Below are 72,089 nucleotides of genomic sequence, written 5' to 3' on the forward strand. Positions count from 1 at the left end.
CCAATATTTATTTATTTATTTATTTTTATTTTTTTCCCCATTAAAATTTAATGTAATGTGGACCTACTACGAGGTCAAATTTCCCTATCTATATGTACAAGAATTACATCAATGAAATTGGCACGCATTTTGTTTTATTGAATGATCGACTTAGAAATGGTGAGTCCGCCTTAGGAGCTGTTTCTTACATGGTTATGAACCTAGGACAGACTCATCGGATTCAGCGGTTTATTAAACTTTAATTACGCACAACTAGAGTACGTCTAGTGGTTTTAGGAGTGGATCGGGCATGGAACAAGATTTCATTCGAGTCGTCAATTTAAAAAAAGATAAGTTACTTACATAGACTACTATTATGAATTACTCACAGACATCTGAAAGACGGGAAATACTATACTTAAACTAATAATCTAGTTCTACGACACCCGACTTATAACCATTACTAAAAGACTTATACTCATTTCGTCGTTAAAATTTTATGGCAAAAAGATGCCACCCTGTAGATCTACTAGACGCACCGGTGGAACACAAACAATCCACCACCACTGCCCCCTCAGTATGACCTTGTTATGTTTCAGGCTGCGGTTACAGCCGCAGTGGCGGCTGCTATGTCTCAAATCAGTTGTGACAGAGCTAGGAGAGCAAGACGCGGTAATAATAATTCTAATCAAGGAGGTAGATAAGGACGTTCGAAGGAATGTTCCTACAAGGACTTCACGAATGGCAAACTCGATTCCTTCAATGGAAGCGAGGGCGTCATCACTTTGATGCAGTGGTTCGAGAAGACTTAATCCGTCTTTGAGATTTGTGCATGCCCCGAAGCAAGCAAAGTCAAATTCCCAGCTTGCACATTCACCGGCAAGGTCCTTACTTGGTGGAACGGCCATGTTAAATCCCTGACACTCGCCGTGGCTAATTCGATAAGTTGGGAAGACTTGAAAACTATGATACCGAAGGAGTATTGCCCAAGGGGTGAAGTGAAAAAGTTAGAGCAAGAACTGTGGAGTCTCAAGATGACGGGCTCTAACCTTGGAATAGTGTCTAAGGCTGCAACTATATTAGGCAAGTATTTGACCCGATTGTGCATGGTCCTTTTGGGTTGCCTTCACCATAGCAACTTGATAGGATGATTTATTATGAGAGAATAAATATTATTAATATATTATGAGAATAATATAAGGAATAATAATATTGTTATTTAATTAATATAAGTCATAAATTAATTAATATTAATTTGGTGACTTAAGGAGATTAATTAAATAAGAGGGTATAAACTGTCAATTGTTTGATAGTTACACTTTATACTGTAAATCCTTAAGGGATAAACGATGGACGGATTCTAGGGCTTAGGATAGCTCAAAAATCGTCCAAGGCTTATCTAAGGTAAGGATTTGGATTGCTTTAAGGAAAGATTATCCAACTAGGGTTTAAAGGTGAAACCCTTAGGAGTCTAAAAGTATAAATAGACCCTTGAGCAAGGGAAATCGGCATCTCATCTAAAGTAGAGTACCCCTGGCCGATTTCTTCCCAACCTCTCTCTAAAATCATCCTCTTTGCTAGTTGATGTTTGTAAGCCATTAGAGGAGTGAAAATTGTGACTTTAGAGCTCCAAGACAACAAGATCAAAACAAGAGATTCAAAGGTAAACTTCTAGATCTGATTTTGTATTGTTCTTATACCTAATTAGTCATTAGAAGTCTTGGATTCAAAGCATGTTTAATTAGAAAGCCTAGATCCAAGCATTAGGGTTTTTCATGCGCACATAGGAAAGTTCTTATGGCTAAAACCCATTAGGTCACTCTAGAAGGCAAGAAGGTGCAACGATACCTCTAGGGACTATCTTCCCAGATTCAAAATAGCGTGTTGGCCTCAAGGCCAACCACCTTCGACAGTGCCAAAGAGTTGGCACAACAACTCATCGATCATTAGGCAAGCCATGTCAATGCAACAACGACCTCCAATCAAGCCAAAGGAAGAAGCAACAAGAGGAAGTTCTAGAACACTAAAAAGAAGCAACCGATGCAGGACCCCGCCAAGAAGCAACAAATTGTTACCATCGATGATGCTACTACTCCTTCCACCCCATCACCACCGAGGCAATATGTTGGAACCCTTCCTAAGTGCAACAAGTGAAACTTTCACCACAACGGGCCTTGTCGGGAAACGCGCTGCAACAACTGTAACAAAAAGGGGCATACCACCCATTTTTGCAGGGCGCCTGCCCAACAAGCCAACCCGACCGTCAACGTTAGGGCAAGTCGTGCCTGTTATGGCTGTGAGGAAATTGCGCACTACAAGAGGAACTTCCCAAAAGCTAAAAACTCAAGCACCAACGGTGTCGGAAGGATTTTGACCTTAGGACAGGGGAAGCAAGGGATGATCCCACGATGGTTACCGGTACGTTTCTCCTCAATAACTCATATGCATGCATATTATTCGATAGTGGAGCGGAGAGGAGTATTGTTAGCCACATGTTCAAACATTTATTAAAACACAAACCCCAATCACTAAAAGATATGTATGTCGTAGAAATGGCTAATGGAAAAACAGAAAGCACACACGCCATATACTCAGGGCGTACCCTTACTCTAGACAATCACCCATTCAAAATCAATCTATTGCCAGTTTCGATCAAAAGCTTTGACATCACCATTGGCAGGATTGGTTAAGTTCAAATCATGATGACATTCTGTGTTACAAAAGGGCCATATTCCTAAATCTGCAGAGTGGCGAAACCCTTGTCGGCGACAAACCTAGTACAAACCTTCAAATCATCTCTTGCGCCAAAGCCCAAAAGTATCTCCGCAAGGAATACCCCGCCTTCTTAGCCCACATAGTGGATACGAAACACGAGGTAAAGAACATCAAGGACATTCCGGAGGTCTGTAACTTCTCGGACGTATTTCCGGAAGACCATCCCGGAGTTCCACTTGCACGACAAGTCGAATTTCGAATCGAATTAATCCTTGGAGCTACCCCCATAGCCAAATCGCCTTACCGCCTAGCGCCAGCCGAGATGCAAGAACTATCCAGCCAATTAAATGAACTGCTGAGCAAAGGATTCATTAGACCCAGCTTCTCACCTTTGGGAGTCCCAGTTATGTTTATGAAAAAGAAAGATGTATCGTTTCGCATGTGCATCGACTACCACGAGCTAAATAAACTTACCATCAAGAACCGGTACCCCTACCCCGAATCGATGGCCTATTTGACAAACTCCAAGGCGCATCTTACTTCTCAAAGATCGATCTAAGATCGTGATACCATCAAATACGGATTCAGGAGGAGGATATCCCCAAAACGGCATTCACAACTCGGTACAATCACTATGAGTTTGTGGTAATGCCCTTTGGATTAACAAACGCACCTGCAATGTTCATGGATCTAATGAACCGCGTGTGTCGTCCTTACCTAGAAAAGTTCGTGATTGTATTCATAGACGATATCCTGGTCTACTCAAGGAGTAAGGAAGAGCATAGCCAACATCTACGACAGGTATTGGAGACGCTAAGGGCAAAGAAATTATATGAAAAATTTTCAAAGTGCGAATTTTGGATCCGAGAAGTAGACTTCCTCGGTCATGTGGTTAGTGAAAAAGGGATACACGTAGATCCCTCCAAAATTAAAGCGATCGAGAACTGCTCAGCACCAAGGACGCCTACATAAATCCGCCAATTCTTAGGCCTCGTAGGCTACTATCGAAGGTTCATCCAAATGATCTCCAAGATTGCCAAACCACTTACCGCCTTAACCCAAAAGAGTGTGACCTTCATATAAGGAGAGAAATAAGAAATCGCCTTCCAAACGTTAAAACAGGCCCTGTGCAGTGCCCCGATTTTATCCCAGCCAGAAGGGATCGAAGACTTTGTGGTCTATTGTGATGCATCATACCAAGGCCTTGGATGTGTGTTAATGCAATGAGGAAAGGTCATTGCCTACGCATGGAGGCAACTAAAGACACATGAGATCAATTACGCCACACATGACCTCGAACTGTGAGCAGTAGTATTCACCCTAAAGATCTGGAGACACTACCTTTACGAAATAAAGTGTACTATCTTTACCGACCACAAAAGCCTTCAGTACATCCTCAATCAAAAAGAGCTCAACATGTGGCAGAGACGATGGGTAGAATTGTTGAATGATTACGAGTGTGAGATACGTTATCACCCTGGTAAAGCCAATGTGGTAGCTGACGCTTTAAGTCGAAAAGAATACTCGAGTCGCTGAGTAAAGTCATTAACCATGACAATCCATTCACGCTTATCCGTACAAATCAAGGAGGCCCAGCTGGAAGCTTTCAATCCTGAGAATGTGGCAAGTGAGGCATTAAGAGGAATGGATAAGAATCTAGAAGTCAAGGATGACGGAGCTCGATATCTCATGAACCGAATTTTGACACCAAAATTTGGCGGGTTTAGGGACGTCATCCTGAACGAAGCTCACAAAACTCGATACTCCGTACCTCCCGGATCGAATAAGATGTACCTGGACCTGAAGAAACTCTACTGGTGGCTGAATATGAAAGTTGAAATCGCTACCTACGTGAACAAGTGTCTAACTTGCTCTAAAGTTAAGGTAGAATACCAAAAGCCTTCGGGTCTACTACAGCAACCTGATATACCCGAATGGAAGTGGGAACGAATAACCATGGACTTCATAACAAAACTGCCTAAGACAATGGGTGGTCTTGATACCATTTGGGTAATCGTTGATTGACTGACCAAATCCACACACTTCCTGCCTATAAATGAGATCGATAAGATGGAAAAATTGACCATGACATACATCAAAGAAATTGTACGACTACATGGTGTGCCAATATCCATTATCTTTGACATAGATAGTAGATTCACTTCACGGTTCTGGTAGTCCTTACAAAAATCTCTAGGGACCAGGCTAGGCATGAGTACGGCCTACCACCCACAAACCGACGGTCAGAGTGAAAGAACTATCCAAACCTTAGAAGATATGCTAAGAGCTTGTGTTATTGACTTTGGTAAAGCGTGGGATACCCACTTACCACTTATTGAATTCTCGTACAATAACAAATTCGTGCCATTCGAAGCTCTCTATGGGGGCAAGTGCAGATCACCACGGTGCTGGGCTGAAGTGAGAGATACCTAGTTAGCAAAGGGGCAAGTCCTTAACAACAAACTCACTGGTCCTAAAATCATAAGGAAGACTACGTAAAAGATCGTACAAATCTGAGAGAGACTGAAAGCATCTCGTGATCGACAAAAGAGCTACGCCGATAAGCAGCGCACACCATTGGAATTCCAGGTTGGGGACCGGGTACTACTGAAGGTCTCACCATGGAAATGAACAATACGTTTTGGCAGACGTGGCAAACTAAATCCAAGGTACATCGAACCGTTCGAAATCCTTGCCAGGATTGGCCCGGTGGCATACAAACTTCGACTACCTCAAGAACTTAACAACGTACACCCGACCTTCCACGTGTCAAATTTAAAGAAGTGTTTGTCCGATGAGACTCTTGTGATCCCACTCGAGGAAATCGAGGTCAACGAGAGTCTCCACTTCGTAGAAGAATAGGTAGAAATCATGGATCGAGAGATCAAGAGAATGAAACTGAGTCGCATCCCTATAGTGAAGGTCCGTTGGAATGCTAAACGAGGACCCGAGTTCACTTGGGAACGCGAAGATCAGATGAAACAAGAATATCCACATCTCTTCCCAAACGCCTGAAGTCCCAGTCAAAACGCTAATTTCGGGACGAAATACCTTCTAACGGGGGGATAATGTGACAACCGTCACTTTCTGGTCAAGTCAAAGTCAAAAGAAAGTCAAACTGGTCAACTCAACTAGTGCTTATATGTAGGGATTTCTTTATGTTTATCAATGTATGACTCGAAATCTTAATGCAAAGTAACATTTGAAAGCTTCACATGTTCAATTTTTTTTTCTGAACCCTATTCAATTTGAGGGAAATAACAACTCTATAAGACACTATTATGTACCCTTAGGGATGCATAACACTCAAAATAAGATGTAACTAAGCCTACGACCTTCGATCTATGAAGGAAAACATTTATAAGGACCTACGACAAAGTCTATTTCAATATCTCCAAGTATGTGAAATCTCTCCCAAGCCTCTCTCGAAAACCTCTCTTAACTCTTCATAATCAACCAGGGCATCTCAACCCTTAACTTAGCCAAAAACCATTCAAAACAAGAAGTTACTTAAGGAACAACCTTATTAGGACCAGAGCCCTCTTTAGGTCCGGAGCCCTCTTTCGGTCCGGAGCCCTCTTTCGGTCTGGAACTCTCTTTCAAATCGAGACTCCTTGTCCAATTTACCTCAACCACATGACTCTAAACTAGGAGACAAACCCCGTAAAACAAAAGAGCCTTCATGATCCGAAGCCATCTGAGCCTGGAATATGATGAATCCGGAATTAGGTGACTCCACGTAACCCGAAATTTTCGCATCGACTCCGGAACTGGCTATTCGATTCCAGATGTAGAAATTTGACTCCGGATTGGGCAAACAGACTTCAGACTCACCTCTGTAGTCAGCTAGAATCAAGTCACGCCACAATAAGCAAGAGCTCACCCTCTTAAATCACGACTAGAGAAAAACATCACACCACATCGTATCTTTTGTACAAAACTTTATCCAAAGGACGGTTGACTTACCCAAAAAGTTATGACATGCCCTATTTCCCATAACCACTCTATGACAACCTATTGGCATTATTTCTCCATTTACCTAAGCAGATCCATATCTTTGTCCCAACACTCAATCAGATTATCTTTCTCGAATCTAATCATTTGGATTTCCAACCTTCACTATAAAACCCAAGTGCAGCCCTCAACATACATTTTTCCTTCTTCTCTCATCTCTCAAGAAGTCGACCAAGCCCCAGGAATAAATTGCATGCACATTCACCTTGGTAAGTCTTTCATCATCTTGAATATTAATCACTCAATTAGTTCTCAACCAGGATTCTTACTCAAAAATCATCATGTTGTCGATAGATTCCTTCAACTCCTAAGCTTTCCCCAAGTATTCTGGAATTGTAACTTCACCTTCTTCATCGTCCACAGCAAAGAAATCACACAAGGTGAGTTCATACCCCTAAATTTTTATGTTTTCTTCTAGTTTTAGGGGGGGGGCATACAAGTTAACACTCCTTATTATCACTCAAACTCATACATCATCTTTTCACAAAAAAGTTGAGTCCTAATCACGGGCTGTTTTAACTTCCTTAAACCTAATATCTTTCAAAACTGTTTCATATGCAATAAGTTTAGGTTTTTATCTTTAAAATGACTACTTGCAGATATCCATACGAAGTTTCCACAATTTATAGTGATTTATAAAAAACAGCGGGTCATTTCAGAAATCAATTCGGACCAGTCTGTGATTAGGAACGTTTTCACATAAGTCAGAGACTTTTAAAAATCATAATAAAATTTGTGAACATACTAGACACATTTCCTAAACTTTGAGAGTTTACGGATTTGGTTTTCTAGTTCGTATGATTTTTCTAAAATAGTGCATAAAGGTTAAAAACTAGTTTGTAGCCTACAATTTTCATAACACTTTGTAACATGTTGAGCAAAGTGTTTGTCTTTGATGACTTCATATTTCATATATGTTTTCTGTTAAGTTACAATTTAATAACAAAAGGTACTCTCTATATGGTAAGAGTCCTTTATCATTAAAAACATACATATATGGTAAGAGTCCTTTATCATAGTTATGCATTACTAAACATACTACACGTAAACTCGTTAACGTAAATTGTGAGACAAGTCTTCATTGTACTCCTAGAGTACGGCTTACAAATTCCTGTAAGTTTTAACCAGAGTCTCTTGTAGGGAGAGCGTGATAATTGTGTATAGATCTATATTCGGATTGACACCCCACACCTTGCTGCTAGCTACAGCCAGACCTGCAGGTCTACGGGTGACAGATGTCATAACAAATTCTAAACGTCTGACAAATGTTGTAGTAGGTCATCTAGTCATAGTATGGTTATAGCGACTCACATAGGGAGTTAACACACTTTAAGTTTACGGGAACGTTTATCTTAAAAATAGGGTTTTATCTATTTAAAACTGCACAGTCCGTTAAAATTTCGAAACACATAGACACTCGGTCTTGGGATTTAAGACTACACAACATTTATTAAGGAAAATAAGGGATTTTCTTGGTATGCAATACATTCACAAACAAAGGATTTTCAAACTCTTCATCCAAAAGCTTATGAACTCACCAACTTAATTGTTGACATTTCTAAAATTACTTGTATTCTCAGGAAATCAGTGAAACAAGAAATCTACAACTTTTGAGGATGGGACGTTAAATCGTCAAACATTTCATTTTTGGTCATCATTTTGTAATTGAATTAGAAACATGTAAACTCATACTATGGTATAAGTTTTTAAATTATATTTATGATGGTTGTTTTACTTTGAGCACTATTATACACTTGTTGTGATAATCACATATAACCTTACTAGCACATGCAATAATCACAAAGACTATAGCATACCATACAATCATCGAGCCCCACCTGGTAAGCAGAAAAATAGATATCGATAGCTAGCATACAATAAACTCATCAGGCCCCGCCTTCCATTGGGTATTGCCCGGTAAGCATACCATCATTCAACAGATGCAAGAGTACATAAATCTAGCATCCTAACATATAATAATGGGCCGACATTGGTGCCTTCGACCCGCTAAACCCAGTGAGGAGACTCACCTCGCACTGCTAAATCACTCAGATAATCCCTGGTTGCTGGCTGAGTGAGGAGACTCACCTCGCACTGCTGAATCACTCAGATAATCCCTGGTTGCTGGCTGACAGATCCCTGAACTTTCAATAACAAAACAACATCGAATCAACACTTGGGTCCCAAAACATAACCATATATCCATTACTAGGGTAAATGACCAATTTACCCTTGACCTTGTTTGGACCAAGACTTAGGCCCAAACTTAAAATCCAAAAAGGCCCAAATACCAAAAACCACCCAAGGCCCGATCCATGGCTCAATTTTCAAAATTGGGCCCAAACCCATTGTAGGCCTCCACAAAATTATTAATAGCCCCAAAACCTGATGGCCCAATAGGGCCCAAGACGACTAAGACAAAAACATGGCCCAAACTGAAGCCCAATGATGTAAAAGCATTCCTGACTGTGTACGCAGGGTGTACCCATCTGTACGCTAAGCGTACTCGCTGTTTGGCTTGTACGTTGCGCGTACAGACTTGTACGCCTAGCGTAGCCAAACCATCCATTAAGCTCTTAATTCATTAATCCAGAAGTCCAAATTATAGATCTACTTCTTATTGAACGTCTAGAACCATAAAGTCACTGACTTGGTGACTTTGCATGCCCCAAGAAGACCCAACCTCAAAATATAGCATTCGACCATGATGAAAAAAGGACCCAAACTCATGCATAGATGGATTTAAACCCTAAAGGTGCCAAATTTATGGACCTTTAACCTCAGAAACACCAAGACGGGCAACTCAAAGCTCATGGAGTGGCATAAAGCCACTAGATCATATTAGTAGGGTCAAAAAGGAACCAAAACTCATAAGTGATAAATCTAAGACATCAATGATCAAGTTCACGGCTTTATACCACAACTAAGCGAGAAATGAAGCATATAATCAAGATCCATAAGCTCTTCCTAAATCCTAACCTTGCACCAATCTTCTACTTCTTGGATATGTACCAAAACACACAAAAATGGATACCATGAGCTCAAAATACTATCATGAAGGCTAAAGGATGATCTCTAAGGTTTTGAGGACTTGGAGGCTGGTAAAGAGGCTAGTCCTAAAGACTTAATGAGCTTATATAGGTTACAACATAAAAATTAATTTTTTCGATAAGATGCACGTACGCCCTGCGTATGAGCCCGATGGCACGATCCTGCCCCGCGTACACCATTGTATGACACGCATACCGACTTTAGAACTAGTACGACATGCACAGACATATGTATGCTCCGTGTACTTCTTAACCCTTAAACCCAATATACCCCAAAGGCCATCACTTCCTTATTATCAATCCGATTCTGACGATCCTTATATCCATGAAAAGGTAACATGAAGCTCTATGCTTAATCAGCTCATACCTTGGTTTACAATATCCCAAATATACATCTAATTCCCATAAAACCCCAAGCTGACATATTATTCCAAAACAAAAACCAAAAACCTGGATCATCCAAATTACATCATCCACCCCTAAAAGAGTACAAATCTCAATTCTTCAAGGGTCCTAAGCCTGCTAATACCCGGTCCTTGATCACAAACCTGAAATAGAAACGATTCGAAACAGGGTGTTACAGCCCCGTTATCCTTTGACGCTACTTTGGGTGAGATACATCAACAAGTCCCCTAGGCTAGTGGACATCAAAGTTTGCTCGGGCTAGTGAGATCATTCTAGCCTTAGGCCTAGACACATGTTCATCGATGGTGGTTTCTGCTGCCTGTTGACGTGACGGAATCGTCTGAGTCGGCGATTCCATCATTGTGACTGTTCTGGTTTCCACCTACATTTAAAACCGTCCTTATTCGATCTGCTTTCCTTTTATCCTTTGCTTCTTCTCTTCTCCGGTATTGCGTCTTTCTTTCTGTTTCTTTGGAGTTTCTTCTCCTTTGTTTTCGTTTCCTCTTTGTTACTGGACTATGGCATCTCTGAACACAGGTGTCGCTCCGTCTTCCAAAAAGTTTTCCAGGCTGCAAGAGCGATTCTACCTTTTCAGGCATGGGAGGACGAGGCGGCCTTTGATTGGTAGTTCGTGCTCCGTGGGTGGCTATTTGCTATTGGTGTGAAACTACCACTTGGCAGATCACCGAGCGCTACATATGTCGCCAAGGGGCGACTGGTACTCCTTTGTCTTATCTGGAGCGAGAGTTTCTCTCCTAAAAGGGGGCCAATCCCGAGTTCAGGTAATTAGTTTTTGATGGGCTGTTCCTGAATTGACGGCCCCGTTATCTTTTGACGTATATATTTTGATGTTACTCCGGGTGAGATACGTCAACAAGCAACAAAGGAGAGCATCTAATCAGATGGGGCACGACTTGTGGATGAGGCGTGATTTGTGATCAGGACACAAAGGACATTATTTTCCAACTTACCCCGTCAGCAATATTTTTTTAGGTTATCGGTTAAGAACGTGTCTGTTGACCGAGTAAAACGTGAAATTTTAACAAAACAAATGGTCTAACTGCTAGAACGATAAACACTAAACAAACAGCACTTAGGTTGATATTAGCTTCAAAAATTCGGTGAGAAAATGGCTTCTATATTATTATTTGTTTTTTTGCTTTATAAATATCTACATATCTAGTGTTTCAACTAGATTTACTAAAAACATTCCTAATTGTTTCTATATTATTAATTGTACGAATTGGCCTTGGTAGATTTTATATCTTGTAAATTCCCTTTTGCAAGGTTTATGCTTTATAAACGATTTGGAAGCCTTTATTAAGCTCAATTTTTGAAACGGCTATCAATCGGAACTGAATCCGCTAACGCATGCATCATCCTCTCATCTCTCCCTCTGGTCGCCGGCAAGATCCCTTCCTTCCTCTCAAATTCTAGTTGGATACTTTTCTCTCGTTATTTAGTAAAAAGCATTATTAATCGTTGGAAATTTGCGTATGAACTTCAAATCGTAGCTGAATTTTGTATCAGTGCTGGATTGACTTAGTTATTGTGCAAAATTGTGTGTAATGAATGCATATTTTTTAAAATTTTTGGGAGTATTTATATGCTTAATTGTAAATATGGATTAGGTTTGTTTTGATCATAGAATTGATTTCACAGGGTTGTGTTTGAAGTTTTGTTATTTTGCGGTTTGATTAACTTTGAGTAGAATAGTTTCTAATGGAATTTCACAAAATTGAATGTAATTTATATTATATTATATTATAGATCAAGCGGCAGCAGGTATAATGGATGTTAATTGAGTTTCTGCGTTGATCCCACCAGAAGAAACCACAGAAACAAGCTAGATATAAAATTGTTTGAAAGTGCTCTAATGAAAACAGTTTGTTTATTTAGATAAGAACTAACTTCGTGTGAAGTGAGCAAAAAAATAACAGATACTTAATTTGCGTCCTTCCTCTCCCTCTTCCTTTTTGGGTCACCTGCATTTGATCATGTCTTAATAGTTATCTTAGATTCCAGCAGCTCCACCCACTCCCATTGCGAATCGAGATGGTGTCTATGTTAAAATCTTGAAATTTATTAAAGCCACAATCATATGTGGTAAGTTTTGAATAAGGCACATCGCTAAGGGTAATTTCTCTAATCTTTTCAGTAAAATTTCGGGTAACTTAATTTGTGATTTTATGATTGTCTAGTAATAAATGTAGTATAAAACAATGCCTGCACCCCACCCTCTCGAAACGCGGTTTCCAATTCTACGGTTTCAATGGCACAGCTGCCGGAAGAAATGATTGAACAAATACTGATAAGATCAGAGGTGAGCGATCTGATCCGTTACAGGAGTGTTTCAAAGTCATGGAAATATGTGTTCTCTGATCCTGATTTCATCAAAGCCCATCTCGAAAACAGTTATCGCCGTGATCGTGAATATGACAAAATGGGAAACAGAAGAATTGCTATGTCTGCTACATCACAGTGTAATTGGGAGCATTTATATGATGCTGATAACCTCTATTTTGTCTGCCGCACGCGTCATCTACTTGGTTCTTCCAATGGTTTAATATGTGTTTCTCCCTCTCGTTCTGAATTTTCAGTTATCAATCCTGAAACCAGAGAGGTGAATAAACTGAAAAAGCCCGAAATCCTTGATCAGGCCGGACCTTTGATTTATGGTTTTGGTTACGATTCATCCAAAGATGATTACAAGGTGGTATTAGGGTTTAGAAAAGGCAATAATCTTACATGTTTCCTAAAGTTTAGTTTAGAGTCCAACATCTGGGAAGTTATAGGAGAAGTCAACTACACTTTTATCACTAGGGTTGGTGTCCTTTACAATGGGGCACTTCATTGCAGTGGCGGACGCAGAACATTTTCGTAGGGGTGACACTAAATTTTTTTTCCAAATAAATCTATATTAGTAGTGTCACTCGTGTTTTAAGCCGGTGCACCCAATAGAAAAAACATTAATTTTTTTTTACACTACGTGCCGGCGTCGGAGCAGTGGCCCGGACCCCTGGGGCACCACTAAGGTCCGCCACTGCTTCATTGGGTTGTTTCTCATGGTACAGCTAATAATAAGAAACATGTAATTATTTCCTTTGATTTGTCTGATGATAAATTTGAGGAAATCCCATAAACTTGTCAACGGGCAACGTTTTTGGGGACTATGTGTGTATTTCATGGTCAAATGTTTCCCCTCAAAGTGTGTGTGATGAATGAGTACAATGTGAGGCTGTCATGGGAGCTTGTGGGGCCTAACCGCACGATTAACACCGAAGTTGTGCAGCAATTGAAAGATTTAAAGTATTACATACCAAGCCTTGTATCTCCCCATGTACTCAAGAAGCCTTGTATCTCCCCATGTACTCAAGAAACAGGACAAAAGCAGGAAAAAAGCGTCACCGAGAGTGGCAAGGTGGGTTCTAAATATGTTTTCTTTTTTGGCTTTCATTTATTGTGCAGTATTGCATTAATTATGCTGGATTACTATTATTTTATATGAAATTGTGTATCATCTTTGTTATACTTGTGATCACCAATATTAGAAGAGAAGATCTCATTTGTCCATATGACAGTGATTTCAGATTGTAATTGCACCTCTGATTTTATCTGCATACATATGTCTAGGTACCAAAACTTTGTCATGTCAGTGCTAGTTCATGTGAGGTAGGGAATCTTGAAAGGTAAATCACTTGATTCTCACTATTTATATGACAATCTTTGTAAAAGTAGATCATTCAATGAACTCTTGAGAGTTGAGACCATATGGGTTGTAGTCTATATTTCACAAAATTCATTTGCATCTTAATTTTTTGTTTGTAAGCTTCTTTGCATTTATTAGCTATAAGCCTCTTAAAGCCAAGCCCACCATCAAAATCATGATATAGTGCATATATTAATCATAAAATGGACTTTTGATGCACATGTATTCATTAAAAAGTTGGATAAGGTAGCCTCTTAAAAGCCAAGCCCACCATCAAAATCACGATATAGTGCATGTATTAATTGTAAAATGGACTTTTGATGCACATAGATTCATTAAAAAGGTGGATAAGGCCTTAGAGGCTTTGTGTGTTTATGGGAATTCTCTTTTACTTCCCTATGAGGTTCATTTGTATGACAGGAAAATCAAAATCCATGTCTAATTCTATTGAACTCTCGGTCCATGGGAGTTTAATCTTTAGGGATGTTATAGAGTCTAATCTATATGCTTTCCATGTTCAATGCTATTAAATTGTGGTTCATAGGAATTTAGTGTTTAGAGAAGTCAAAAGAGTATAGTCTTTTTGGTTTCTGAGTTTTTTTAGTCTCCTCGTTAGTTGTTTCTTTTACCTAGTTTATCTTGCCAAGTATTTCCTTCCCTATAGAAAGATGGAGAACATGTAAGGCGGACCTCTTTCTAGTTTAGAGACTTAGCCAATATGCTTATCCCAATGTGTTGTTAATTCTAATTTTAGGTGGGAGACTACCAAATGATCTTTATGTCATTTTTGGTGACTTTGCTTGTATAGAATGTTAGGATCACTACTTGCCCAACCATGTTGAACATAGAAAAAGAAATAGGTTCCATTTTCCAAAACCAATTGGTGATAAAAAGGGATTCCTCATTGTCTTATATGCTAGCTTCTAGTTTCTTATTTTACACTAGTACAAAAATGGGTTATGGTCACACCAAAAAATTATGACCATATGCCTATAGTCACACTTTTTTTTTTCATTGAAAGTGTCACCGAAGGCCGTGCCATTTTAGGCACCATACGGCCACTTTTAAGCTTTGTGGCTATATCATATGAAAAACTGTGACCATAGCATAAAAGTGTGGCTATAGGGTGAAGTTTTTTTTGTTGTAATCTATCATTTTATCCAATATTGTAACTGTAAACCCTTTATAGACACACCTTCTAGTTATTTTAGTGACAATCTTTCATGGAATGGTCACATGAAGTTATTTTCACTGTGGCATATTGATAATAATTCATCACACAAAAAAATGTTCATTATGACTATTGACTATCGTGTAGAGACACAAAATTAAGCGAAACATGACCATATTCAACAAATGGCCACATGAATTTATTTGCACTATGACGTTTTGCTAATAATTTGTCACTCAAAAAAATATGACTATTAACAATCTTTTAGACACGCTCATAATAAAATAAATCATGACCATGTTCCCAAAATGGTCACATAAATTTATAATTACAATGACCAAAAGTATTTTAAAGACACATACTATTTTTTTAATTAACTATGTTCATTCAATAACTTTCAGCCACATATGTATAATTTATCATGACCATTGCTATGATTCAAACATATAAAAAGTTGTAAGTGTGGCTATTTTATATGTTTTCTACATAGAAAATCAATTAAACATGACTGTAATTGATTTATAGACACAAAAGTATATATAACAGTGGCTAATATTCATCTTATGAACATAACAATTTGTTTTAAGTATGACCGGTTTTATCATTTAGACATTAAAAAATTACAGAGTGTGACTATTGTTTTTATTATAGTCACATATACATACTTAAACCATAGTTGTAAATGTCGTATAGTTACATAATGTTTTTATAACTATGACTATTATAGAACATACAGCCACATGAATGTAGAAATAAGTGACATATGTTAAGATCATTGTAGATACACAACTAATGTTTATTGTCCTTATTGTTTAGTGTTTAGCCACACAAATTTTTCATAACCATAACATTTTTTATCCTATAGACACACCTATAGTTTTCAATGTGGCTATTGATCATAATTTAGATATCGCGAATCAATACAATCGTAACCATTAGTGTTGTATCGACACTCAAATTCATTCACCGTGACTACATTTACCCTATTGTGATATTACTTATAGTCACATGATTATTAAATAGAGTGACATGTGTATCTTTTCCGAGACACAAAATTTTCAATGTTGTATTTCTTTTACTTTTAGTCACATATGTTTAATTAAAAGTGACTGTAAAACACTTGTAGACACATATTGAGTTTCTATCATGACTATTGTTAACCCTTTAGTCACACGACACATTTTTTTGTAAAGTAACAATTATATACATTTTAGTGACAAAACATAATAAAACATGATGGTAAAATTATTACAGACACATGGAATAAAAAACAATGATAATAAATATAACCATAAATGGACAATGTGAAACGACAAAAAAAAGATCAATATTAATAATAATTCAAATGAAAATTCTCATATATAATTTCCCTAGTTAAAAGGTAAAAATCCTTGTAATCAAAACAAGTTTACTTAAATATGCTAAAGAAAGGAAAAAAGGCATAAACCAAAAACTAGATTTGTTTAGTCTTATTGAAAGTGCTCCTTGTATGCTTGCCAATGCTATCTCTCGTTATAAAACTTTTTTTTTCTTCTTGGAGCTTTTACATTCATCATCTTGAGTTGATCTCATTCGTGGTATCTGTAGCAACATTGAACCAAACATGAATAACTAATAATTTAAAAAACTAATTTCCAAAGGAAAAAAGTTTAATGCATAAAGTAGTTAATAGAAGAAACAAACCTTTTTGTCACATTTGACAAGGTATTTTGGCCATGTAACAAAAGTTTTATGTGCCTCCTCAACTGTTTTGATATCACCGTTTTGATATGGTAAAAATGCAGCTCCCTTTATCACTTCATCAATTTATACTTTATAGCAGTCGTCTTGAAGTGGAACTCCATGAATGGCTTGTCTTTCTGAAGAGATGTAAACTGTACCATAAGCATCATTGCTTCTATTATCTGGATATTGTAGAATGCACTTCATCGTCTTCATTGTCTACAATGATTGCACATATTTAGATAAAAAAGAATAAACACATATTTATATTTGCATTTTAAAATACATACATGTGGGAGTTTTGGTGAATGAGTATCTTTTGTTTTTGGATGTGAATTTGTAGTCACACTCTTAGATTCAACAGTTATTTTGTTGGTTTTTGTCATTTCCTAGAAAACAATAATTCAATAATATATGGAAATCAGAAAACACTACAAAAAATATTAAAATCAATGAATTTTTCAAATAATTACTTACAAAGTACTACAAAAAAATATTAAAATCAATGAACTTATCAAATAATTACTTACTCGTGTAACTGGTTCATTTGTCAATGCTTTATCTGTGATAGGTGCTTTCTCTATGATAGTATTAGTAACAGGAGTACCATGAGATTCAACATTCTTGTCCACTGAAAAGACCTACAAAATTGAAGGAAAAGGGTCAATTTATGCAATAAATGCATTTTGCAAAAACAATAACAATTCACATACTTGTGTTGGAGACTGATTCGGATGAGATGTTATCATTGTTCCTTGTGATTCAAGATGAGCTAAAACTAGATTTAGTGTTTTATCTTGTTCTCTCACCTTTGTTGACAAAGCTTTAAGTTCTTCATCTTTTTTCTGAAGCTCAAGTCTCTCATTCTGTAGTTCAAACTTTAGGTCCACAATTTGTTCTTTTGAAGATCCTTTGTTTCTAGGAATATTGAAATATCTACTAGCAGTCACACCTGTGCCAACCCCTTTTAAGAATCCACCATTATCCTTGTCAAAGTTGACATGGCATCCATCCCAGGATCAAGCTTCACATCTCCATCTTTAATTTGTTTTTCATGTTCCACCTGTACACAAAAAGATATCAAAATAACATCGTCAATATTTATTTAACAAGTCACATTTGTTATAGTAATCAAATAACCAAGGAGAAAGTTTCAATAACTTACTAGTTTTTCTGCCATGAGTTTTACGTTAGCATCTTCTATTTCGCCTGCTTTGTTTTCACGTCCTTTACACCACATTAATGACCCGGGTGGTATTTCATCTTTGGCAAGTACTTTATTATTTACCTAGTAATCATAGTTGTCAACTCGTAAAAGTTACGATATATATACACACACACACACACACACACACACACACATATATATATATATAGGGTTAAGTTCAAATGAGAACATTATTTAATGTGAGAACGTGAGAACACTACTTTATGTTACTGTTCTACTATGAATTTTGTATATACACCGATATGGTATTATTTATCAACAAATACATGAACAATCACACATTAATATTCACATTAAAATTTTGTATGTACAGCTTTATGACATTATTCATCACCGAATATATGAACAATCACATATTTAACATTCACATTAGAATTTACTAAATTACTACATGTATATATAAATTTTATAGTAGAATATCAATATAAAATTGAATATATTCATATTATAATTACTACAATACTATACATATTAAATTAAAAGTAGAATAGTAACACAAAGTAGTGTTCTCACGTTCTCACATTAAAGAGTGTTCTCATTTGAACTTAACCCTATATATATATATATATATATATATATATATATATATATATATATATATATATATATATATTACTCCTACTTATACTAAACATGAAAGAAACATAGTTAAATACATCCAATGGAAAAACGAAACTTAAAAAAATACCAAGACTTCAAATAATGAAACTTTTCCCAAAATACCCCTGGCATTAAAATTGTCCCAGTTTTTAATTACTCCAACTGTGGTGGCATATTAAATTCACTTTTTAGTAAAAAAATGTACTTAAAAACTTGAAAGTATAATGCTCTAATTGGTAGTTACACCTTCACAGTTTTGACTAACAAACACATATAGACATACATAATTCAATAAAATATAGAACTTACCAATTTCTCTCTTAAAGTCGTATATCCTCCTCGTCCCATCCGGTGATTATAATTTGACTTGGATCATGCTTCTATCGTCTTTGTCGACATGTCCTTCCAAAAAATAAATTCACGGATCTTATAAGTATTTTTTATTTTCAGAAACTATAAAATAAAAGTGATAATGAAAAAAAAAAAGGAATTTAACCTTGAACTGTTCAGACTGTGTGTGTTCAACGAACTTGTCCCAATGATCTTGGCTAAGGATTATTGTACGATATCGTTTAGGAATTCTTTTAAGCTTGGTGGTATTCCCTAAGTTGGGCTTTATGTACTTTGCGTACAATTTTCTTCTAAAAGTCCGTAGAAGGATACCAAGCCGATTCATTATATATTTTCTTCGACTATCTTCAATTTCATAAAAACGCTAAAATACAAATAACTAATATGTTAGGCGTTGAATCATGAATGAAATTGCATTGGAGAAAAACAATAACATATGGGCTACATATAAAAAAACATTATTTACCGTTATCTCTTCCCATAGTTTTTCCTTGACTTCTTTTGTTACCTTCTTCCAGTTGAAAACACTAACTCCTACCCTTTCCCGTACTAGGTCTCCCAGATAACTAGGTAGTTGTGATCTATACTTCCCTGCAAACCATCCAAATTCATCAAACTTTACACGTTTTTTTCTTCCACCGGAATTTGTATGTTTGGTCCGTAACTTTGGCAATCGAGTCAATCCCCTCTTCCTTGTTTTATTTGTAGTCTCTGTGTTGCTATCGGAATCACTGGAAGTGTAATCAGATTTGTCTTCATGTTCTGAATCATCTAGATCAGATCCATCATATTAGTCCTCCTCCTCCATTTCCAATATAGGTACATCTTCAATCAATGTGTTTTCTCCTTCCATAATGCTTAATTAAACATGAAAAAATAACATACAAGGTATATTAGTATGTCATTAAGGAATAAGATACCATACAATGATATTTAATATAAAATTTTGATTTAGGCTTTTTATCAAACAATTGGTGTGCAACAAGCACACTGCAGGGGCAATATGGTCCAAAATTGTGAAATTCCATAATATTTTGCAATAAAAACAGTTTGCAGGTTCCGGTATTAACCAAAACTGTAAAAAATAAATTTTTTTAATATGAAAACACTGCATGGGCAATATGGTCATAATTTTTTGCTGTAAAAACAGTTTCCAGGATTCGGTATTAACCAAAACTGTAAAAATTAAAAATTTTATTATGAAAACACTGCAGGGGCAATATGGTCCAAAATTGTGAAATTCCATAATATTTTGGAATAAAAACAGTTTGCAGGTTCCGGTATTAACCAAAACTGTAAAAATTAAATTCTTTTATTATAAAAATACTACAGGGGCAATATGGTCATAATTTTTTTCTGTAAAAACAGTTTCAAGGATCCGGTATTAACCAAAACTGTAAAAATTACTTTTTTTTATTATAAAAACACAGCAGGGGCAATATGGTCCAAAATTGTGAAATTCCATAATATTTTGGAGTAAAAACAGTTTGCAGGTTCCGGTACTAACAAGACTTACATCCAAAATTACATTATGTTATACAATTAACCACCCTTGCTTCTTATTGCCTCAAATATGTACATTTTCTATTAATATGTTGACTAAAATTTCCTAAAAATAATTGAAAAGCAATAATGGTAACATAAACAAATAACATAGACATATTGACTGTACATAAATCATTTCATCTAATGTTACTTAATAGATATATGGGTTGTAATAAATGTTTATTACCAATGATACGATTGAGCAATGATACTTGATTGTTTTGCAAATATGACTAACACCAACTACAGGTTCAATTTTGCACCAATTATTATGTAATGAAAAACCTTAAATACACCTCTGTAGTAAAATTGTCAAAGGTCAATAACCCATTTCATCAAAGGTATAATAATGAAACGAAATAAAATCAAATCAAAAACCAACATATAAAACTTACAAATTGCAACAATAGAAAACGTTTATCAGTGGCAAACAGAGAACCAGTAAAGATGTGGAGTCGTCTAAACGAGTACCCTAGCAATGATTTTGGCGATCGAGTGGTAGCCGGGACGATGAGGTAGAGTCGTCGGTTAAATCACAAGAGAAGGGTTTGATGTAACAGTATGGTGGTCAAATCGTCGGTTGCTGCGGTGAAGTGGAATGGGAGGGGTAATTAAGGAGTGAAAACATATTGTGGGGTTTTGACTGTATCTCAAAATTTGTGGCGGGCTATACAATTTCCATGGCGGGATATCCAAAAAATATGTTGGCTGATTATTTATTATTTTTATTATTATTATTATTATTATTATTATTATTATTATTATTATTATTATTATTATTATTATTACTTCACTCCCTTAAGTAATTAAAATATTCAAGTAAGTCCATAGAAATTGCAATTGATATCTTTTGCTTATTAAACTACTAGTATACATCATTATAAATTTAATTTGTTAATTTGAAAAAAAATCATGTAACTTTTTTTTTTGAATGGGAACTTCCCTAACGAAGGTTCAAGATTAACTTTCATTCATTCGTCTCGAACCGGTCGAATGAGAAATGAAGAACTGGGAACTGAACCATGGATTAAAATCTTGGTCGAATCTGATGTCGGTATGGTATAGGGTCGGTTCGGTGGGTCCAAATGTTCATTCCTAATATATAATAAATATGAATTCTGATCGTTTAGTCGTAAACCAAACTAAATTTCAATTTTGGTCGAATCTAACGTCGGTATGGTATAAGGCCCACAACGTGGTGTTGCTCTACATCGCGGTTGATTTGTCTTGACTTGGCCACGGAGTAGCCAAGAGTTCACCACGATGTCTATTAACTTCGTTGACCGTTGATTGTTGACCGGTTGGCCTTTGGTAATACTTGAAGGATTTGGGTTGTCTTTTGAAGTGTGACCTTTGTTTTATGACAGAGTGTTCATGGGTATAATCGGTACAAGGAGTGAGGGTGTAGATGTGATTATTAGGTTCTACTATCCATGTGGGTCTTCTTACTATACCACATGTAACATCGTATATCCTTTGTATGGTAAGGTAGAGGTATTATTAGAGTACGAGTATGTTATCTGTCTAGGATAACCCGTTGTTATATATGTGAAATGTAAGGCACTTAGTGTAATGCTATGCTGGACAATTTTTGTGACATTAATATGAAAGACTATGGTTGAATCACAACTATAACACCCAATTCAATGTACTTTTCATTTTGACCCTTGGTATGTAAATACCTTGTAGATGTGGTCCCTAGGGGGCAGTTTTGCCATTTTGGAAAACTTGTAGTATGTTGGGCGTACTTCTCATACGCGGGTTGTATGCACGCAGGGGACAAACCCTAAAATTTAGGGTTTTGACCCTGTTTAAACAACATGGTGAACCTTTAACCTCTCATTTCTCAGCCTCCATAGCCCTTTGTGTGACAACCCGAAGTTTATCCCGTCTTTGTAACCCGTTCCATTATTAAAATTCGTCTTTTTTTTTCGGATTGTTTCTGTTTACATTTTAATTTAAGTCATTTATTTAGAGATTTCTATTATGACTTAATGGGTGTCCAAACACGTTAGAAACCCATGAAAACACCCCAATTTAGTAATTGGAAAATTTTTAGTTTAGACCACGTTGGGTTACAACAACTTAACCGGGTCCAACCAAAAGTCTCGCCTAACAGCAGTATCGGGTAGAATACCACCGTGACTCAAACTCAACCCATATATAAAGTTCAACGAACTTCATTTTGAAACTTTTTACCCTCTCTCTACTCTCTCTCTCTCTCTCTCTCTCTCTCTCTCTCTTTCTACTCTCTCACTAGAAAGCCAAGTTTGATCCAAAAATCATCCAAATCAAGCTCCAAATCGGTAAGATAACTATCATAACTCATAGATTAGCTTCCTTAGCCTTCAAATTCGTGTTCAAACCATGAAAAAGGACCATGCTCATGTGTTTACGGCCCTAGAACAGTCCTTGGCCGTAAACACACATAAAATGGGTTTTGGAGCCCAAAAACCCTCCCAAATCACTCTTGGAGCTTGAAAATGACTTAATACTTATTGGAATGGACTTGGGACACCATGAACTCAACATTTAGGGGGTAAACATGAGTTTACGGCCCAAGCACATGCTTGGACCGTAAACATCCTTTCATGGGCAGTAAACTCCTTTTAAGGTGTTAAGAAGCCCCTTAAATACCTCTTAAGCCTAGGAATAAAGTCTAGAAGCAACCACAATCAAGTTAGGAGCCTTAAAATTGATAGAAACCACCCCCTAAGGAGTTCACGGCCGTAAACCCCCTAAGAATGGGTTCCTAGGCCGTAAACTCCTATAAATGGGTCAAATGGTGCCTTAACTTCATCCTATGACAAGTATATTGAGCTAGAAACTCTTGTGATTGACCTCGGACCACTAAAACACACTTTGAATAAGCACATAAGAGTTTACGGGCGTAAACTCCTCAAATGGTCCCTATGATGTTCAAATCCCATTCCAATGCCTTAAAACCAAGCCTAGCATTAACCCTCAAGAGTTGTATGACCATTTAGCACCCTAACAATCATCCCCTCAAACCCATGTTCTGCCCTTGGCCTCTCCTCAATGTCTGTTCATCAGATCCAATCCTTTTTCATATTGCTGACTCTCGGTTCATGCCGTTGATACTCTCGGGAGACGCTCACATGACTTGGTCCATCTGGAAGACTTTCGATACAAGGCTTCAGGATCAACTTTGTTGGACTGGGGATTATGCCACCTGTGCCTGCCACATCATCCGGGCTTTGACTGTAACCTGATGCCACTTTATAGGATCGCTACGTACTAGCCCAACCATGCTCAACATAGAAGAACAATGAGGTTCCATTTTCTAAAACCATTTGGTGGTAGAAGGGATTACCTATTGCCTTATATGCTAGCGTCTAGTTTCTTATTTTACCAGTGTGGGATTGGGTTTGTAGCCCAATATAGAATTGGTTAGTGCTTCCCACATTACCTTCTCCCCACTTTTGTTTTCCTCAAATTCTGAATCTGTGAACACACCATGGCTCGGTTTATTTTTGGTCTTGATAAGTAGCAACCTTGTCGAGGAGATATACGTCGATTAAGGAATGTTCTAGTAGCTCATTTGTGACACCAACATCTTCCATTGAGACAAAATAGCCCACTTCTATTTCAAAAGCCAAAGATTAAAAGGCTGCAACAAATATGGCAAACTAAAGTGTTCAAGCGAAAGGGTTATAAGGATATGACCAATCTAAGTGCCCAAACAGCCAAGTCATCGAGTTATATGAAACTAAGGATATTAAAGCTTCTTTACTGCAAGAAGATTCGCAAGATGAGCCTGAATCGGTTTACACCGAAAGTATTGTTGGTGAAGCATTGCTTGTGAACAGATCTTCACACTCCAAATTAGTGCTCTTAAACGAAGAGAAAAGGGAACAAATTCTTCGGGAATTACTTATTAGAAAAATACATGGTGGAGGTTCTGTTGGGCATATTGAAATCAATATGACACTAGGATTACCTCAGGGGCATTTTTATTGGTCGATGATGTTGGTGGTGGGTAAGTTCTCAAAAAATGTCTTTTAGATTAAAAGAAGGAATTTTCTTGGACAGTTATTGTGATATCACATTGCTTGAAAACTATTTGCTGCCTATGTTTGAGATCCACAAATATTTTTGCAAGATAATCTAATAACAAAATCCTTTGTTTCTTAGCCACAAGAAATAAAGCATTCATTAGAATCATACTTTTGAGTTGTTCTCACATTCGTAAATGTCAAAGTATGGATTACATAATATATATATATATATATATATATATATATATATATATATATATATATATATATATATATATATATATATATATATATATCCCAAAAAAATCAAGAATATTGATAAGGCTGACGAAAATTATGGTTTTAAGAGGTTATTTGCAGTTGTGAAGTCATAACTGTTTCCAACATTAACGACCTCTTACAGCAATATTGCCTTACAACAATCGTGTTATACCAATTTTTCCTTACAGCAAACTTGCGTTCTTATGTTACAGCAACTTTGCATATCAGCTTTTCTCTTTACGCTGCATTTCTTAGAAGGGTCATGACTGTGGACTCAACAAGCTTTCTAGAATTATTTTCATGATGAGGATGACGAGGGCATGACATTCTTTAGAGCATATGAGAAATCCAGAGGGAGTCCCTGTTGCACATTGTTCAACCTTTTTGAATGGGACAAAAATTAAAATTTGTTTTGTTGTGCCTTGTCATTCATAACAAACGGGTCCTTTTGGTCATGTAGTTGTGTTAATACAGAATTGTGCTCACCTAGGGCTTGTTTACTGTGACAATGTGTTGGGAATTAACTTCTCTTTGTGCTTTCTCTCTATGTTGTAAATACCGTTTTCCCTCGCACTATTCTTTCTTTGTCTGTCAGCTAAGCAATTTGAATATGATGGATCATGGGAATAAAACGCCATAGATGATCTTGAAGAGAAGCTAATGAGCACATCATTGTCTGCTAAATTTCTTGGTTTTTGTTTAAAACTATGTTTTAAACCCAGTTTTGTTGATTCTGTCAGATTATCTTAACCATCTATTTTGTGTTTCATAGTTTGGAAAATGCTTTAAAGATTTTTCCTGTTATTTGTTAGCAAAAGTGTCTTAAGATTTGTAGTTTGGTGGAGTTTACTCTCCTGTTCATTCCCTTGATTCTCTATGAATAATAAAACTGCTTATATGCAGTGTGCCTTATCGTTCTAAAGCTTTCATATGATTCGGGATTTCAACAAGAAAAAATAGACAAGACTTCTTGTCGGATTCAGTTATTTGCTACAGTGTAACAGGTTAACTTAAGGTTGCGTATCCCTGTTACTGTTCGTAGTCATTATCTTGAAATTTGGTTGTTGGTTTTTGTGTTTCGTCCTCCTGCTTCTAGGCTTCAACTAGTTAATGACACTTTTGCCCATCTTGTAAGTTTGTAGTTTTTCTTTTTTTTTTTCTTGTTCTAGCCTGGTGTATGTTTTGTTGAGCTTGTGTGATTTATATCTTGATTACGTAACAAAGGGTTGATATTATGTTTGAACTAATTAAAAAAAGTAAAACACTTTTTTTTAGAATATCTAACACATGCCCTTGGTAAAAGACCAGTTAACAATATTTACTTTTGGAGTTCACATAAGAGTGAGTCTTAAATTGAACCATCTATAATGATTTGGATTTCTAACCTCGCTATTAGGAATTTTGATCATTTTGTAAAAACATTGAAACTTTTCAACCTATTTTTAATTAATATAAAGTCTATTTTTATATTTTAAAAATTACACATTATGTATTAACTGGCTGTGATGTTACTCACCAATATCATGTTAAAATAATGAAGGGTGAACTCAAAACAAACAAATCACCAAAATGTGTCAAATTAAAACAAAATTATGTTACATGATCAAACCAAACCTAGCTATCACCAACTCTTTTCTTTTCGCTTCTAAGATGGCTTCTTTTAGTAAGAAATTTGGGGATATTACAGATTCACGTGATGTATTTAAAAAGATTTGAAGTCAAAAGATTCAGGAAATTACATATTCATGTGATGTTTTTACACGTTTTGGGAAATTAATGAAATTTAGGGATGTAAATGTGCTTCCTCTCTTGTGTTGTATTCAGTAGATATGAAGGTCTCGTCTGGTAAGAAATCAGATACATGTCGTATACACGGTTGGCAACCAGAATTGGATACCCTGCTTTATAATTCTGCTTTTCTCATGTTTATTCTTGTTTTAGAATTTTGTTTTTCTTATATACATTTCCATCATATAATGCAATGCTCCGGGCCGGTCCGTTGGTTTTCCCTACCCAGGGCGAGATAATAAAATAATGCCCATATGGAACATGTCTGCTTCGTAAGACAAACCCAACTACCCGACACATATATAAACAGAATATAAACAAAAGTGTTTAAGACATTTATAAACAAAAACTTACAGAATCCAACTCTCACAAAATGAGTGTGAATGAAGTCTCATATGTATAACGAACTATTTTTAACATAATATATGTACATATCATGATGATTTTACCGTTAAAGGTAACTATATTTAATCAACAATATGATCAATTAAACACTATCTACTTGTTTAATATATGATGGTAACACAATCAAATTGAATCAACTGTGCATAACCAAGAACATGTATTTTGCCTTCAGGAATTTAAAATAAATAGCCACTTAAGAACAAATGTTTCTAAACAAAAACTTTTCCAAACTAGTAACTATAGATGATGAAGGGCTCTTATGTCATCCTTTGAGCATCTTCCTTGGCAAGCTGCTGCATTTTCAAGAGAACAATATAAGATACAACAAGGAAACAAATCGATTAACATCAAATAAACATCAAAAGTTAGGAATAAAAGAAGGATGCACAACATAACAACATCAAGTCATCAACGAACGAAATGGTAAATAATCTTATTTGCATCATCAAATAACTAAAAGGTATATTTCTATTAAAATATAAAGTTATTTTCTAAATGACTATTAATTTCACATTTTGATAAATTTATTGACAAAACAATGTTTCTGGAAGGGTTACAAAGACTCTTTTAGAAGACATGAAATTTGCAGAAAAAACCAAAATTAACTTGACAAATTTGTGAAGAATTGAAGATACATAAACAATTTCAAACTTCATATTGGCAGACAACATAAATTAACTTGGAACTACCAGAAAAGAAACAACTATGATCAAACTTCAACATCAATTTCCATATTCGATGATATAATAAATTAGAAATCAAAGATACATAATTCGAACTCCTACTATGCAACTCCTCCTACTCTACAACTCCTCCTGAAGCAAACCAAAAAAAAAATTATACCGTTTCAAGCAAACTGCTGTAATCAAACAAATAAATATCAAATCAAAGATGCACCTTTCGAACATAAAATAATTAAATACCTCTTAACTGAAGCTTTCGAACTCCGAGACTCCAAATTTGAACTCGAACTCAAACAAATAGGGAATCATTGAATCAAAACTGTGATAAAAAAAATAGTAGAATATGAGAATCAGAATTTCGAACCAGAAATAGGCAATTAACAATCTTAATTCCAACTACAACTACAACTGACACAAATCACCAAATTGAATATCAAAAATGAGAGAATAGGAGAAATCATAAATAGAAAACCAATTTAGATATAGTGATATACGGATTCAGTCGATTTAGAGATGTTCTTTCAGACTCCTCGATCTTCTACATTGTTCGCTATTCTAGGCATCGATTCACAATCAGCCAGTCACAAGTCACAGATGTCATCGTTTGAGTTCTTTTCATCTTTACGTCGCTGGAGGCAGAAGAAATCCCTAGGCTGGCTATCGAGCTCATTATTTTTGGGCCAAATGTATACTACTGTTTACTGGACTAAACTGATGCCCCTTTAAATTTGCTGCCCTGGGCTTTAGCCCATCTCGCCCAGGCATTTGGGCCGGGCCTGGCGATGCTGCATGTTATCAATGGATGGATAAGATGGACTGATGCTACCTATATTGCAAAAAGGGAGCTATTACACATTTACACTCTCTCCGTCATCTGTCTCCTGTTTCTAAAACGAAAACAAAAAGGCTGATTAAACAACGTATTGATGTTCCTTAGTTCTGTATTTTGGGAAGGTGATATTTCATGCTAGCTTGCCAATGTTCTGTTGGACGAGAAACTTTCAGGTTTTGGTGTTAGCTAGGGAGCTCACGAACCAAAGGCTTGTAGCCTCTCAGTGTGTTGGAAAGATGCCGCCCCCTATGTCCTCGAGGATTCAGGTCCCATGTTGGACAAAAGGTGTAGAATTAGAGGCAGAATTAATGGGTGTTACTACAGCGAAACCATGCAGAAAAAACAGAAACCAAACGCAGAAAATAGAACCTTGACAGCAACTAACCTTTCTGTTTGTATTCTCGTTTTGCCCTTAGACCCAATAACAAGCAATGAAAATAACCAAGATAAAGAAAAGTAAATGGAGAATGAAGAATAACAGATTTAACGTGGTTCAGCAATAACGTACTTACATCCACCAGAAGAGAGAAAACTTTGTATTAGGTTAAGAAGTAACTTTTCTCACTTTTTATCCCCTGTTACAAGACTTACGTTCTATCTCTCTTTACAGCTGAAATTTGAATATAAACAAATTAACATACATGGGCCTACAAACATTTGGGCTATTAACTAGGTCATTTAACCCAAAAAGGGTTGGGCTGACCCAAGTCAACTCAAGTTGAGTTCTTGGGCTGACCACTTACAATTCTCCACCTCGAACAACATTTGATAGACCTCAAATTTTGGACGATGCACCAAAGAAGAAATTGCACACCTTGATATGTAAAACTCAAACCGGCTGCACCATTTGACCATGGTTGCCTACGTACCTACATCTAGGATCAAGCCACCGTAGTTCACTTCACCGGGTGAAAACTCCACCTCACCCAGACACCGCCCCGCAATGTCATTGCCCTCAAGGGAAATCAACACTGATTAATATTAAGCAAGTTCAAGCAATGCTTAAACTTGCCACCTAGTACCACCTTGGTTAACATGTCTGCTGGGTTCTCATAGTGTGCACCTTCATAAGAGAAATATCACCCTCCTCTATGACATCCCGCACAAAATGATATATGACATTTATATGTTTGGTACGAGCATGATAAACTTGATTCTTAGCTAAGTGAATTGCACTTTGACTATCACACCATAAATCTACACAATCTTGCTCAAACCCCAAATCATCTAAAAAACCCCACAACCACAGTGCTTCCTTTACACCTTTTGTTATAGCCATATACTCGATATCTATGGCAGAACTGTTGCTTATAGCATCGATCGCCAACTAACCGGAGCACCATGTACTTTAAACACATAACCAGTAGCAGATCGACATCTATCTAGATCACCGGCATGATCTGAATCCACAAATACAGTAATTTGACATGTATTTCCACCAAAGAATAAACCAATATCGATGGTTCCTTTCAAATATCTCAAGACCCATTTCACAGCTTCCCAATGTGCCTTCCCTGGGTTCACCATGAACCTTCTAACCATATTGACCTCTTGTGAAATATTTGGACGTGTACACACCCTGGCATACATCAGACTGCTGACTGCATTGGCATAAGGCATACACTCCATGTACGTCTTATCTTCTGCTGTAGAAGGAGATTGTCTACTAGAGAGCTTAAAATGTGGAGCTAGTAGAGTCACCACTGACTTGCCATCTTGCATCCGAACCTCGCAATGACCCGCTCAATGTAGCCTTTTGGCTATGGAACAATCAATTTTTCGTCCTCTCTCTTCTAATCTCCATACCCAATATTTTATTGGTAATTCCCATTCCTTCATCTCAAACTCTTTACCAAGTTGAGATTTCATCCTATCTATCTCCACCTTGCTCTTCAAAGCAATAAGCATGTCATCCACATACAAAAGAAGATAAATATAATCACCTCCATGAAGCTGTCGCAGGTAAACACAACAGTCATACAAACTTCTGGAGAACCCATGCTTCAGCATGAAAAAGTCAAATCATTTGTACCACTGTTGAGGAGATTGCTTCAATCCATATAGTGATTGCCTCAAGCGACATACCTGAATTTCATTATCAACAACCTTGAATCCATCAAGTTGATGCATATAGATTTCCTCATCCAATTCTCCGTGAAAGGGATCGGTTTTTACATCGAGTTATTCCAGCTCCAAATCACCATGAGCAACAATAGTCAACAATACTCAGATGGAAGTTTGTTTCACTACCGGAGAAAATTTCTCATTGTAGTCTACTCCCCCTTTTTGTTCAAACTCATTTGCTACTAATTTTGCCTTGTACCTTGTACTACCAAGTTCGGAAGAATCCTCCTTTTTATTGTACACCCACTTACAACCAATATCTTTTTTTTCCTATAGGTAATGGGACCACCTCCCAAGTTTGGTTCTTTCTAAGGGACTCCATCTCTTCTTCCATTACAACCAACCAACTCTCATTATTGCCATTCTAAATAGTTTCCTTGAAGGAGACCGGCTCATATTCCTCCATCGAGAGTGCATACTCAACCAAACTTGCATGTCTGTAGTGCTTCAAGGGTTGATCAGACCTCCACTTTTGAATTTTCTTATATGCTCACCTCGGCCTAGTAGAGACCGAATTGTCCCTGAGCTCTTGTTCCTTTGGTTCGTGTACATTTTCCTGTTGAACCTTCTCATGTTCAATATCATCCTGAATACCACCATGATCTCCTTGTGAACACGGCTAGAACCTTGTTGGCTTTTAGGTTCTATATCAACTACGTTACTTGAGACTTGACCGTCTCAATTTCATCACCATTTGGGACCGTAGCTTTTGTAGAAGCAACATTTGAGTTCTCATCAAAAGTAACATCTCTGGTGATTATAAAGTCGGAATCTTCCAAACACCAAAGACGATAGCCTTTCACACCTGATGCAAATCCCAAGAAAATTGCCTTCTTGGCTCTTGCTTCAAGATTTCCCTCACTAACATGATAATAGGTTATGCACCCGGAGATTATGGGTTTCTCATAATCTGCATGTTCCCCTGACCATACCCTATAGGGTACATTTCCATCTAAAGACGCATGAGGAGACCGATTGATAAAGTAGCAAGCTATAGCAACTGACTCTGCCCACCATTCTCTGGCCAAACTAGCATATGATCGCATACACATTGATTGCTCTCACAATGTACGATTCAGCCTTTATGTCTCGGATAGAGTATTAGAACGGAAAGATCCATTAGATAATGAACGATTGGTTCTAAGCCATCTCTGGCGATTAATCAACAATTCGAAGTGCTTTTCTTGCGTCTTCTTGATAAACCAGCGTGTACCCCGTTCTGTTGTGGTGTTTTCCTGACCGTCCAATGTCTAGCAGTTCCTTCATGATCACAAAATTTCTTGAAGGCACCTTCTGTATACTCTATACCGTTATCAAATCGAAGTGTCTTTAATTTCTTGCCTGTTCTGTTCTCAACCATTGCTTTCCACTTCTTGAACGTGTCAAATACCTCATTCTTGTGTTTTAGAAAGTAAATCCAAACATACCTAGAATGATCATCAACAAAAATGACAAAATATATGGAACCTCATTGGAAGTGACTGAAGCAGGACCTCAAACATTTGTATGCACATAGTCTAAAATTTCTCTTCTTATGTGTTTGCTTGATTTGAACTGAACACGATGTGCTTTACCGTACACGCAATGCTCAAAAAAATTAATGCAAGGCTTCTTCAAGTTCTTCAACAAACCTTCTTTACCAAGCAGATCAAGACCCTTTTTAGACATATGCCCAAGCCGTCTATGCCATAACCGAGTGCTTTCACATTGGTCACCACCACTACTATTTGTTCCAACTGTTGCACCATTTGTGAGAGTTATACTTGAAAGAACGTAAAGGTTTCCTTGACGAATACCTTTCATTACAAACAAAGAACCACAGACAACCTTCTTTACTTCTTCCTATGTAACTATCTTACACCCACAGGAGTCCAATACACCTTCAGATATGAGATTCTTTCGCAACTCAGGAACATATCTCACATCCAACAAAGTTTTAACCACTCCATCATGCATTTTGATTCTAACATAATCGAGCCCAACCGTTTAGCAGGAATTGTTATTTCCCATTACCACGATTCCACCATCTATGGTCCTATAGTTAGTAAACTACTTCCTATTTGGGTAGATATAGTACGAGAAACCTGAATCAATAATCCATTTACTAGAGATTTCTTCATCAGAAGTGACAAAATGACAATCATCGTCGCTTTCTCCTCCCGAGGCATAACTATCTTCATGCTTCTCTATTGCATTTCCTTTGTAGTTGTTGTTCTTTTCTTTGTTCCATCCTACTCTCTTGTTAGGACAGTTTTCTTTGAAATATCCAAGCTCACCACACTTAAAACACCGCCTTTCTGCAAGAGGTCTAGATTTAGATCTAGACTTTCCTCCCTTGCTTTTTCATCTCTAATTACTTCTACCTCTTTCAAACAATCCTTGTGCCTGGTCTTTGTTACCACTAGCAATCTTTTGAAGATCATCCTCTAGACTTGACATTCTAGTCTCATATATCGTTAGGTTGTCACCCATAAGCATCAATGTTTGTATAAGATTCTCATAAGAATTTAGCAAAGAAAGAAGTAGTAAAAGTACTTGATCCTCATCTTCTACCTTGACATCAATATCTCTTAAATCTGATATACACCTATCAAATTTGTTGATGTGTTCCCGAATTGAGGAACCTCTATCCATTTTGCAAGTAAACAATTTCGACTTCAAATAGATCATGTTTGTTAGAGTTTTCATCATGAAATTTTCCTCGAACTTTTCCTACACCGCAATTGTCGATTCCTCATTACCAACCAAGAAAGAAACATCTCTTTCAAGGCATAAAATGATCGATGCTCGTGCTTCAAGATCTAACTCCTCCTAATCCTCATCAGAAATATCTTTGTGCTTCTTTGTCTTACCCGCTAAAGCCTTGTGTAACTTCTGTGAGATTAATAGATTTTTCATTTGCATCCTCCAATAAGAAAACTCAGTCTTCCCATTGAACTTCTCTAGTTCATACTTCCCAACTTAAATTGTTTCGCTCGTAGATGCCATATACCTGCTTATTTCATAATCTACCTCTCTCAGAACTTTTATCAAACACCTCAAATATGAGCGCTCTACTACCTACTCAGATCTAATACCACTTGTTACTATAGCGAAACAATGTAGAAAAAACATAAACCAAATGTAGAAAATAGAACCTTGACAGCAACTAACCTTTCTGTTTGTATTCCCATTTTGCCCTTAGACCCAAGAACAAGCAATGACAATAACCAAGATAAAGAAAAGTAACTAGAGAATGAAGAACAACAGATTTAATGTGGTTCAGCAATAACCTGCTTGCATCCACTAGAAGAGAGAAAACTTTGTATTAGGTTAAGAAGTAATTTTTCTCACTTTTTTATCCCCTATTACAAGACTTACGTTCTATCTCTCTTTTACAACTGAAATTAGCATATAAACAAACATATGTGGGCCTACCAACATTTGGGCTATTAACTGGGTCATTTAACCCAGAAACACTTGGGCCGACCCAAGTCAACTCAAGTTGAGTTCTTGGGCAGACCACTTACAATGGGTGTGTGCGTTTGTTGTTCTAAAATAAGCTAGACAGTTGTTTGGACAAGATAAGATCTCATGGGGAATATCTTGATTTGATTGTCAGAATTGTTGGTCTTGCAAATATAGTTGTGTGAGGGCTGCTCCTTCACCAAATTATCATTTTCTTTTATGAATACCATATCTTTTCAACATTTCTTGTGGTTTCTAATTCTTGTATCTTATATTATGCATGTGTTTCATTTGATTTTCTTTGTGTAACTTTTAAATCTCGAATGTTGTTTAACCAAACAAAGTCGCATACCATCATATTTAGATAAAATACTTTGTATTTGTATTTTTTTCGTTTTCGAGTTTTGTAATCTCACTTTGTCCATGTTGTTCTTCGAATAATATTGTTGATCTTGTATGTTCTATTATTTGAACACAATAATCATTGGCGGTTTTTTTCATTTTTTTTAATTGTTGTTATCTTTGTATTTTTTTGGGTTTACGATTGGAATGTTATAATTTCATTCACATAATATTTATCTTGTTTGTAATAATGAAATTTAATCTTTGAATAGACTTGGTAAACGGATTATGCTCTAAGGGAGGGAGGAGTCATTCCCTCCCAACCCATTGAACCCACTGCCACATCATTTTTTCTCTTGAATTTTTCTTCATCTTTCCCAACCCACAACACACGGAAACCCTATCTTTTTGATCTCACTCAATTAAAAAAAATACAAAACAATCAAAGGTAAAATCTTAAATTAGCAATATAGTTACCGACGGTACCACTCCTGCTTCAACGGGTTGGTTGATTGGTTTCACTAACCCAATTCATCATCTCTCTCTATTTTCTCTTTCTCATTTTCTCTTTCTCATTTTCTCTTGTACAATGTGTTTTAAAACTTGTACATTAGTTGTTTTGTATTTTTTTTAATTGAGTTGGTTGAGTGGGTTCAAAAAGATAGGTTTTCGTGTGTTGTGGGTTGGAAAAGATGAAAAAAAAATAATGTGGCAATGGGTTCAGTGGGTTTGGAGGGAACGACTCCCTCCTCCCTAACAGGTAGTCCAAAATATGAAAGAGGTAGGTTGGCTGCCTTATGTTATGTATGGTTGGATAAATGCACTACGCATGTGGAGGATAATTTATTAAGTATATATAATATAATACACAGAATGTAGAAAATCAAGAAAAAGATAATTACAATAAATATATACCTAATTTAAAAGATATTACAATATATCCTTATGGAAACGGCGGATTCAGTTAATATTCAAGAAAACAGTGAGTTTAAGTATGAAAAACCGAACCCGGATGACATATATTCGGTTTTTGAAGAGGTAAGTTTCGGGGACATGAATGGAAACAAGATCGAACATAGACATTCTTCTTGTTATTTGACCAAAATGGTCTTAAAGAAGATGAAGTTGAAGATGAAGATGGTGATAATGATGATGATGATGGTGAAGATGATGATGAAAGCGGATGGGAGACTATAAGCCATTTGGAAGATCAAGGGTCCAATTATTCACCCAATAGGAGCGATCCGTCTGTCACCAACAACAATAACAACAATAGAGAATGGGAAGAAAATGACGAGACAACAATTACCGAAATCACGGAAGTGTGTCCTGTACCTAGTCAAAACCCAAAAATCCCGCATCAATCTCGCGGCTTTGGCAATCATTGTACTCGAGTAATGGTGGTGATAATTTTAAGTGCTATTTTCTATTGGTGCGAAACTACCGGTTGGCAAATCACCAAGCGCTAAACTTGTCGCCATCGGGCGACTGGTACTCCTTTGTCTTATCTAGAGCGAGAGTTTCTCTCCTAAAAGGGGGCCAATCCTGAGGTCAGATCGTCGATGCTAGAACACGGGGTCTTATGGACGATAGTTTGCTCCCAGCTCTTGTCAGGTAGTGAGTTTTTGATGGGCCGTTCCTGAGTTGACGGCCCCGTTATCTTTTGACGTTACTCCGGGTGATATACGTCAACATGCAACAAAGGAGAGCATCTAATCAGATGAGGGGTGACTTGTGGATGAGGCGTGATTTGTGATCAGGGCACAAAGGACATTATTTTCCAACTTACTCTGTCAGCAATATTTTTTAGGTTATTGGTTAAGAACGTGTCTGTTTTTGACCGAGTAAAACGTGAAATTTAAACAAAACAAACGGTCTAACTGCTAGAACCATAAACACTAAACAAACAGCCCTTCGAGTGATATTAGCTTCAAAAATTCGATGAGAAAATGGCTTCTATATTATTATTACTTTTTTTTAATAAATATCTACATATGTACTGTTTCAACTAGATTTACTAAAAACATTACTAATTGTTTCTATATTATTAATTGTACGAATTGGCCCTGGTAGATTTTATATCTTGTAAATTCCCTTTTGCAGGGTTTATGCTTTATAAATGATTTTGAAGCCTTTATTAAGCTCAATTTTTGAAACGGCTATCAATCGAAACTGAATCCACTAACGCATGCATCATCCTCTCATCTCTCCCTCTGGTCGCCAGCAACATTCCTTCCTTCCTCTCAAATTCTAGTTGGATACTTTTCTCTCGTTAGTTAGTAAAAAACATTATTAATAGTTGGAAATTTGTGTATGAACTTAAAATCGTAGCTGAACTTAAGAGAGCTCAAGAAAGAGCTAGGAAGGATGTTGAGCGTGCTTTTAGAGCTCTGACAAAACGGTGGTTCATATTAAAAAAACCAGCAGCTTATTTAAGCGAGGAAAAACTTCAAGAAATCATGTATACATGTCTTATATTGCATAACATGATTATTGAAGACAAAGGAAGAGCGATATGCGCGTTTGACGAGGAAGAAACCATACCAGAGACACAGCCAATAGAAATTAGTGGCGAAGAGTATATGAACAGGAGAGCAGAGATACGTTGCACTGAAACACTTCACAATCTTCGCAATGACTTGGTGGAACACATTTACGGGGTTCAAAAAATTAACCATAATTTGGAATCACCGGATGACCACGAAGACGAGTTCTCGGAGAACGACTTTATATAGTTTGCTTTAGTTATTTTATTTGTGTTTTTTAAGTTTCTAGGACTATTTAAATGTCATGTGTGTGGTTTTCGTGTTTTTTTTTGGTAATGCAATGTAATGTTTTTTTTTTAATTTTCAAGTAATGAAAAATTAAGTTTTTTTTATTAAAATAGAAGATTTTTTAAATTAAAATAGTTTAAAAAAAGAAGAAGTTTTATTAAATTAAAATAGTTAAAAAAAAAAAAAAAAACAAAAAAACAAATAAATGTGTGGCACCACTCCCTTGGTGTGGCAAAAAACCACACTTGAGTGGTAAAAAATGACATGACGCTTATGTGGCGGGGGAGGGAGTGCGGTGGTGGCACCACTCCCTCCAGCCTAATAGTTATCTTAGATTCCAGTAGCTCCACCCGCTCCCATTGTGAAACGAGATGGTGTGTATGTTAATATCTTGAAATTTATTAAAGCCACAATCATATGTGGTAAGTTTTGAATAAGGCACATCGGTAAGGGTAATTTCTCTAATCTTTTCAGTAAGATTTCGGGTAACTTATTTATAATTTTAGGACTGTCTAGTAATAAATGTAGTATAAAAAATGTCTGCACCCCACCCTCTCGAAATGCGGTTTCGAATTCAAGGGTTTCAATGGCATAGCTGCCGGAGGAAATGATTGAACAAATACTGATAAGATCAGAGGTGAGCGATCTGATCCGTTATAGGAGCGTTTCAAAGTCATGGAAATATGTGATTTCTGATCCTAATTTCATCAAAGCCCATCTCGAAAACAGTTATCGCCGTGATCGTGAATATGACAAAATGGGAAACATAAGAATTGCTATGTCTGCTACACCACAGTGTAATTGGGAGCATTTATTTGATGTTGATAACCTCTATTTTATCCGTCGCACGCGTCATCTACTTGGTTCTTCCAATGGTTTAATATGTGTTTCTCCCTCTCGTACATGATTTTCAGTTATCAATCCTGAAACCAGAGAGGTGCATAAACTGAAAAAGCCTGAAATCCTTGATTAGGCCGGACCTTTGATTTATGGTTTTGGTTACAATTCATCCAAAGATGACTACAAGGTGGTATTAGGGTTTAGAAAAGGCACTAACCTTACCTATTTCCTAAAGTTTAGTTTAGAGTCCAACATTTGGGAAGTTATTGGAGAAGTGAACTACACTTTTATCACTAGGGTTGGTGTCCTTTACAATGAGGCACTTCATTGGGTTGTTTCTCATGGTACAACTAATAATAAGAAACATGTAATTCTTTCCTTTGATTTGTCTCAGGATAAATTTGAGGAGATCCCACAACCTTGCCAATGGGCAACGTTTTAGGGACTATGTGTGTATTTCATGGTCAAATGTTTCCCCTCAAAGTGCAGGTGATGAATGTGTACAATGTGAAGTAGTCATGGGAGCTTGTGGAGCCTGACCGCAAGATTAACACTGAAGTTGTGCACCAATTGAAGGATTTAATTAAAGTATTACGTACGAAGCCTTGTATCTCCCAATGTAGGTATGAACCGAACAAAAGAAGGCAGGAAACAAGCATCACAAAGAGTAGCAAGGTGGGTTCTGATTATGTTTTGTTTTTCGGTTTTCATTTATCTTGTCCTATTGCATTAGTTATGCTGGATTACTAGAATTTTATTAGAAATTACGTAACATCTTTGTTATACTCGTGATCATCAATATTAGAAGAGAATATCTCATTTTTCCATATGACACAGTGATTTCAGATTATAGTTGTGCCTATGATTTTATCTGCATACATATGTCTAGGTACCAAAACTTTTTCATTTAACTGCTAGTTCAAGTAAGGTGGGGAATCTTGAAAGGTAAATCACTTGATTCTCACTATCTATATGACGATCTTTATAAAAGTGGATCATTCAATGAAATCTTGAGAGTTGAGACCATATGGGTTGTAGTCTATATTTCACAAAATTCATTAATTTGCATCTTAATTTGCTGTTTATAAACTTCCTTGCATTTATTAGCTATAAGCCTCTTAAAAGCCAAGCCCACCATCAAGATTGCGATATAGTCTGTGTATTAATCGTAACATGGACTTTTGATGCACATAGATTCATTGAAAAGGTGGATAAGGCCTTAGAGGCTTTGTGTGCTGGTGAGAATATTCTTTTACTTCCCTTTGAGGTTCATTTGTATGACATGAAAATCAAAATCCATGTCCAATTCTATTTAACTCTCGGTACACCGGAGTTTAATCTGTAGGGATGTTAAAGAGTCTAGTCTATATGGTTTCCATGTTCATTGCTATCAAATTGTGGTTCAAAGGAATTTAGTGTTTAGAGAAGTCAAAAGAGTATATTCTTTTTGGTTTCTAAGTTTTTTAATTTCTTCGTTAGTTGTTTCTTTTAACTAGTTTGTCTTGCTCAAGTATTTCCTTCCTAATAGAAAGAGGGAGAACATGTAAGGCGGACCTCTTTCTAATTTAGAACGTTAGTCAATATCCTTATCCCAATGTGTTGTTAATCCTAATTTTAGGAGGGAGACTACCAGATGATCTTTAAGTCATTACTGGGGCGTTTTTAGGTGGGAGACTACCAAAGGATCTTTATGTCATTCTTGGTGACTTTTCCTGTATAGAATTGGTCAGTGATTCCCACATTCCCTTCTCTCCACTTTTGTTTTCTTCAAATTCTGAATATGGTGAACACACCATGGCTCAATTTATGTTTGGTCTTGATATGGAAGTAACGACCTTGTCGAGGGGATACACATCAATTAAGGATGGTTCTAGTAGCTCATTTGTGACACCAACATCTTCCATTGAGGTAAAACAACCCACTTCTATTTCAAAGGCCAAAGATGTGAAGGTTGCAAGAAACATAGCAAACTAAAGTGTTTCAAGTGCAAGGATATCACCAATCTGAGTGCCCAAACAGCCAAGCCATTGACTTATATGAAACATAGGATATTAAAGCTTCTTTGGTGCTAGAAGATTCGCAAGAAGAGCCTAAATCGGTTTACACCGAAGGTATTTTTGGTGAAACATTGCTTGTGAACAGATCTTTACACTCCAAATCAGTACTCCTAGACGAAGATAAAAGGGAAGAAATTCTTAAGGAATTACTTATTAGAAAAGTACATGGTGGAGGTTTTGTTGGGCATATTGAAATCAATATGACACTAGGATAACCTCACGAGCATTTTTATTAGTCGAATATGTTAGTGGCGGGTAAATTCTTGAAAAATGTGTTGTAGATTAAAAGAAGGAATTTTCTTGGATAGGTATTGTGATATCACTTTGCTTGAAAACTATTTGCTGGCTATGTTTGGGATCCACAAATATTTTTGCAATATAATCTAATAACAAACCCTTTGTTTCTTAGCCTTAAGAAATAAAGCATTCATTGTAATCATACTTTTGAATTGTTCTCACATTCGTAAATGTCAAAGTATTGAGTACATAATATATATATATATATATATATATATATATATATATATATATATATATATATATATATATATATATAGATCCGGTAAGAAAATTTTTTTGGTAGTAAGGTGAGAAATTTTTTTTTCGACGTTTTTTTGGCGAACAAAACAAATGAATCACTAAATGAATCAATAATAACATGGTTCACAAAAAAAACTCGAAAAAAACATTTCGATGATTCATTTTTATGATGATTTTGTTGATATTCATTAAAATTGTCATAAAAGTGAATTTATTTCTTAATTTACCTAAAAATAAATCATAAAGGTGTTTTTTTCGGAATTTTTTCTTGTCAATCATCTTACTTTTGAATCATTTAATGATTTATTTAATTTTTTTGCTAAGAAAATATGCATATAAAAAATTTCTTACCTTCCTACCAAAATTTTACTTCTTATTTGATCTTGACTATATATATATATATATATATATATATATATATATATATATATATATATATATATATATATGAAAAAATTGCAAAAATGGTTCCTGTGATATGCAAATTTTTACGGATTTAGTCCAAACCCTGAGTTTTTTTGGATTCATGGTCCTTTTGAGTGGTTTGTAAGAGGAATTGGTCCCCGGATTTAACTTCTGTTAAGTTGTTGCTGTTAACCCCCTCATATGTCTCCGACATGAGGGTATATTTGTGTAACATCCCAAAAATTAAGCCCAAAAATTTCATTTTTGATTAATTTATTCATAAAACATTCATTAGAAAATACTGTATAAACACATCATCTCAAAACCAAGTATCATAGTTGGAACCCACAACCATGAACAAATGTCATATCAGAGTACAATCCCATAAAACACTATGCGGAAAATCATATGTGAGTGTGTGTGATGCGATGTTACGCTGCCGGCTCCTTCCCCTTAGATGAAGAGGTACCTGAAACCAAAAACTTAAACCGTAAGCACAATGCTTAGTGAGTTCCCCCATCATACCACATACCGTACAATACCATCGGTATCTTTCAACCGGTAATTATCATCGGTATCTTTCAACCGGTAATCGTCATCGGTATCTTTCAACCGGTAATCGTCATCGGTATCTTTCAACCGGTAACCGTCATCGGTATCTTTCAACCGGCAACTGGGGACTATTCCACCCCTACCATTAGCATACAATAGCAAGATATAAGCACAAATTCAGACATATCCGGGTACAGACCTACCCCTTGGTCCTAAGGACCACTATCAGGAAAATTATCCCTATCATGTAACATATCATACAGATATAACTCATAACCAAACGCATACCAGACCAAGATAAATTATCACAAAGACAATTAACTTTTAAATACTCCTCAATGGTGGGCCGACATTGTGGCCTTAGACCCACTCCTACTGGAAGGTAACTCACCTCGTAGCTGCTGAACTGTGCGGGAATCCTCTGACTGCTACCGCTGCTTCTTCAGAAATCCTCCGGCTATAATTCCTACAAAACACTTAGTCAGAAACTGAAATCTACCCTTAGGGTAAAATGACCATGTTACCCCTTGATCAAGTCAAAGTCAAAGTCCTTCCAGTTGACCTGACTCGTCGAGTCCCTATCCTTCCATCAGACCTCATACCCGTCTCTACTCGTCGAGTTAGGCGATGACTCGACGAGTTTTCCTTCTAAATGAACACCAACTGAATCCACACCCGACTCGCCGAATTGTATGAACAACTCGCCGAGTTCATCATCCACTGATACTCATGACCTGTCTTGACTCGTCGAGTTACTCTTCATCCTATGAACCATTCTGTCCTCGACTCGCCGAGTTGATGAACAACTCGCCGAGTACCATGAAGATTGTCTTGGACTCGCCGAGTCCGTTCATGCAGTCGCCGAGTACCATGAATTCCTAGAACACTTTGCTTAGTCCAGAACGTTGGGTCACTCCCCGAGACTCCTAAAACCCATCCACACTCAACTAGTCCTTATGACCCTCACTGATATGGGACCAAAACCCTTGGACTCCCCGAGTCTATCACATTCCTTACTAAGAACTTCGATTTCTGATGTACAACACTTAACCAAATGATAGATCCAGGCCCCTAAACTCGATCTACCACGTAAAGTTACAAACTTTGTGTGCATGCATGGGACATTAGAGCTTAAAAGGCTCTAAAATGGTTCTTTTGTTGCATGGGGCCTTCCTTGGTGCAAAAAGCAACCTAGATCTGGCTTGTGACTCATAAAATGACATGATACAGAAGCCCAAGCCCCTAACCATGTTTGCAAACATGGTTGGCCACCAAAAATGGCTTATAAAAGCCCTAAATCACCTCAAAGAGGGATCTAACAAATGAATGAGCAAGGTTCAGACTTTATACCTTCCAAAGACTGCAGATGATGATCCAAACTCGAATCCTTCAATCCCCTCTTGATCCATCTATGCTCTTCCTTCTTCCTTGAGATTAAAACTCACAAGAATCACTCAAAAAGCCTTACATCTTCTCAAAAACGGCTAGGGTTTGCTATGAGGACTGTTTGGGAGCATAAAGGGGGAAAGAAGGCTGCATAAAGTCGTTTAAATAGGGTGCAAACCCCTGGATTAGGGGTTTTGTCCAAACAGCGGCTACTCGCCGAGTCCGCAGCTTAAACCCCGCGCCTCATCCCGCTTCTACTCGGCGATTTTGTCCTTCGACTCGCCGAGTCCAAGGCCAAAAATGCAAAAATAATGAAGATTTACTAACATAATGCATACCAAGAACCAGGTGCTACAAATCTCCCCCACTTATTTTAGACTTCGTCCTCGAAGTCTGCCACTCGATCCTGAAACAGCTCGGGGTAGTGCTCCATCATCTGACTCACCGGCTCCTAAGTCCACTCCGTCCCCTTCCGGTGCTGCCATTGCACCTTCACGAGTTCTACTCTTATGTTCCTCAGTTCCTTCGACTTCCGGTCAAGGATCGCTACAGGCCGCTCGATGTAATTCAGGCCGCCATGAACCTGAATGTCCTCCAAGGGTACCACCGCCGTATCGTCCACTAGGCACTTCCGTAGCTGAGAGACGTGGAAAGTGTTGTGGATCTGACTGAGTTCGGCTGGCAGATCCAGCCGGTACGCCACCTTGCCCACCCGGGCTACAACCCTGAACGGTCTGATATACCTTGGGCCCAACTTGCCCCGCTTCCTGAATCGGTTGACGCCCTTCCATGGCGACACCTTCAGGAGAACCATATCCCCGACCTGGAATTCCAGGTCTGATCGACGCTTATCGGCATAACTTTTCTGTCGACTCTGAGCAGTCTGAAGCCTGCTCCGGACCTGCTGAATCTTCTCTGTCGTCTTGAGCACTACTTCGGTGCTCCCCATGACTCTCTGGCCATCCTCGCCCCAACATATCGGGGTGCTGCACCTCCTCCCTTATAACATCTCGAAGGGTGGATGGTCGATACTCGCATGATAGCTGTTATTATACGAGAACTCCGCCAACGGGAGGTAGGTTTCCCAGCTACCTCCGAAATTTAAAACACATGCCCGCAACATATTGTAACAACGTAAATTTTCAAAACAATTTTTCATTTTCAAAACATTCATTTACTCACAAAATAACATCAAACATATTGTATCAAATGTATTTATCACAAAAAAATCTCCCCAGAATCCAAAACATAAACCCCTCAAGTGTGTACAAATCATCTCGGCGCCTTCCCGCGCTCATCACTAGTACCTGAAACACATAACACAACAACTATAAGCATAAATGCTTAGTGAGTTCCCCAAAATACCACATACAGCACATACGCCACTCGAGGCTATAATACGACCCTCCGGTCGATGTGTCTCAGCGGGACCCTCCAGTCCCGTAGCTCGTTGGACCCTCTGGTCCGGTCATAGCTCGTTGGACCCTCCAGTCTGGTCTATATCATCATACAACATACAAATATCACATAGCACATAGTCTCATACATAACACATAGGACCCTCTGGCCCACACAAATATACCACTCTAGGTAACGTATAGTGAGAAGACTCACCTCACGGTCTCGATAAGTATCTGTCTCGGAAGAAATGTGATATAGCCTCCGCCTAATCACACAAAGTAATACTCTTATAAATACAACAGTACTCAACCCTAGAAGTCAACAAGGTCAATGGTCAAACTTGACCCGACTCGGCGAGTGCACAAGGGCGACTCGGCGAGTCTACACGTGTCCACTGACTCTCTCAGATTCTCTCTTGGCACGTTGAGTATTTCCCTTAACTCGACGAGTTCCACCTGGCATGAATCGCAGGGCCACCTCGATTCAACTCGCTGAGTCTCAAGAACAACTCGGTGAGTTCCAAATTGAACTCAAACCCCTGACTCTCCCTGACTCACCGAGTCATTCCCCCAACTCGGCAAGTCCACTCACTGAGTGATTAACGGGCAACCTTCATACTACTCGCCGAGTCTGTTCTTGGGACTCGGAGAGTTCATGCCATGCACCAACTCAAAACAACTTCTGAGGTCAGATCTGTTCCATATAGTCATAGATCTGGCCTCCCCAAGCATGATAATCACGTAAAGTTCGGACCTTGACACACATATAACATAGAAATGGTCCAAAATGGTGATTTAGCCCCAAAAATGACATTCCAAGCTCATGACTTCCAAAATGACTCAAAAAGCTCCAAAGGTTAAGGTCTCTGGACCTCTTTGGGTCCAGATCCAGAACACAAACTCGAGGAGGGACCAAAATACCACTTAATCAATCTCCAAAAGGGTTAGGAATACCCTAACACAAAGAATCAACACCAAAACTGAAGAAGGTCCGAGAATAATACCTCAATGCAGTCTCTATGAGCTCAAAACCACCAAAAATCACACCTCCTTCAGATTCCTCTTGCCTTAAACACTTCCTTCTTGCAAAAACACCCACCAAAGCTCAAGATTAGCCTCTCCTTCCTCACAAACGCTCTAGGTCTCTTTAGGGTTTCTCTCTGGGGTTGGTGTCCGCAAATGACGGCCATAAGGCCTTTTAAATAGGTCTCAAACCCTGGAAATTAGGGTTTCATTAAACAGCATGGACTCGCCGAGTCCAGCTGTGAACTCACGTACCAATCCGCGACCATACACGGCGAGTCTAGACGCCATCTCGCCGAGTTCCCCCACAAAACTCAAAAATAAAGGAACAAAATATCATACTTGGGAATCCGGGTGTTACACATATCCTCTAGAGTCTGGATGGTCCACTCGCTCTGACCATCCGTCTGCGGGTGAAAAGCAGTGCTAAAATGCAGACAAGTACCCAGCTCGTCATGAAACTTCCTCCAAAACCTGGAAGTAAACCACACATCTCTGTCTGAAATCACTGAAGCTGGCACTTCGTGCCGCGCCACCACCTCCCTGATATAGATATCGGCCAATTTCTCGGACGAGATGCTCTCCTGAATCAGAATAAAGTGGGCTCTCCTGGTCAATCGATCCACGATGACCCATATCGAATCCATCCCCCGCGCGGTCCTGGGAAGCTTCGTGATGAAATCCATCGTAATATCCTCCCATTTCCACAGCGGGATATCCAACGGATGCATCTTGCCGTGTGGTCTCTGATGCTCGGCCTTGACCTTCCTGCAGGTCAAGCACCGCTCCACATACCATGTCACATCCCGCTTCATGCAAGGCCACCAATAGTCCAGACGAAGATCCCCATTTTTAAAAAAAAATTAATACCTATTTATTTATTTTAATAATTAAAAATTAAAAGATATATATATATATATATATATATATATATATATATATATATATATATCTAGAACAGTATCCCTCAAAGCTAAGAAGTCAAAAGAATCTCCAACTAACCATAACCTCCGCCGCCGCAAGAAGACTCCTGTCACCACCGCCACCAAGACAGCCTCCATAGTAGTTACCTCCATCAATAAATCCTTCTACACCTACCACTGCCGCCTCATCAAACTCTTCTCCAAACTCGTTCATATTGCCACTCCCAAGAGTAAATCCTCCGTCAAAAAAGGCTACAAAGTCCTAAAAAAGTTCCCCAACTCCACCGACAATTAGATCGCCACCGTTCGCCACTCGCTCTTTCTGGAATCTACCGCCGCTCGATCTTCCAGGAATCTACCGCCATCCTCCCACCACCAAACTCCCCTAATCAAAAAATGGTGTTCCTTGACCTTAACGAAACCCTAATCCCTTCCAAACCTGCCACCAGAGTATTACCTCCGGGAACTTATGATTTCTTAGTGAGGCCATTGCTGGATGGAGAATGAGTTGATTTCTATGTACTGAAATGCCCATTTGTTGCCGAATTTCTTCGGTTCCTGAGCACAAATAACTACGAAATTGTGGTTTCACAGCTGGAATCGAGGAATATACTCCGTTGGTTTTGAATAAATCGCATTGTAGGGGTTTGATTTTACACAGATTGTATCAGAATTCATGTAAGGAATTCGAGGGTAGGTTTGTTAAAGATTTATCAGATCTAAGGCGGGATTTGAAGAAGGCTGTGATTGTTGACGATAACCCTAATTCCTACAGTTTTCAACCGGAAAACGCAATCCCCATTAGAACCGATGATCTTCGAGATGATGAATTGAAGAAATTGATGAGTAGGTTTTTTACAAACTACAATAAATTCGAAGATTTGAGGGATGCCGTGAAGGATTATCTTGGCGATGGAATTCAGAATTCAAAATCAGAGAGATCGTTTTTTGAACAGAGGTTTGAGGGATATTGTTATTGAGAGAGAGATATCTTTTATTTTTTAATTATTAAAATAAATAAATAGGTATTAAGTTTTTTAAAATGGGGATATATTTTTTTCATGCAAAAATGGTTCCTTACAAGTGAAAAGACAAATATACCCTCATGTGGGAGGCACATGAGAGGGGTTAACAACAACTTAACGGAAGTTAAATCCGGGGACCAATTCCACATACAAACCACTTCAAAAGGACCATGAATCCAAAAAACCCGGGGTTTGGACTAATACCCCAAAATTTTGCATACCACAGGGACCATTTTTGCAATTTTGTCTATATATATATATATATATATATATATATATATATATATATATATATATATATATATATATATATAACCACTAAAAATATAAGAAAATGGATAAGGATGACGAAACTATGGTTTTAAGAGGTTATTTGCAGTTATGAAGCAGTCATAACCGTTTCCAACATTAACGACCTCTTACAGCAATATTGCCTTAAACCAATTGTGTCTTACAGCAACATTACATGACAACAACTGTCTTATACCCATTTTTCCATACAACAATATTGTGTTACAGCAACTTTGCATATCAACTTTTCTCTTTAAGCTGCATTTCTTACAAGCGACATGACTGTGGACTCGACAAGCTTTCTAGAATTATTTTCATGATGAGGATGAGGAGGGCATGACAGTCTTTTGCATATATGAGAAATCAAGAGGGAGTCCCTGTTGCGCATTGTTCAACCTTTTTGAATGGGACAAAAAATTAAAATTTGTTTTGTTGTGTCTTGACATTCATAGCAAACGGGTCGTTTTGGTCATGTACTTATGTTAATACATAATTCTGCTCACCTATAGCTTGTTTACTGTGACAATGTATTGGGAATTAACTTCTCATTGTGCTTTCTCTATATATTGTAAATACGGTTTTCCCTCACACTATTCTTTCTTTGTCAATGTCAGCTAAGCAATTTGAATATCATGGGTCATGGGAATAAAACGCCACAGATGATCTTGAAGAGAAGCTCATGAGCACATCATTGTCTGCTAAATTTCTAGGTTGTTGTTTAAAACTATGTTTTAAACCCAGTTTAATTGATTCTGTCAGATTATATGAACCATATATTGTTTCTTTCATTGTTTTATAAAATGATTTAAATATTGTTCCTGTTATTTGGTATCTAAAGTGTCTTAAGGATTCGTACTTTGGTGAAGGTTGCCCTGGTGTTCATTCCCTTGATTCTTTATAAATCATAAAACTTCTTATATGTAGTGTGTCTTATCGTTCCATATCTTTCATATGATTCGGGATTTCAACAAGAAAAAATAGGCAAGACTTCTTGTTGGCTTCAGTTATTTGGTTGTTGGTTTTTGTGTTTGGTCGTCCTGCTTGTAGGCTTCAACTAGTTAATGACGCTTTTGCCCATCTTGTAAATTGGTAGTTTCGGTTTTTTTCTTGTTATAGCTTTGTGTATGTTTTGTTGAGCCTGTGTGATTTAGATCTTGGTTACATAACACGACCGGTCTGTATGTGCTTGTGGATCAGCTTAATTGAGCGATTTCTAAGAAGCTGCAAGATCAAAAACTCATAAAATCCGTAACATGACTTAATGATAACATCAAGAATGAGGGGAAACATGTTGATCATGAGTTGCTTACCTTTTTTGGCACAAGTGCACTCACTCTTGATAGAGGAAGAACAACAAAGGGTTGATACAATGTTTGAACTAATTAAAAAAAGTAAAACAGTTTTTTTTAGAATATCTACCACACGCCCTTGGTAAAAGACCGGTTAATAATTTACTTTTGGAGTTGAACATAAGAATGAGTCTTAAATTGAACCATGCATAATGATTTGGATTTCTAACCTCATTATTAGGAATTCTGAACATTTGGTAAAAACATTGAAACTTTTCAACTTATTATTAATTAATATAAAGTCTATTTTTATATTTTAGAAATTACACATTATGTATTAACTGGCTGTTAAAGGATTCTATAGAATCGATCGATTTCTCATACAATAGCTAACAAACTGCCTAAAATACAAGATCAATTAACAGTAATTACAGGGGAAAATATAAATAACAAATATATACAAACTAGTTATGAGACCCATGTATTACATGGGCTAATTTAAAATAATAATAATAACAATAAGTTAAATACAAATGTCAAAATTTTTGGTAACTTTGAATTTATAAGAAAATAAGAAAAATAATGAATTATTATAATGAAAATGTTTGTTATCATTTTAAATTTAAACAAATAATTTAAATAAAGAAAAAAAAACTAATGAGCATTAATTTTGGTATTTTGAAATTAAAAGGTAAGTTTATTAATGAAATTAATATCCATTTATTGCAATTATTACATTAAAATATTACGTCTAACATTCCCCGACAGTTGGAGGATGGATGTACAAACTGGTCTTGAAATGATTGAAGAGTTGACGTGTCAGCCATTTGGTAAAGATATCCACATACCAATGATCGGTCTGGAATGACATGGATTCTTCCAATTTGAACCAGTTCTCGAACAAAATGAATGTTAATCTCGACATGTTTTGTTCGTTGATGTTGGACAGGGTTGTCGGAGAGGTAAACAACGGAGATGTTGTCGCAATAAACGATCATTGCTTTTCTTACCGGTACATGAAGTTCAAGTAATAGGTTTCGAAGCCCTTTTGTTTTGGCAGTGCAACGCCTCTATGTTCTACTTATGCCCTAGATCATGATATAGTTGGCTGCCGTTTAGATGACCAAGAGACGAGGTTGTCCCCGAGGAACACATAATATCCAGAGGTTGAATGTCGAGAATCGGGGCACCACCCCGTGTCGGTGTCCGAGTATGTAGTGATGCGAAGGTTTGAGGACGCGTGAATGTGAAGCCCATGGTTTGAGATTCCCTTACGACAGAGAAGTATGTGTTTGAGGAAGTTAAAATGAGGTTCCCGGGGAGTGTACATAAAAAGACAAACTTGTTGAACCGCATAGGCAATATCCGTCTCGTAAAGGTAAGGTATTGTAGAGCACCTTCCAGGCTTCGGTAAAGAGTACCATTAGTAAACGGTTGATCACAATTAGCACTACGTTCGAAAGAAGTGTCCACTGGCGTGGCGATGGGTTGCATTATGTTATTTTTACCCTGTCAAGAGTGTTTTAACATACTAAGATTGCGAAAGAAATAGACCACGATTAGTATGCGTGTAACGCGAATGCCAAGAAAATGATGAAGCATTCCCAGATCGGTCATGGAAAATTTGTGAGAAACGTTGTCGACGACCTTGCACAGGAAAGAATCTGAAACAACCCAAATATATGACCCAAAAAATTTTCATTTTCAAATTTGAACAAAACAATATTCCAAAAGCGTTGGTCATACAACCCAGAAAATAAGTATATCAAAAATCATAAAAATGAGAGTGTGTCCCAAAAACAAAATCCACATGGTGTGTGCGATGCAGTCAACCCGGGCTCCTCCCTTTGGAACCGGAAGTACCTGAAACACAAACTGAAAACCGTAAGCATGAATCTTAGTGAGTTCCATAAGATACTGCATACCATACATAACATATAACGGGCCTCGCCTAGTGAGATACAGGCCCCGACCACACTCGCATAACGTAAACACATAGCATACATACTCATGCACATACAAGTATCACACAAAAAACGAGTATACTAATCATTGCAGATCAGGGGTCGGCATTGGTGCCATGGACCCGTTAAACCCAATGAGGAGACTCACCTCAAGATGTTGAATCAAATGAATAATCCCTAGCTGCTGATCTCATAAATCCTCGAGCTAGCAATGTAAAATAAAATCAAATTACATTTGAGATCCAAACCCTAACCATAAATCTATCCTAGGAGTATAAATACCATTTTACCCTAACCTAACTTGGTCCAAGACTAAAGCCCAATTTCTCAATCTAATGGGCCCAAAAGTTGAATAGTCCATTCAGGTCCAAACATGGTCCAATTTCCAATTAGTCCCAATCCCTTCTCAGGGCCTAAACCCTAGGCCCAATAATGTTCCTGGCCCAAAACCCCCAAAATCCGATGCCCCCAAAACCATAACCTTCTAAGCCCAAAATGTGGCCCAAACCTAAAGCCTAACATCGAAGCCCACCGATTGCGCTATGCTGGGCATACACCTGGTACGCCCCATGTACCTTGCTACATTATTGGATCGGAAGTCTCATGAGTACGCGCAGCATACTCTCATTTACGCTTGGCATAATCGTCAAAAGGCCAAAGAGTCCATTAAGCACTTAATGCTTAATACCAAACATCCACATCATGGATCTACCTCCTAATAGACCTCTAAAACCATAAACTCACTGACTTGGTGACTTTGCATGCCCCAAATGAACCCAAATTTGAAATTTAACATTCTACTTCCGTGAAATGAACTCAAAGTCATGCATGGGTGGGTTCCAACCTAAAACATGCTAATTTTAACACTTAGAAACCTCAAAAACGTCAAGAGGGGCAACTCATAACTTCTGGTATTGTATCAAGACAACAAAACTCACTAATGGGACCAAGAGTTAACCAAAACCAAGCTAGAACTAGATCTAAGCTAAAAAAAACAAGTTTAGAGATTTATACCTCTAATCAGTGCCAAGTGATGAATATGATCCGGATCTACAAGCACTCACTCCTCCAATGAAGCTTTAAGATGATCTCCTTCCTTCAAAGCACCAAAATACACCCAAAAACACCTTCCAAGCTCAAGAACACTCAACAATGGAGTTAGGGTTTCTTGGAGGTTGATTAGGGACAAGAGGGATGCTAATAATAAAGATCCATGTTTAGCACTCCCCAAGCCCAAAATGAAAAATTCATGTTCCTTTTACTCAAGTATGCCCTGCATACATGGAGTTGTACGATCCATGTTTAGCACTCCCCAAGCCCAAAATGAAAAATTCCAATGACTTCAAGGCTCAAAATTCAAAATAATTAAATAACTAAATTAAATAAATACCTTAGAATTATTGCGCACTACAGAATCAGAGGATGTCATAAGTATAATATCATCAACACATAGGAGTAAGTATGATGTTTCTTGCCCATTTTTATAAACAAATAGAGAAGTATTTGTGGTAGCATTTTTAAAACCGTGAGATGTGATATATGTCGCAAAGCGGTGGTAGCAAGCCTGTGGGGCTTATTTGAGCCCATATACATAATTTCTTAACCTGCAAACAAAGTTAGGGTCTGTGTGATCCATAAAGCCCGGAGGTTGATGCATGTAAACGGTTTTGGCAACATTTCCATGTAGAAAGGTATTATTGACATCTAGTTGGTGTAACAATCATGAGCGAGATATGACAAGAGAAAGGATGATGCGAATTATAGTGGGTTTAACGACAGGGGTTGAAGTGTCATCACAGTCTACACCAACCTGTTGAGATTTTCCATTTACCAAAAGTCGAGCTTTATATCTCTGGAGAGAACCGTTAGCATGCAATTTATGGCGAAAGAGCCATAAGCATCAAATAATATGAGCCCCCTTTGGTCTAGGAACCAGTTCCCATGTGTCATTATCACATAAGGCCTTGTACTCATCGTTCATGGCCTTATTCCAGTGTGGTTCGAGAAAGGAGAGGTGAGGGTTTTTTGGGATGTAAAAAAGAGTAGTTGTGCGAAGGTTAAGACACTGAATTGTTTTGGTGATTCCAACACGAGATCTAGTTGTCATGGGGTGAGGCGGGATTAGTGGTGAATTTGGGTTATGCTCGTGGTTATCAGAAATAGGGAAGAGTTAAGGGGTGGTCGAGGGTGGTGGAGGTGTGGGCGATGGAGAAGCAGAGGTGGTGTTTTGGTGTGTTGGTGCCAAGGAAGAGGTGGGGGTGGAGTGTTGGACAAATGTGCGTATGTGGATGGAAGATTTGTGTCTTTGTGAAGGAATTAGTAATCATGGGAATGAGTTTTGGAGAAAGTGGAGAAATGAAAAATGGATTCATCAAAGGTGACATGATAGTAAAGATGGATTTTCCATGTCTCGGGGTTGAGACATCGTTAGCCTCGGTAATTGGATGGATAGCTAAGGAAGACACCCCGTATGGACCGGTTATTAAGCTTGTGTTTGCAAGTGGTAGAAAGGTTTGGATAGCAAGCACATCTGAAAACACGAAGGTGATCATAGGATAGGTTGCGTTCAAAAAGAGTAGAGGCGGGGGATATATTTTTGAGGACTTTGGTGGGGGTAATGTTGTGGAGATAGGTTTCCACGTGCAGAGCATTGAACCAAAAATAGGATAGTAAAGAAGCATGAGCAAGGAGAACAAGTACAATTTTCTTTAGGAGACAAAAAATGCACTCGGATTTTCCATTTTGTGGGAATGTTTGAGTATATGAAAAATGATGTTAAAGTCCGTGGGTAGAAGAGAAATGTCTGAAGTCGTGATTGTCAAATTCAACACCCATGTCACATTGGAAACTTTTTTTTGTAGAATCACAACAAAGAAAACAAGATCATTATTCGTTGTCCGGGAGGTGATCCTGGAACGAATCTCCAATGATCAAGTTAGTGGATTCCATTGAGAAAAGGTATTGTATGAAGAGTATGAGACTGAGATCTTTCAAGTCAATCCCTTCCCTTGGGGGAGAAGGGACCTTTTTATATCTATGGTCGTCAAGGGAACAGATCCCCGATAGTATCTTCTACTTTTTCAGGCATGGCAGGACAAAGCGGCCTTCAATTGGTAGTTCGTGCTCCGCGGGTGGGTATTTGCTATTGGTGCAGAACTGCCAGTTGGCAGATCATCGAGCACTACACCTGTCGCACTAGGGCGACTAGTACTCTTTTGTCTTATCTGGAGAGGGAGTTTCTCTCCTAAAAGGGGGCCAATCCCGACGTCAGATTGTCAACGCTAGAAACCGGGGTCTTATGGACGATAGTTTGCTCCCAGCTCTTATCGGACAGTGGGTTTTTGATGGGCCATTCCTGAGTTGACGGTGGTTGAAATGTCCCAAAAATGATGACATAAAATTTTTGTTTTTAGATTAATAATTCATTAATATAGATGATTTCCATATAACCAAGGTAAAAAAGATTTATCGAAACATCATTACGTCATAGTAAATCACGGAATGTGGAAACATGTGGTGTGTGACCCACAATCATCCTGAGCTCTTCCATTTGAAAACCAAAGCACCTGAAACATAAAGTAACAACCATAAGCACAAAGCGTAGTGAGTTCCCCAAGACACCACGTACCACACATACATAAATCATTTATTGGGCCCCAACCCTCCATTGAGCCACACCTGATATCGAGTCCCACTCGACCTCAGGCCTTACCCGACATCTAGCCCCGCTCGGCTTCAGGCCCCACTCGGATTAAAGATTTATCAATCACCAGGGCCCTCCTGACACACACATAATCATATAATCATATAATCATAATCACATATAACCATACTAGCACATGCAATAATCACAAAGACTATAGCATATCATACAATTATCGAGCCCCCCCCCCCCCCCCCCGGCACCGGGCCTTGCCGGTAAGCATAAAAGTAGATACTAATAGCTAGCATACAATAAACTCATCAGGCCCCGCCCGTTAAGCATAACATCATTCAACACATGCAAGAGTCATGCAGAAATCTAGCATCCTAACATATAAATCATGGTTCGGCATTGGTGCCTTCAAACCGCTAAACCCAGTGAGGAGACTCACCTCGCACTGCTGAATCAATCAGATAATCCTTGGTTGCTGGCTAAAATATCCCTGAACCATCAATAACGAAACAACACCCAATCAACACTTAGGTCCCAACCAATAACCATATATCCATTACTAGGGTAAATGACCAATTTACCCTTGACCTAGTTTGGACCAAGACTTAGCCCCAAACCCTGAATCCATAAAGGCCCAAATACCAAAAAACCACCCAAGGCCCAATCCATGGCCTAATTTTCCAAATTGGACGCAAACCCATTGTAGGCCTCCACAAAATACTTAACAGCCTAAAACCCGATGGCCGAACAGGGCCCAAGACGACTAAGACAAAAAGATGACCCAAACTGAAGCCTAATCATGTAAAATCATTCCTAACTGAGTACGCGGGGTGTACCCATCTGTACGCTAAGCGCACTCACTGTTTGGCTTGTACGCTGCGTGTACAGACTTGTACGCCCAGCGTAGCCAAACCATCCATTAAGCTTTTAATGCATCAATCCAGAAGTTCAAATAACAGATCTACTTTCTAATGAACGTCTAGAACCATAAAGTCACTGACTTGGTGACTTTGCATGCCCCAAGAAGACCCAAACTCAAAATATAGCATTCTACCATCATTAAAAGGACCCAAACTCATGCATAAGTGGATTTAAACCCTAAAGGTGCCAACTTTATGGACCTTGAACCTCAAAAACACCAAGAGGGGCAACTCAAAGCTCCTGTAGTGGCATAAAGCTACTAGATCATATCCATAGGGTCAAAAAGGAACCAAAACTCATATGTGATAAATCTAATACATCAATGATCAAGTTTATAGCTTTATACCCCAACTAAGCAGGAAATGAAGCACTTAATCATAATCCTTAACCTTGCACTAATCTTCTACTTCTTGGATATGTACCAAAACACACCAAAATGAATACCATGAGCTCAAAATACCATCATGAAGGCTAAATGATGATCTCCAGGGTTATCAGGACTTGGAGACTAGTAAAGAGGCCAGCCCTAAAGACTTAATGAGCTTATGTAGGGTACAACATAAAAATTAATGTTTTCAATAAGATGTATGTACGCCTCGCGTACAACATTATACGCCCCACATACCGGCTTTAGAACTAGTACGCCATGCGTACACATATGTATGCTCCACGTACTACTAAACCCTTAAACCCAATATACCCCAAAGTCCATCACTTCCTCGTTATCAATCCGATTGTAACAATCCTTATGTTCTAAAGAAGGTAACAAGAAGCTCTATGCTTAATCAGCTCATACCTTGGTTTACAATATCCCAAACATACATCCAATTCCCATAAAAGCCCAAGCTGACATATTTTTGTGGGTTCGAGTCCCACAGATGGCGCTCCATCTTCCAAAAAGTTTTCCAGGCTACAAGAGCGATTCAGTTTCCTCCCTGATTGTGGGTTCGAGTCCCACAGATGGCGCCAATTTTTGTGATATGTCTCTGACTTAACTCCGTCTCCTTGAGGGGTGAGAAAGACAAGCCTAAGAATCAAAACAAACAAAACAAGAGCGTCATTCGTCATCCGGGAGATGATCCTATAACGAAGCTCCGATGGTCAAGTCAGTGGATTCCTTTGAGAAAAGGTATTGTATGAAGAGTATGAGACTGAGATTTTTCGAGTTGATCCCTTCCATTGGGGGAGAAGGGACATTTTTATACATGTGGTTAGGGGAACAGATCCCCGACAATATCTTCTACCTTTTCAGGCATGGGAGGACGAAGCTTCCTTCGATTGGTAGTTTGTGCTCCGCGGGTGGCTATTTGCTTTTGTGTGAAACTACCAGTCGGCAAATCACCAAGCGCTACAACTGTCGCCATGTGGCGACTCACTGAGCGCTACAACTTTCGCCATGTGGCGACTGGTACTCCTTTGTCTTATCTGGAGCAAGAGTTTCTCTCCTAAAAGGGGGTGAATCCCAAGGTCAGATCGCCGACGCTAGAACGCGGGGTCCTATGGACGATAGTTTGCTCCCAGCTCTTGTCAGGTAGTGAGTTTTTGATGGGCCATTCCTGAGTTGATGGCCCCATTATCTTTTGACATTACGCCGGGTGATATACGTCAACAAGCAACAAAGGAGAGCATCTAATCAGATGAGGCATGACTTGTGGATGAGGCGTGATCTGTGATCAGGGCACAAAGGACATTATTTTCCAACTTACTCCGTCAGCAATATTTTTTTAGGTTATTGGTTAAGAACGTGTCTGTTGACCGAGTAAAACGTGAAATTTTAACAAAACAAATGGTCTAACTGCTAGAACAATAAACACTAAACAAACAGCCCTTCGGTTGATATTAGCTTCAAAAATTCGGTGAGAAAATGGCTTCTATATTATTATTACTTTTTTTTAATAAATATCTACATATCTACTGTTTCAACTAGATTTACTAAAAACATTACTAATTGTGTCTATATTATTAATTGTACGAATTGACCTTGGTAGATTTTATATTTTGTAAATTCCCTTTTGCGGGGTTTATGCTTTATAAACGATTTGGAAGCCTTTATTAAGCTCAATTATTGAAACGGCTATCAATCGGAACTGAATCCGCTAACGCATGCATCGTCATCCCATCTCTCCCTCTGGTCGCTGGCAACATCCCTTCCTTCTTCTCAAATTCTAGTTGGATACTTTTCTCTCGTTAGTTAGTAAAAAGCATTATTAATCGTTGGAAATTTGTGTATGAACTTAAAATCGTAGCTGAATTTTGTATCAGTGCTGGATTGACTTAGTTATTGTGCAAAATTGTGTGTAATGAGTGCATATTTTTTAAACTTTTTTGGAGTATTTATATGGTTAATTGTATATATGGATTAGGTTTGTTTTGATCATAGAGTTGATTTCACAGGGTTGTGTTTGAAGTTTTGTTATTTTGTGGTTTCATTAACTTTGAGTGGAAATGTTTCTAATGGAATTTCACAAAATTGAATGTAATTTATATTATATTATATTATAGATCAAGCGGCAGCAGGTACAATGGCTGTTAATTGAGTTTCTGAGTTCATCCCAGAAGAAACCACAGAAACAAGCTAGACATAAAATTGTATGAAACTGCTCTAATGAAAACAGTTTGTATATTTAGATAAGAACTAACTTCCTGTGAAGTAAGCAAAAAAAATAACAGATCCTTTGCTTCCTTCCTCTCCCTCTTCCTATTCGGGTCACCTGCATTTGATCAAGTCTTAATAGTTATCTTAGATTCCAGCAGCTCCACCCACTCCCATTGTGAATCGAGATGGAGATATGTTAATATCTTGAAATTTATTAAAGCCACAATCATTGTGGTAAGTTTTGAATAAGGCACATCGGTAAGGGTAATTTCTCTAATCTTTTCAGTAAAATTTCGGGTAACTTAATTTGTGATTTTAGGATTGTCTAGTAATAAATGTAGTATAAAAAATGTCTGCACCCCACCCTCTCGAAACCCGGTTTCCAATTCTAGGGTTTCAATGGCACAGCTCCCGGAGGAAATGATTGAACAAATACTGATAAGATCAGAGGTGAGCGATCTGATCCGTTAAAGGAGCGTTTCAAAGTCATGGAAATATGTGATCTCTGATCCTGATTTCATCAAAGCCCATCTCGAAAACAGTTATCGCCGTGATGAATATGACAAAATGGGAAACAGAAGAATTGCTATGTCTGCTACACCACAGTGTAATTGGGAGCATTTATTTGATGCTGATAACCTCTATTTTGTCCATCGCACGCGTCATCTACTTGGTTCTTCCAATGGTTTAATATGTGTTTCTCCCTCTCGTACTGAATTTTCAGTTATCAATCCTGAAACCAGAGAGATGAATAAACTGAAAAAGCCTGAAATCATTCATCAGGCCGGACCTTTGATTTATGGTTTTTGTTATGATTCATCCAAAGATGATTACAAGGTGGTATTAGGGTTTAGAAAAGGCAATAATCTTACCTGTTTCCTAAAGTTTCGTTTAGAGTCCAACATCTGGGAAGTTATAGGAGTAGTCAACTACACTTTTATCACTAGGATTGGTGTCCTTTACAATGGGGCACTTCATTGGGTTGTTTCTCATGGTCCAGCTAATAATAAGAAACATGTAATTATTACCTTTGATTTGTCTGATGATAAATTTGAAGAAATCCCACAAACTTATCAACGGGCAATGTTTTTGGGGACTATGTGTGTATTTCATGGTCAAATGTTTCCCCTCAAAGTGTGTGTGATGAATGAGTACAATGTGAGGCTGTCATGGGAGCTTGTGGGGCCTAACCACACGATTAACACTGAAGTTGTGCAGCAATTGAAAGATTTAAAGTATTACATACCAAGCCTTGTATCTCCCCATGTACTCAAGAAACAGGACAAAAGGAAGCAGGAAATAAGCATCACCGAGAGTCACAAGGTGGGTTCTAATTATGTTTTCTTTTTTGGTTTTCATTTATCGTGTCCTATTGCATTAATTATGCTGGATTACTATAATTTTATGTAAAATTGTGTATCATTTTTGTTATACTTGTGATCATCAACATTAGAAGAGCAGATCTCATTTTTCCATATGACAGTGATTTCAGATTGTAATTGCACCTCTGATTTTATCTGCATACATATGTCTAGGTACCAAAACTTTGGCATGTCAGTACTAGTTCATGTGAGGTGGGGAATCTTGAAAAGTAAATCACTTGATTCTCACTATCTATATGACGATCTTTATAAAAGTAGATCATTCAGTGAACTCTTCAGAGTTGAGACCATATGAGTTGTAGTCTATATTTCACAAAATTCATTTGCATCTTAATTTTCTTTTTGTAAGCTTCTTTGCATTTATTAGCTATAAGCCTCTTAAAATCCAAGCCAACCATCAAAATCATGATATAGTGCATGTATTAATCGTAACATGGACTTTTGATGCACAAAGATTCGATGAAAAGGTGGACAAGGCCTTAGAGGCTTTGTGTGTTGATGGGAATTTTCTTTTACATCCCTATGAGGTTTATTTGTATGACATGAAAATCAAAATCCATGTCCAATTCTATTTAACTCTCGGTCCATGGGAGTTTAATCTTTAGGGATGCTAAAGAGTCTAGTCTATATGGTTTCCATGTTCAATGCTATTAAATTGTGGTTCTTAGGAATTTAGTGTTTAGAGAAGTCAAAAGAGTATAGTCTTTTTGGTGTCTAAGTTTTTTTAGTCTCCTAGTTAGTTGTTTCTTTTACTAGTTTATCTTGGTCAAGTATTTCCTTCCCTATAGAAAGATGGAGAAAATGTAAGGCGGACCTCTTTCTAATTTAGAACCTTAGTCAATATCCTTATCCCAATGTGTTGTTAATTCTAATTTTAGGTGGCAGACTACCAAATGATCTTTATGTCATTTTTGGTGACTTTGCTTGTATAGAATGTTAGGATTACTACTAGCCCAACCATGTTGAACATAGAAAAAAATAGGTTCCGTTTTCTAAAACCAATTGGTGATAAAAAGGGATTCCTCATTGCCTTATATGCTAGCGTCTACTTTCTTATTTTACCAATGTGGGATTGGGTTTGCACCCCAACAATCATCCACTCAAATCCAAGTTCTGCCCTTGGCCTCCCCTCAACGACTATTCATCAGATCCAATCCTTTTTCATACTGCTGATACTCTCGGTTCATGCTGTTGATACTCTTGGGACACGCTCACGTGAGTTGGGCCCTCTAGAAGACTTTCGATACAACGCTTTAAGATCAACTTCGTTGGACTGTGGATTACTGGGGATTATGCCATATGTGCCTGCCATATCATCCGGGCTTTGACCTTATTAACTCTGATGTCACCTTTTAGGATCACTACGTACTAGCCCAACCATGCTCAACATAGAAGAACAATGAGGTTCCATTTTCTAAAACCAGTTGGTGATAGAAGGGATTACCTGTTGCCTTATATGTTAGCATCTAGTTTCTTATTTTACCAGTGTGGTATTGGGTTGGGTTTGTAGCCCAATATAGAATTGGTTAGTGCTTCCCACATTCCCTTCTCCCAACTTTTGTTTTCCTCAAATTCTGAATCTGGCGAACACACCATGGCTCAGTTTATTTTTGGTCTTGATATGGAAGTAGTGACCTTGTCGAGGGGATACACATCAATTAAGGATGGTTCTAGCAACTCATTTGTGACACCAACATCTTCCATTGAGACAAAACAACCCACTTCTATTTCAAAGACCAAAAGAAACATAGCAAACTAAAGTGTTTCAAGTGCAAGGATATCAGCGATCTGAGTGCCCAAACAGCCAAGCCATCGAGTTATATGAAACTAAGGATATTAAAACTTCTTTGATGCTAGAAGATTCACAAGAGGAGCCAAAATCGGTTTACACCGAAGGTATTTTTGGTGAATCATTGCTTGTGAACAGATCTTTACACTCCAAATCAGTACTCCTAGACGAAGAGAAAAGGGAGCAAATTCTCCGGGAATTACTTATTAGAAAAGTACATGGTGGAGGTTTTGTTGGGCATATTGAAATCAATACACTAGGATAACCTCATGAGCATTTTTATTGGTCGAATATGTTAGTGGCGGTTAAATTCTTGAAAGATGTGTTGTAGATTAAAAGAAGGAATTTTCGTGGATAGTTATTGTGATATCAAGTTGCTTGAAAACTATTTGCTGCCTATGTTTGGGATCCACAAATATTTTTCCAAGATAATCTAATAACAAAGTATTGAGTACATAATATATATATATATATATATATATAAACACCTAAAAATTTATCAAAATGGATAAGTAATCATACTTTTGAATTGTTCTCACATTCGTAAAAGTCAAAGTATTGAGTACATAATATATATATATATATATATATATATATATATATATATATATATATATATATATATATATATATATATATATATATATATATATATATATATAACCCCTAAAAATTTATGAAAATGGATAAGGATGACCAAATTATGGTTTTAAGAGGTTATTTGCAGCTAAGTAGTAATAACCGTTTCCAACATTAACGACCTCTTACACCAATATTGCCTTACAACAACTGTCTTATACCCATTTTTCCTTACAGCAATATTGCGTTACAACAACTTTACATATCCACTTTTCTCTTTAAGCTGCATTTCTTACAATGGACATGACTGTGGACTCGACAAGCTTTCTAGAATTATTTTCATGAATAGGATGAGGAGGACATGACAGTCTTTTGCACATATGAGAAATTAGACCTGGCAATTCGTGTATTCATGTCATGAAAACGTGTCAGCCATGAATTTGACACGATACGATTACACGATGAGAAATAAGCTTCATCTCAATTTTTAAGTTGTATTCGTGTCGTGTATTCGTGTCGTGACGTGTCTATCACAGATTCGTGTCTTCGTCTCTTAAATTGCCAGGTGTATGAGAAATCAAGAGGGAGTCCCTGTTGTGCATTGTTCAACCTTTTTGAATGGGACAAAAAATTAAAATTTGTTTTTTTGTTTCTTGACATTCATAACAAACGGGTCGTTTTGGTCATGTAGTTGTGTTAATACAGAATTGTGCTCACCTATAGCTTGTTTACTGTGACAATGTATTGGGAATTAACTTCTCATTGTGCTTTCTCTATATATTGTAAATACGGTTTTCCCTCACACTATTCTTGCTTTGTCAATGTCAGCTGAGCAATTTGAATATCATGGATCATGGGAACAAAACGCCACAGGTGATCTTGAAGAGAAGCTCATGAGCACATCATAGTCTGCTAAATTTCTAGGTTTTTGTTTAAAACTACGTTTTAAACCCAGTTTTATTGATTATGTCAGATTATCTGAACCATATATTGTTTGTTTCATTGTTTTGTAAAATGCTTTGAATATTGTTCCTGTTATTTGGTATCTAATGTTTCTTAAGGATTCGTACTTTGGTGAAGTTTGCCCTGGTGTTCATTCCCTTGATTCTTTATGAATCATAAAACTTCTTATATGTAGTGTGTCTTATCGTTCCATATCTTTCATATGATTCGGGATTTTAATAATAAAAAATAGGCAAGACTTATTGTTGGATTCAGTTATTTGGTTGTTGGTTTTTGTGTTTGGTCGTCCTGCTTGTAGGCTTCAACTAGTTAATGACGCTTTTGCCCATCTTGGAAGTTGGTAGTTTCTGTTTTTTTCTTGTTCTAGCTTGGTGTAGGTTTTGTTGAGCCTGTGTGATTTAGATATTGGTTACGTAACACGACCGGTCTGTATGTGCTTGTGGATCAGCTTAATTAAGCGATTTCTAAGAAGCTGCAAGATCAAAAACTCATAAAATCCGTAACATGGCTCAATGATAACATCAAGAAAGAGGGGAAACATGTTGATGATGAGTTACTTACCTTTTTTGGCGCAAGTGCACTCACTCTTGATACAGGAAGAACAGCAAAGGTTTGATATTATTTTTGAACTAATTAAAAAAAGTAAAACAGTTTTTTTTAGAATATCTACCACACGCCATTGGTAAAAGACCAGTTAATAATTTACTTTTGGAGTTCTACATAAGAATGAGTCTTAAATTGAACCATGTATAATGATTTGGATTTCTAACCTGATTATTAGGTATTTTGAACATTTGGTAAAAACATTGAAACTTTTCAACCAATTTTTAATTAATATAAAGTCTATTTTTATATTTTAGAAATTACACATTATGTATTAACCGGCTGCTAAAGGATTCCATTGAATCGATCGATTTCTCATACAATAGCTAACAAACTACCTAAAATACAAGATCAATTAAGAGTAATTACAGGAGAAAATATAAATAACAAATGTATACAAACTACTTGTGAGACCCATGTATTAATTGGCCTAATTAAAAAAAAAAGTTAAATGCAAATGTCAAAATTTTTGAGAACTTTGAATTTATAAAAAAAATAAGAAAAATAATGAATTATTATAATGTACTTGGTTTTTATCTTTTAAATTTAAACAAAGAAAAAAAAAACTAATGAGCTTTAATTTTGGGAATTTTGAAATTAAAAGATAAGTTTATTAATGAAATTAATATCCATTTATTGCAATTGTTATATTAAAATATTATGTGGAATTTATTAAAATATAAAAACTTATAAAACGACACGTGGAAAAAAAATTAATTCAAAATAACCAGAAAATGACATTTGACAAATTGAATGAGAGTGTGACAAGTGGCAAAAAAAATTTCATTTATTAGAGAGGATAATACGTCTAACATTCCCCGACAGTTGGAGGACGGATGTACAAACTGGTCATGAAACGACTGAAGAGTTGACGTGTCAGCCATTTGGTAAAAATATCCGTATACCGATGATCGGTCGGTACATGAATGACACGGATTCTTCCAATTTGAACCAGTTCTCGTACAAAATGAATGTTAATATCGACATGTTTCGTCCATTCATGTTGGACAGGGTTGTCGGAGAGGTAAACAACGGAGATGTTGTCGCAATAAACGATCATTGCTTTTCTTACTGGTACATGAAGTTCAAGTAATAGGTTTCGAAGCCAACTTGTTTTGGCAGTGCAACGCCTCTATGTTCTACTTATGCACTAGATCGTGATACATGAGTTCGCTACTGTTTAGATGACTAAGAGACGAGATTGTCCCCGATTAACACAAAATATCTAGATGTTGAACGTCGAGAATCGGGGCACCACCCCCTATCGGCATCCGAGTATGCAGTGATGCGAAGGTTTGAGGACGTGCGAATGTGAAGCCCTTGGTCTATGGTTCCATTACGATAGAGAAGTATGTGTTTGAGGAAGTTAAAATGAGGTTGCCTGGGTGCGTACATAAAAAGACAAATTTGTTGAACGGCATAGGCAATATCTGGCCTCATGAAGGTAAGGTATTGTAGAGCACCTTCCAGGCTTCAGTAAAGAGTACCATTAGTAAATGGTTGACCACAATTAGCACTAAGTTCGAAAGAAGCGTCCACTGGCGTGGCGACGGGTTGCATTCTGTCATTTTTGCATTGTCAAGAAAGTCTTTAACATACTGAGATTGTAAAAAAATAGACCACGATTAGTACATGTAACGCGAATGCCAAGAAAATGATGAAGCATTCCCAAATCGGTCATGGAAAATTCGTGAGAAACGTTGTCGACGACCTTGCACAGGAAAGAATCTGAAACAACCCAAAATATGACCTAAAAAATTCTCATTTTCAAATTTGAACAAAACAATATTCCAAAAGCATTGTTCATACAACCCAGAAAATAAGTATATCAAAAATCATAACAATCAGAGTGTGTCCCAAAAACAGAATCCACATGGTGCGTCCGATGCAATCGACCCAAGCTCCTCCCTTTGGAAACGGAAGTACCTGAAACACAAACTGAAAATCGTAAGCACGAAGCTTAACGAGTACTATAAGATACCGCATACCATACATAACATATAACGGGCCACACCCAATGACAAACAGGCCTCACCCACACTCGCATAACGGTCCCCGCCCACACTCGCATAACGGTCCCCGCCCGCACTCGCATAACGTAAACACATAGCATACATACTCATGCACATACAAGTATCACACAAAAAATAAGTATACTAATCATTACAGATCATGGTTTGGCATTGGTGCCTTGGACCCATTAAACCCAATGAGGAGACTCACTTGAAGATCTTGAATCAAATGAATAATCCCTAGCTGCTGATCTCACAAATCCCCGAGCTAGCAATGTCAAATGAAATCAAATTAACATTTGAGATCCAAACCCTAACCATAAATCTATCCTAGGAGTAAAAATACCATTTTACCCTAACCTAACTTGGTCCAAGACTAATGCCTAATTTCTCAATCTAATGGGCCCAAAAGTCGAATAGTCCACTAAGGCCCAAACATGGCCAAATTTCCAATTAGGCCATATCCCTTCTCATGGCCTATACCCAAGGCCCAATAATGTTCCTGGCCCAAAACCCCCAAAATTCGATCCCGCCCCCCCCCCCCCCCCCCCAAAACATTAACCTTCTAAGCCTAAAATGTAGCCCAAACCTAAAGCCCAACATCGAAGCCCACCGATTGCGCTACGTTGGGCGTACCCTTGGTACGCCCCGTGTATCAGGCTGCTTTGCTGGATCGGGAAGTCTCACGAGTACGCTGACATTTACGCTTGGCGTAATCGTCAAAAGGCCAAAGAGTCCATTAAGCACTTAATGCTTAATACCAAACGTCCAGATCATGGATCTACCTCCTAATAGACCTCTAAAACCATAAACTCACTGACTTGGTGACTTTTCATGACCTAAATGAACCGAAACTTGAAATATAACATTCTACTTCCATGAAATGAACTCAAACTCATGCACAGGTGGGTTCTAACCCAAAACATGCTAACTTTAACACTTAGAAACCCCAAAAACGTCAAAAGGGGCAACTCATAACTTCTGGTATTGTATCAACCCACCAAAACTCGCTCATGGGACCGAAAGTTAACCAAAACCAAGCTAGAACTAGATCTAAGCTAAAACAAAACAAGTTCACAGCTTTATACCTCTAATAAGTGCCAAATTATGAAGATGATCCGAATCTACAAGCACTCACTCCTCCAATGAAGCTTTAAGATGATCTCCTTCTTTCAAAGCACAAAAATACACTCAAAAAGACCTTCCAAGCTCAAGAACACCCAACAATGGAGTTAGGGTTTCTTGGAGGTTAATTACAGACAAGAGGGATGCTGATAAAAAAGATCCTTGGGAAATAATGTTCTTTAAATAGTGCTCAAACCCTAATTATTATGGTTTTGGGGGTTGGACACATACGCCGCGCGTATTAAGTGCATGGTGTCCGCGTTCCTTTTACTCTAGTATTCACTGCATACATGGAGTTGTACGCTCCACGTACGGCACACCCCAAGCCCAAAATGAAAATTTCCAATGACTTCAAGGCTCAAAAGTCAAAATAATTAAATAACCAAATTAAATAAATACCTTACAATTATTGGGCACTACAAAATCAGAGGATGTCATAAGTATAATATCGTCGACCCATAGGAGTAAGTATGATGTTTCTTGCCCTTTTTGATAAACAAATCGAGAAGTATCTGTGGCAACACTTTTAAAACCATGAGATGTGATATATGTGGCAAAGCAGTGGTACCAAACCCGTAGGGCTTATTTAAGCCCATATACAGACATTCTTAACCTGCAAACAAAGTTAGCGTGGGTGTGATCCATAAAGCCCGAAGGTTGATGCATGTAAACGGTTTTGGCAAGATGTCATGTAGAAAGGTATTCTTGACATCGATTTGGTGTATCAGCCATGAGCGAGATACCACAAGAAAAAGGATTATGTGAATTATAGTGGGTTTAACGATAGGGCTGGAAGTCTCATCACAGTCTACACCAACCTGTTGAGATTTCCCATTAACCAAAAGTCGAGCTTTATATCTCTGGAGAGAACCGTTAGCATGGAATTTATGCTGAAAGAGCCATAAATAGCAAATAATATGAGCCTCATTTGGTCTAAGAACCAGTTCCCATGTGTCATTATCACATAAGGCCTTGTACTCATCGTTCATTGCCTTATTCCAGTGTGGTTCGAGAAGCACAATGTGAGGGTTTTTTGGGATGGGAAAAAGAGTAGTCATGTGAAGGTTAAGACACTGAATTGTACATGTTGGTGATTCCAACATGATATCTAGTTGCCATGGGGTGAGGCGGGATTAGTGGTGGATTCGGGTTATGATTGTGGTTATCAGAAATAGGGGAGAGTTAAGGGGTGGTCGAGGGTGGTGGAGGTGGGGGCGATGGAGAAGGAGAGGTGGTGTTTTGGTGTGTTAGTGCCAAGGAAGAGGTGGGGGTGGAGTGGTGGAAAAATGTTCGTACCTGGATGGAAGATTTGTGTCTTGGTGAAGGAATTGGTAATCATGGGAATGAGTTTTGGAGAGAGTGGATAAATGAAAAATGGATTCATCAAAGGTGACATGACGGTAAAGATGGATTTTCCATGTCTCGGGGTCGAGACAGCGGTAGCCTCGTCAATTGGCTGGATAGCCAAGCAAGACACCCTGTATGGACCGGTTATTAAATTTGTGCATGCGAGTGGTAGAAAAGTTTGGATAGCAAGCACATCTGAAAACACGAAGGTGATTATAGGATGGGTTGCATTGAAAAAGAGTAGAGGTGGGGGATTTATTTTCGAGGACTTTGGTGGGGGTAATGGTGTGGAGATAGGTTTCCACGTGCAGAGCATCAACCTAAAAATAGGATAGTAAAGAAGCGTGAGCAAGGAGAACAAGCACAATTTTCTTTAGGCGACGATGAATGCACTCGGCTTTACCATTTTGTGGGAATGTTTGAGTACATGAAAAATGATGTTGATGTCCGTGGGTAAAGAGAAATGTCTGAAGTTGTGATTGTCAAATTCACCACCCATGTCACATTGGAAACTTTTATTTTTGTCTAGAATCACAGCAAAGAAAACAAGATCGTTATTCGTCGTCCGGGAGGTGATCCCGGAACAAATATCCGATGATCAAGTCAGTGGATTCCATTGAGAAAAGGTATTGTATGGAGAGTATGAGACTGGGATTTTTTGAGTCGATCCCTTCCCTTGGGGGTGAAGAGACCTTCTTGTACCTGTGGTTAGGGGAAAAGATCCCCGATAGTATCTTCTACTTTTCCAGGCATGGCAGGACAAGGCGGTCTTCGATTGGTATTTCGTGCTCCACAGGTGGCTATTTTCTATTGGTGCAGAACTACCAATTGACAGATCACCGAACACTACACCTGTCGCACTGGGGCGACTGGTACTCTTTTGTCTTATCTGGAGCGGGAGTTTCTCTCCTAAAAGGGGGCCAATCCCGAGGTCAGATTGTTGATGCTAGAACGCAGGGTCTTATGGACAATAGTTTGCTCTCGGTTCTTGTCGGATAGTGGGTTTTTGATGGGCTGTTCTTGAGTTGACGGTCCTTGAAACGTCCCAAAAATAATGACATAAATTTTTTGTTTTTATATTAATAATTCATTGATACATATCATTTCCATAAAACCAAGGTAAACAAGATTTATCAGAACATCATTAAATCATAGTAAATCACGGAATGTGGAAACATGTGGTGTGTGCCCCGCAATCATCCCGAGCTCTTCTATTTGAAAACCGAAGCACCTGAAACATAAACTAAAAACTGTAAGCACAAATCTTAGTGAGTTCCCCAAGACACCACCTACCACACATACATAAATCATATACTAGGCCCCCACCCTCCATTGGGCCACACACGGTATCGAGTCCTACTCGGCCTCAGGCCTTGCCCGACATCGAGCCTCGCTCGAATTACAGATTTATCAATCACTAGGCCCCGCCTGACATTAGGCCCCTACCGATACACATACAATCATATAATTATATAATCATAATCACATATAACCTTACTAGCACATGCAATAACCACAAAACTATAACATACCATACAATCATCTAGCCCCGCCCGACATCGGACCTTGCCCGGTAAGCATAAAAATAGATACTGATAGCTAGCGTACAATAAACTTATCAGGCCCCGCCTGGCATCGGGTATTGCTCGGTAAGCAAACCATCATTCAACACATGCAAGAGCCATGCAGAAATCTAGCATCCTAACATATAAATCATGGGCCAACATTGGTGCCTTCGACCCGCTAAACCTAGTGAGGAGACTCACCTCGCACTACTGAATCACTCAGATAATCCCTGGATGTTGGCTGACAGATCCCTGAACTATCAATAACAAAACAACACCCAATCAACACTTGGGTCCCAAACCATAACCATATATTCATTACTAGGGTAAATGACCAATTTACCCTTAACCTAGTTTGGACCAATACTTACGTCCAAACCCAAAATCCAAAAAGGCCCAAATACCAAAAACCACCCAAGGCCCAATCCATGGCCTAATTTTCCAACTTGGGCCCAAACCCATTGTAGGTCTCCACAAAATAATTAACAGCCCAAAAGTTGATGGCCCATCAGGGCCCAAGGTGACTAAGCCAAAAAGATGGCCCAAACTGAAGCCCAATCATGTAAAATCATTCCTAATTGAGTACGTGGGGCGTACCCATCTATATGCTAAGCGTACTCGTTGTTTGGCTTGTACGTTGCATGTACAAACTTGTACGCCCAGCGTAGCCAAACCATCCATTAGGCTCTTAATGCATCAATCCAGAAGTCCAAATCACAGATCTACTTCTTAATGAATGTCTAGAACCATAAAGCCACTGACTTGGTGACCTTGCATGCCCCAAGAAGACCCAACCTCAAAATATAGCATTCTACTATCATGAAAAGGACCCAAACTCATGCATAGACGGATTTAAACCCTAAAGCTGCCAACTTTATGGACCTTGAACCTCATAAACACCAAGAGGGGCAACTCAAAGCTCCTGGAGTAGCATCAAGCCACTAAATCATATTCATAGGGTCAAAAAGGAACCAAAACTCATAAGTGATAAATCTAATACATCAATGATCAAGTTCTTAGCTTTATACCTCAACTAATAGGGAAACGAAGCATGTAATCATGATCCATAAGCTCTTTCTTAATCCTTAACCTTGCACCAACTTATACTTCTTGGATATGTACCAAAACACACCAAAATGGATACCATGAGCTCAAAAAATACCATCATGAAGACTAAAGGATGATCTCTAAGGATTTTCAGGACTTAGAGGCTGGTAAACAGGCCATCCCTAAAGACTTAATGAACTTATATAAGGCACAACATACAAATTAATATTTTCAATAAGATCCACGTACGCCCGGCATACGAGCCCGAAGACGCGATCCTGCCTCACGTCAAAACGACCCGCATACACAATTGTACGCCCCGCATACCGACTATAGAACTAGTACGCCATGAGTACACATATGTATGCTCCACGTACTACTTAACCCATAAAACCAATATACCCCAAATGCCATTTCTTCCTCATTATCAATCCGATTCCGACGATCCTTATATCCATGAAAAGGTAACAAGAAGCTCTATGCTTAATCAACTCATACCTTTGTTTACAATATCCCAAACATACATCCAATTCCCATAAAAGCCCGAGCTAACATATTACTTAAAAACACAAACCGAAAACCCGAATCATCCAAATTACATCATCCACCCCCAAAAGAGTCCAAATCTCAATTATTCAAGGGTCCTAAGCCTGCTAATACCCGGTCCTTGATCACCAAATCGAAATAGAAAATATTTGAAGCATGATGTTACAGACCCGTTATCCTTTGACGCTACTCTGGGTGAGATACATCAACAAGTCCCCTAGGCTAGTGGACGTCAACGTTTCCTCGGGCTAGTGAGATCATTCTACCCTTACGCCTACACACATGTTCATCGATGGTGGTTTCTACTACCTATTAACGTGACGCAATCGTCTGAGTCGAAGATTCCATCATTGTAACTTTACAGGTTTCCCAACTACATTTAAAACCGTCCTTATTCGATCTGCTTTCCTTTTATCCTTTGCTTCTTCTCTTCTACGATATTGCTTCTTTCTTTCTGTTCCTTCCGCGTTTCTTCTCCTTTGTTTTCGTTTCCCCTTTGTTACCTGACAATGGCATCTCTAAACATAGGTGTCGCTCCGTCTTCCGAAAATTTTCCAAGCTGCAAGATCGATTCAGTTTCCTCCATGATCGTGGGTTCGAGTCCCACAGATGGCGCCAATTTTTGTGATATGTATCCGACTTAACTCCGTCTCCTTGAGGGGTGAGAAAGACAAGCCTGAGAATAACAACAAAGAAAATAATATCATGAGTCGTGGTCCGGGAGATGAACCCAGAACGAAGCTCTGATGGTCAAGTCAATGGATTCCTTTGAGAAAAAGGTATTGTATGGAGAGTATGAGACTGAGATTTTTCGAGTGAATCCCTTCCCTTGGGGTAGAAGGGACATTTTTATACATGTGGTTAGAGGAACAGATGTTGGATTAGTGTCTAAGTCCATAACTATAATTGGTATGTACTTGACTCGATTTGGCATGGTCCATTTGGGTTGCATGGCATCGGAACAATTTGGATAGACTTTTTTGAGAAAAAAAGGATATTTATGATTTATTAATATATTATAAGTTCTAATATATTAATATGAAATCATATTATTTAATTAGTATTGATTAGGAACTAATTTGGATTTAATTTTGTGATCA

General features: G+C 37.9%; 2 protein-coding genes, 2 long non-coding RNA genes and 1 pseudogene across 4 annotated transcripts; 3 read left to right on the forward strand and 2 right to left on the reverse strand.

The window, feature by feature from the left end:
* Positions 1 to 12,435: 12,435 nt before the first annotated feature.
* On the forward strand, positions 12,436 to 13,047 carry LOC145058612 (F-box protein CPR1-like). Its single transcript, XM_079006497.1, has one exon. The coding sequence runs from the start codon at positions 12,436 to 12,438 to the stop codon at positions 13,045 to 13,047; it is 612 nt and encodes a 203-aa protein (XP_078862623.1).
* Positions 13,048 to 16,371: 3,324 nt separating this feature from the next.
* LOC145069965 (uncharacterized) lies at positions 16,372 to 17,154 on the reverse strand. The gene is made up of 3 exons (XR_013689755.1): positions 17,056 to 17,154; positions 16,727 to 16,984; positions 16,372 to 16,624 (listed from the first exon to the last, which is right to left on the reverse strand). It is a non-coding gene; the product is annotated as an uncharacterized LOC145069965 (long non-coding RNA).
* A 143-nt stretch (positions 17,155 to 17,297) lies between these two features.
* On the reverse strand, positions 17,298 to 19,008 carry LOC145069970 (uncharacterized). Its single transcript, XR_013689765.1, has 4 exons — positions 18,903 to 19,008; positions 17,931 to 18,053; positions 17,479 to 17,828; positions 17,298 to 17,406 (listed from the first exon to the last, which is right to left on the reverse strand). It is a non-coding gene; the product is annotated as an uncharacterized LOC145069970 (long non-coding RNA).
* An 18,763-nt stretch (positions 19,009 to 37,771) lies between these two features.
* LOC145058630 (uncharacterized) lies at positions 37,772 to 47,270 on the forward strand (annotated as a pseudogene).
* An 11,328-nt stretch (positions 47,271 to 58,598) lies between these two features.
* On the forward strand, positions 58,599 to 59,441 carry LOC145058639 (F-box protein CPR1-like). The gene has a single exon (XM_079006528.1). The coding sequence runs from the start codon at positions 58,599 to 58,601 to the stop codon at positions 59,439 to 59,441; it is 843 nt and encodes a 280-aa protein (XP_078862654.1).
* The last annotated feature ends 12,648 nt before the right edge of the window (positions 59,442 to 72,089 follow it).

This window comes from Lactuca serriola, chromosome 1 (assembly GCF_051521515.1).
Source record: "Lactuca serriola cultivar US96UC23 chromosome 1, Lser_US96UC23_V15, whole genome shotgun sequence".
Taxonomy (NCBI): Eukaryota; Viridiplantae; Streptophyta; class Magnoliopsida; order Asterales; family Asteraceae; genus Lactuca; species Lactuca serriola.

Coding starts and splice junctions, on each gene's coding strand:
- LOC145058612 (XM_079006497.1), top strand. CDS start 12,436: ATGGCACAGCTGCCGGAAGAAATGATTGAACAAATACTGATAAGATCA.
- LOC145058639 (XM_079006528.1), top strand. CDS start 58,599: ATGGGAAACAGAAGAATTGCTATGTCTGCTACACCACAGTGTAATTGG.